The sequence below is a fragment of the Chenopodium quinoa genome, unplaced genomic scaffold (assembly GCF_001683475.1).
Source record: "Chenopodium quinoa cultivar QQ74 unplaced genomic scaffold, ASM168347v1, whole genome shotgun sequence".
Lineage (NCBI taxonomy): Eukaryota > Viridiplantae > Streptophyta > Magnoliopsida > Caryophyllales > Amaranthaceae > Chenopodium > Chenopodium quinoa.
Window position 1 is genome coordinate 3091504 of NW_018743850.1, and position 72089 is coordinate 3163592.

Genomic DNA, 72089 nt, shown 5'->3' on the forward strand with positions numbered 1-72089 from the left:
TAGCTCTTTTAAACATATATAAGAAAGGCTTATTTTATTCATGCTTCCTTGATACTTGAAAATAAAACATATTTTCATGATTCATATATATTCAACTTGTATCATGTCTCAAATAACATGTTCACATGCTTGCATAATAATTCATGATCAACTAACATCAAATCCAAGCATATAATCAACCAAACATGCTATACTAATTCATCACTTGAAACATACTTTACAATCCTAGCATGATACTACGCATGCATAAATATTCTTATGCGCATACGTACCTTGAATAGTGCCTAAACTCGGCCACACTCGCTAGAAATCACATAGCTCAAAGCTTCCTACAAATAAAAATACATAACTATAATTAATCCACTATTCTCACAAATTTATAGCAACTATAATATATACTTTAAACCTCACTAATTAACCCAATTTAATGGTTTAAGCCTTAAAACCTTTTCTTTAAGTGGGTACTTAAAATCCTTTCAAAAAGACTTAGTTTTCATGACTTAAATAAAATTCCAGCATACTTATTTAATATAAAACATCACTAATAGACTAGGAAATCATATTTAAATCATCAAGAACCTTTTTTCTTTTATGGGTAATCAAACCCTATAATAATTAAAAAGTAGTGTGTATAATTAAATTCCAGCATTAATTGAGGGCTTAAAACTCATTAAAAACATGTTTAAATCATTAATTTAACAACCACAACAACCTAGTATCAAACCCTAACCATAAACATTATATTCCCAAATTCTAGGGTTTGTAAATTGGGGTTTTTTTATTTAATTAAAATCTGAAAAATTTTAGGAATAAAATAATAACACCAACTACCCAAAATCAACATAAAAATATAATCAAAATCATGCTTTGAATTAATTAAAACAAGCTAGAATTAAATTAGGAGGAAAGAGAGTTTTTTTTTCCTTTTGTACCAAACCGAAAAGAAGAGAGAGAAGAGGGAGGACAGCCGGTGGCTGGCGGTTGCTGCTGATCGCCGGCGTGAGCTAGTGGCCAGTGGTGGCTGTCGGTTGGTCGCCGGTGGCGTGTGGGAGGAAGAGAGAGAGAGGCGTGGGGAAAGAGAGAGAGATAAGGTGAGAGAAAATAAGAGGAAATTTTTTGGAGTTTTGTGAAATCTAACAATATAATTTTTTACTGTGAAATTCTTGAGGTTTAGGGGTATTTATGTCCCCTTTTTAACAAAAACACTTATTTACAAAACTGTCATTACTAATCCTACTCCTCCTTGAATTCTCCTTTGAGGCCAACTTGTTAGGCTTTTAAGTGTTCTTTAATTCCCAACAAGTTGATCCAATAATTTAATTGATGTTAACCCAATTTAAAAATAATTTATTGTCCCAATTAATGACTCATATTATTTTATACACACTTATTTTATTTTAAAATAATTAATTCTTGTAAAATGAAATGAATCATTTTAATTTATAAATAAAATATTATAAAAATACGGAGTATTACAACTAGCCACCTGAATATACCCGGCTAGCTAGCCTACTCATGGACTAGCCTCAACGCCCTCCCTTACCCGATGCCACTCATAACAGCCCAAAATCATGTCGTGGCCCATCATCGTCGGTAGTTGTGCGATACCACATAGCCACTACCTCCGTTTTCATTTAAAATTCACATTACAACTTTTGTAATTGTGGTGAAATCATCAATTATTTTGGGGGGGATTTATTGAGTGCAATTATAAATAATTTAAGTCTTTGATTCATTTTTTATTTTTTATTTTTATTTTTGTATGTGCTGCTTCAATAGAGGAAGGGGGTGGGATTTTCGGGTGGATGGGGTGAATGGGGGTGGAATTTTCATGGAAATGGATCTATTGGGTGAGATGGTGTTGGTAAGGGTGGCAGTAAGGTGGTGTTGTAGGGTGGCAGTGAGGTGGCGGGAAGTAGTATTAGTGTGGGAAAATTAAGGGGAAAAATAAAGGCGGGTGGTTTAATTTTATGAGGTCACGTGACCCACACGTGCAAAGTCAACGCTGGAAAACAAGGCCAATGCCCTAAAATTGGCCTAAGGTATGATCTCGTAAAAAAAGTTTGGTTTAGGTGTTCTTACAGAAAAAAAAAATATAAAAAAATATAAGGTAGTTTATCACAAAAAAATTTATAAGGTGTTTACAAAGGTGGTTTCTGACAAATTCCACATAAAAATAAATATATTTTGTAATTAATTATACTTATGTTAGATTTTAAATTAGGCTTACTTTTCGTTTTTTTAACCAGGTCTGTAGCTTGTTTAAGCTATAATGCTATACTAGTTTTTGGCCCGAATGATGTTCCAGGTCATTGTTTGTAATTTTATCATAGTTAATTTTTTTAACTTCAATATTAAATGTTTAATTTGTCAATTTTATTAGATATTGAAGGGATTAGAGGAAACTAAAAAAATTATGGTGGGAATATTTGATGCCAATCTAATGGTTACAAAATTTCAATAGTGAATTGAAGTTGAAATTAAAAATTGAATTGAGGTTTGCTTATTAATTGAATAGTAAATAATAAAACAATAATGTATTGAGTAGCTAATACAAAGTTGCGAAATAAAGAGTGTTTCAGTCAATGGCGGATCCAGGATTTCTACCTATCTAGAGGTAACATAGAATATTAAGGGAAAAAAATCTATAATATATATATTATCGTTTGATAATTAGCCTTTAAATTTTAAACATTCATTTGGTAGATAAATTTTCACTTTACAAATATGGAATAATTTATATTCTAGTTATCAATATGATCAAATTAAAATGTATTTCATATGTTTAATAGTATAATTTTGTATGTACTCTGATCCATATTTACTATTCATAAGGTTAAGTAAATGTGTTATTTTTTTGTTAGGTTTGGTATCATATAAGATGTGTTTGGGCCAAGTCCATTGTCCTAGGCCCAGTGACCTAAAATGACGAAAGTACCCGTCCATGATCCATCCCATCATTAGTCATGGCAAAGTACAGATTTACCCTTAATCTCTCCACTCAAGTACAACTTTGCCACCTGAAAAGTATAACTATAAATAGCTCATCATTCATTAATGAGAGAGACTTTTTTTTCCTAATTCTCTCTCTACTTTCTCTCTCTAAGTACACACACTCTCTCTACTTTCTCTCTCTAGAAAGTACACTCGCTGACTTAAGCACCGGAAGGGCTTTTCCGGGTCATACCCCGGGGCAGCTAACCTTCTCTGTTTTGCAGGCCTAGCTCTCGGACATACCTGTGCAAGCGGAGCTCTCGGACATACCCGTGCTAGGCGTAGCCGAAGAACATTTGGACAATACTTGGACTTAGTTTCTAGGACATCTTGATACCCTACCCTAAAGCTTTGAGGAGTAGTCTGTTTCCAGAAACAGGTGGCGCCGTCTGTGAGGACAATAAACTAAAAGCTATGGTGAACGCTAGGCGTCCCCGAAAGTCTCAAGTTCTACTAGACAAGCTCCAATTCTCTCGGCTTGGCATGCTCATATATTTGAAGAGATTGTACCCCAAGCTCGGAGCAATCCCGTAGGAGAGGTGACTAGCCCCTATGTAGTCACTCGTCGGGATTTAGAGCAGCTTGTAGCCCAAATCAACCAAAACCTTAAAGAGAGCCTTAGGGCACTTGTCAACCAGGTTGGGGGGCAAGGTAGGTTGGGGGACGTTCCTCAACTTAACCCTCAGCCGCAGTTGTCCCTACTCCACCAAGGATCCTCTCGGCTTAGCATTAAGAGTCCCATCGTTCGCGACCATGTCCATCTCTTGTAGCCCGACGGAAGTCAGGACAGCCAAGCCGACCAAGAGATGCTAGAGAGATAATCAATGACCGAAGGCTGAGGGAAGGAACTTTGGATGCCCATGACATAATCAACTCAAGGCGGGAAAACTCTAAGGAGGAAGATGATCCGCCCCAGAGAGGTCGAACTAGAGTTCACTCTCATCATGTCTTAACCAGATACCGTGATAGCTTAGCTAACTCGGCCACTTCAAGGTAAAGAAGAGGGACCTCCGCTCGACCTGCTCACTCAGCAAGTGGAAGTCCTAAACGTTCCCCCTTCCCCCAGCCGGGGAGGCTTGGAACTGTTAAGAACATCACTCCCTTCAGTCAAGAGATCATGAATACCCCAATTCCTCCTAAGGTCAAGATACTTACTTTGGAGCCCTATGATGGTAAAACTGACCCGACAGACCATTTGAATGCTTACAAGGCACAAATGGGTGTCGAAACCGAGTGTGAGGCATCATGGTGTAGGTTCTTTCCTACCACCCTCAAGGTCATTGCTCAGACTTGGTTCAATAACCTCGCCCCAGGGAGCATCAAGACATTTGAGAAGTTATCCACCTTGTTCAAGAAGCATATCACCGCTGGCAGTAGGCTGACAAAGACTAGTGTTCACTTGATGACTGTGAAACAAGGGGAGAATGAAAGTCTAGAAGATTATATCAAAAGATTCAACATCGAGTCTCAGCTCATACCAGACCTCCGGGATAACGTTGCCTTCACAGCCCTTCTCTTTAGGCTCAGGTCTAACAAGCTGAAGTTCGAGCTTGTTCATGATAAAGTCACCTCCTTCTCCAAGGCTATGGAGGGAGCCGAGAGCATCATCGAGGCCACTGATGTGTGCAAGACTCCCTCCGCTAAGGATAAAGGGAAGAGGAAGCATGATGACAACTACCAAGAAAACAAAAACAGAAAGCCTAGGAGGGTCGAGAGTAATGATGAAGGGCTTAGATACAATGCTGATAGGCGTGATATCTATACGGACATAAAAACCAAGGCTATCCTCCCCAAGCTGAATCCAATGAACACGCCAATAGAACAAAGAAACAAAAAACTGTGGTGCGAGTACCATCGAGAAGGTGGTCATACCACCCGGAATTGTCGTGAACTCAAGAGAGCACTTGATAAGCTAGCAGATGAAGGCAAGCTTAACCGATACCTCAAGGATCCTCCAAGAGACAAACAAAAAAGCAAATCTTCCAGAGTCGCGCAAGAGGTTCATAGCTCAACCAACACCAACATAAGCATCAATGTTATAGCCGGAGGGTATGCTTCTGGGGGCTTGTCTAATAGAGCACGCAAAAGTCATTTGGGGTCGCTAGAGGAGCCCATCTATGATATTGGCACCCCTACATCCACCCCTAAAGACCACCTCATGGTATTCAGGGATGATGCTGCCAAGAAGATCCAAAGGCCCCATGATGACCCTCTAGTGATTCATATGAAGATGGTCAGTGCCAATGTTAAGAAGATCTTGGTGGATAGTGGGAGCTCAGCTGACATAATTACTTGGAAGTGCCTTGAACAGATGTGTTTTGGCAGAGGAGACCTCACACCCCTTGAGAAGCCATTAGTCAGATTCGAGGGGCAACATGTTTATCCCTTGGGAACAATCAAGCTACCAATCCACCTAGGGGAGAAGGGGAAATGAAGAAGCTTGGTATTCACATTCTTAGTTTTTGACACTCCTTTGACATACAACATGATCATCGGCCGGCCCTTACTCAACAAGGTCAAAGTCGCCATCTCAACCTATCATCTACTTCTCCAATTAGAAACTGATAATGGCTCTGTTGGGAAGTTATATGGAGATCAGTATGAAGGGAGAAGATGCTACGTGGACAGCTTGAGACAACCTGAAGCCTCGGTCAATCAAGAGGATAAGGGGTCTAAGCGAAAGGCAATGGAGGTAAATGAATCACCACCACCAGTGATGAGCATATACATGGCTGAGAACCCTAAGCAGTATGGCAGGCCTAAGCCTACTGAGGAAGATGAAATCATACCCTTAGGAGGTGATCCCGCTCGGATTGTAAGAGTGGGAAAGAACTTAGACCCCCCAACTTAGGGAGAAAATCATTAAAACACTTAGAGAATTTCAGGATGTCTTCGCTTTTACAGTAGACGAGATGTCGGGCATAGACCTCAAAATCATGACTCATGAGTTGAACATCAAGGAAGGCTACAAGCCAATCAAGCAAAATCTAAGGCATGCCGGGCCGGAGAGAAACCAAACAGCAGCAGCAGAGGTCAAAAAGCTTGTCGAAGCGGGTTTTATTCGATAATGCCAATACACTGAGTGGTTATCCAATGTTGTGCTTGTAAAAAAGCCAAACGGCTCTTGACGCATGTACGTGGACTTTACAGACTTGAACAAAGCTTGCCCAAAGAATGATCACCCTCTGCCAAAGATTGACAGGTTAGTGGATTCGACCGCCAGTCATGCCCTCCTGAGTTTTATGGATGCCAATGTCGGGTATCATCAAATTCCCATGTCCAAGAGAAATCAAGCCCACACATCTTTCATCACAAGTCAGGGGGTGTATTGCTATAATGTCATGCCCTTCGGCTTGAAAAACGCTAAGGCTACATACGACCGCTTGATGAACAAGATCTTTGAAGGACAGCTGGGCCGAAATATTGAAGCCTATGTTGATGACATGATAGTTAAAAGAAAATAAAGCTCAGATCACATAGCAGACCTAAGGGAGACATTCACCACCCTTAGAAAATATAAAATGAAGCTCAACCCCAGCAAATGTGTCTTCGGGGTACAAGGGGGGGAAGTGCCTCGGCTTTATGGTAGATCAGTGTAGCATTGATGCCAACCTGGACAAAATTCAAGCAATCCTTGACATGGAATCCCCCCTGAACGTTAAAGAAGTGTAGCGCCTCACGGGTTTCTTAGCTGCGCTTGGAAGGTTTCTATCCCATTCAGCCGACAAAAGCTTATTTTTTTCAAGGCCCTTAAGCGGCCTAAGTTCATGTGGGATGAGGAAGCTGAAAAAGCCTTCCAGCAATTGAAAGAGAACTTAATGAATACCCCGAAGCTTGTTAGCCCCCTGCCTGGGGAGACATTTTGGCCATATCTGACTATTCCTTGAGTGCGGTTTTTGTGGCCGAAAGGGAGGAAGGCCAATTACCCGTCTACTTTGTCAGCCATGCTCTCTGAGGGGCTGAGACAAGATACACTATCATCGAGAAAGTGGTGTACGCTTTAGTGATGGCTAGTAGGAAGTTGAAGCCATACTTTCAAGCACACCCAATCAAAGTGCTCACTAGCCAGCCTATTAAGAAAGTGATAGAAAGTAAGAATCATTCCTCTCGGATGACAGATTGGTTAGACAAACTAGTAGACTTCGGCATTGAATTTGATCCCCGCAAAGCTATAAAAGCCCAAGCCTTAGCCGACTCTATTGCAGAATGCTCCCACAAGCCTACCCCAATGGACACCTCAACCCCCTGGACTCTTTATGTTGATGGGTTGTCTATTAAGGCCAGGAGTGGGGCTGGGCTAGTCATCACCTCCCCGGACGGAGAGAAATTTGAATATGCCATCAAGTTCGCTTTTCATGCATCCAATAATGAAGCTGAATATGAAGCTCTTATCTTGGGGCTAAATTTGTGTCAATTCATGAAGATCAAGTCAGTTCAAGTAGAGGTGTCCACCGTGCGGGTTGTGCGAGCTGGGTTAAGGTTATGTGGGTCGCGGGTTGGGGTTTCATGATACACGATGGGTCGAGCTGGGTTCATGGGTTAGGTGGGTTGGAGGGTGGGTCGAGCTGGGTTTGTAAGTTGGTTGGGTTAGGGTCAGGTGGGGTTCGTGGGTTTGGGTTGATCTGGTTCGCGGGTTAGGATCGGGTGGGCCAAATGGCTAAGTGGGTTGTGTGGGTCAAATATCCAAGTATGTTTTTTATTTTGAACTTTTGTTTTGAAATAATATTTTGCACATATTTATTTTTAAGGTTGTTTAATTTTTACAAAATTAACAATTTGATGGCTTGCTCTTAATTAAGATGCCTACGTATCCTTATATCACAAAATAAGGAATCAAAGCCAACGTAATTCTTATAATTCTAAAAGATTTTCCAAACCTTCAGCTTTGACATCGAGGTCAAGAATAGCAGCGATTCCATAAATAATTGAGAATTCACTAAAATAAGTATGCCATTTACGTTTCATACTATCAAGAACGGGACAAAGTCCATCAATTTTCATATGCTCTTCGTTGGTGTGAACAACTTTAACACACGCCAATATGAGTAAATGAATGTTAGGCTCATAGGTATAAGAGAAAATATGAGTTGCATTATCAAAAGCATTTAAAACACCACGAACAAAAGAGGCATTAGTCCAATGACTTTCGGTTATTAACTCATTAGGATCAACACGAGTCTCATTGTAAAGTTGGGTCAAAACGTCACGATACTTTATAGCATCATTCAACAAATTGATAGTAGAATTATATTCCAACGGGTAGGGGTATCAATAGATCATTGTATTTTCTTAAGACCTCTTTTTTTTCATAGCCATGTACTTCCATATAACCGAGGAAGTAATCCTAATTCATTTTATAACAGTTCGATCTAATTGAGTTTAACAATGGTTGCAACTCACCGAGACCCTCTTGAATAGACAAATTTAAAATATGTGCACAACATCTAACGTGCAAGAGATTACCACCCAATAACAAATTCAACTTAGAGTCACTTTTCAAATAGTTAATACACATTGTGATTGCAGTTATATTATCAAGAGACAAAGAATAAAATTTACCATTCAAGTGAAATTCTCTTAAACAATCCATAATACAAACTTTAATTTGATCTTAAAACTAGTATGCCTTTCTTCCATAGCTTGAAAACAAAGTATATGTTTTTTAATAAACTAATCATAATCAACCCAATGAGCAGTAATGCAAAGAAAAGATTCGCCAAAACAAGAACTTCATGTATCACTTGTAAAACTAACACGACCATCAAAAGTACAAAATAATTTAATCAAACCACTCCGATACTTATAATAAGAAGTTTGTGTGGGCCGTGTGGGTTGGGTGGGTGGGCCATGCGAGTTAGGTGGGTCGTGCGTGCGGGGTGGGCTGAGTCGTGGGCCGTGCGGGTTGGCTGGGTCATGAGAGCTGGGTCGGGTTGGGTGGGTTCATGGGCTAGTTATGTCGAATTAAATGGATCAAAACTGGTTGTGCGAGTTGGGCCGAATCAAACGGGTTAAAACGAGCTGGGATGAAATGAGTTGTGTCGAAAATTTTGGACCCACGACACAACCCGGGCTAAACCTGGGTTGTGCTGGGTTGGTACCGGGTTAAAATCGGGTTGGACCCACATGACCCACCAGCCGTACGGGTCAGGGTGGGCTGGGTCCAACCCGGCCCACTAGCCACCTCTAAGTTCAAGTATGCTCAGACTCCCAGCTCATTGTGGGGCAGATGACAAAAGAATTTGAAGTAAAAGAAGAGAATATGAAGGCCTATTTTGAAAAGTCTGAGAAGCTTGCAAAGACGTTTGAAAGTTTTGAGATAAAGCATATTCCCCGCTCGAAAAATCAGCAAGCCAATGCTATTGCTCGTATGGCAAGCTCAACCGAGGGAACAACCCCTCGAACCATCATGTGGGAAGTCCTAGATAAGCCAAGTACCCATGAGCCTATTATTATGGAAAACGATAGAGGGGACACTTGGATGGACCAAATCATTCTTTGCTTGAAAGGGGAATTGCCAACTCATACCCCCGGCTATCAGACCATCAAAAAGCGTGCTGAGTGGTTTATACTACATGATGGGGTCCTTTACAAGAAATCCTTCACGCATCCATTGCTCAAATGTATCACCCCAGAGGAGGGAAATTATGTTCTCAGGGAAATTCATGAAGGGGCATGCGACAACCATCAAGGTGGAAGAACCATAGCTGAGAAAGCGCTGAGGGCCGGGTTTTATTAGCCAACCCTGAGGCACGATGCCATGAAACTTGTCAAGAAATGTGATAGATGCCAAATGTTCGCTGACATCCCCCATCTCCCAGCCAACACCCTCACGAGCATTCAATCAGTCTTACCCTTTGATCGTTGGGGCATGGATATCCTAGGGTCTTTCCCTGTGGCCTCGGGACAAAGGAAGTTTCTGATAGTAGCTATTGATTATTTTACTAAGTGGGTTGAGGCCGAGTTGATGGCAACAATCACTGATAAGAAAATTCAGAACTTTATATGGAGAAACATTATCACTCGCTTCGGGGTACCCCAGATCTTAATCTCAGACAATGGCCGTCAATTCAACAGCAAGCCAACAAGAGAATATTGTGGGCGATTTAGAATTCGAACAAGGTTTTCAGCTGTATGCCGACCCCAAACCAATGGGCAAGCCGAGGCATCTAATAAAACAACCTTGAAGGGGCTAAAGACAATGCTTAAAGGTACAAAGGGTTCTTGGGTTGATGACCTACCCGGAATCTTGTGGTCCATTCGTACCACTACCAAGGAAGCTACGGGGCAAACTCCTTTTACCTTAGTATATGGAAGCGATGCTATGCTTCCGGCGGAAGTTGGGGTCCTATCCCCTAGGGTCACCTTCAATGATCATGCCCAAAACGATGAATTAAAGCCCTTAGCCCTAGACCTACTCCTAGAGATAAGATGAGATGCCCTGCTTCGCTCCATAGCATAAAAGCAGAGGGTCACTCGTTACTACAACAATACGGTCAAGGCTAAACCCCTAGATAAGGGTGATTGGGTACTCAGAAAATGTGAAGCTGCTGGCAAACCCCCCGCATTGGGAAAGCTAAGCCTAATTTGGGAAGGACCTTACAAGATAAAGGAAGTCATTCGCCCAGGGACCTTTTGCTTACAGACTCTTAATGGCAAGGATCTCCCTCGGCCATGGAAGGCAGATAACCTACGAAGGTTCTGTGTTTGAGCATGTCTTTCCCTTACAAGACCCCCCGCATTGGTAAAGCTAAGCCTAAATTGGGAAGGACCTTACAAGATAAAGAAAGTCATTCGCCCGGGAACCTTTCGCTTACAGACTCTTAATGGCAAGGATCTCCCTCAGCCATGGAAGACAGATAACTTACGAAGGTTCTATGTTTGAGCATGTCTTTCCCTTACAATGATGCCCTAGGGGCAATAAGAACCAATACGAGGATATCAATTTTTTAATAGTGCATCATTGTAATGTTTTTTGTTTTATTATGTTAATATAAAAACCCCCTTAGTTGAGATGTTAGCCCCCTACTTTTTGCATCTTTGTTATTTTGTTACTTGTAATATATTCTTTATTACATATCGCTTATTAGCATAGCCAACATACATCCAAAGCACTAGATTCCCAACATGGGGCATTCCGATTCACCGAGTTATCAATAACAAATTTGTTCCAATGTTTGAGGCAAGATGCTAGCTTATACTCATATACTTGAGATAGCGTCCTGGCTAAGTCATTAATATAACTTGGGGCTCGTTTAGCCCTCAGCCTATCCTAAGAAAGGAATAGCGTAGCTCTCACACACTCAATAACTTAGGGCTCGTTTAGCCCTCAGACTATCCCAAGAATTGGGATAGCCCAACTCTCATACAACTTCTAACCTGGGGCTCATTTTAGCCCCTAGCCTATCCCTATTGTCAGATAGCCTAAGTATCATACATCTATAACTTAGGGCTCGTTTAGCCCCTTGACTTGTATAAAAATACAAGAAAAACAAGCTCTCTTTCGTCTTTGATAAAAGATAGCGCCTCTCTCGTGAATCAGTAATATGGGGTTTGTTTAGCCCTCATCCTACTCTAAATGCGATTATAGCCCATAAAGTTCAACATTTCATAAGCATTAGACAAGATGCAAGCACAACAAGGCAAAGCTGAGGACATGAGATTTCATTAAATATCAAAAGCTAAGCCAAAAGATAAAATGTTCATCAAACAGGAGATCAAGTGTAACATGGTCAAACACATCTCAAAAATATAAAAATACTAAAAGTCTAAGTAAAGTCCGAGAAGATAAGTAAAGCAAATCAAATACAAGGAGCCAAGCCGGAGTAACTACTCATCAGGCTGGCTAGGCTGGCCCTGCTCAGCTAAAGCCCTCCTCTGTGCCTCTGCCTTGGCTTCCGCAATGAGAGCTCTTACCTTATCCCGCACCGCATGATAAGACTCATGTAACCCCAAGGCCTTAAAGGCCATCTCCAGATGGCCCTGAACATCAGCAACACCGGCCTCAAAGGCCTCATACCCTAGGCTGGCCTTAAGTTCATTAAAATCCGGGGTCGCCTTCTATGCAGCAATCACCTCCTCCTGAGTCTGCTCCAGGGCCTGGGTGAGATTTCTTACCTTCTCCTGAGCCTCGGCCAACTCCTTCTTTACTTTTATCAGCTCAATCCTCTTCTTCTTAAGCTCTTTAGTTGCCTTGTCCTTCTCCTTGGTTCCGGCATCAACATTGGCCTCAAGGGTCTTGATTCGAGCACCTCTGGCCTCATTGGCATCAGCAAGAGCTTTCTTGGCCTTATCCAGCCCTTCCTTGGCCAATTTGAGGTCCTACTTCAATTGATGAATCTTATTTCTTGCCCTCGAAAGCTCGGTCCGAAGCTGTTCAACATCCTAATGAGCGCTTCTCCGATATTCCCCAGCCAGCACCACCATAGTCACGCCGGCCTACATTAAAAACAAACAGTTAACTCAAACTACCCGAAAGAAGGGAAAGTAATCACGACATATAAAAAATGAAAAGTACCTTTAGGTAGCCGTCAAATGCACTAACAAGGGCCTTGTCCGGGTTCCTCCTAACTTCCCGCCTCATCATTTGCGGTGGCAAAGCCAGACATGAACTCTTGCACCATGGGCCTGTGACCTGCCTGAAGATGAGTTAAGAAAGACCTCGCGAATAAATACGCAGGGCCCTCACCCTCACCCTCTTTTTCGCCCTCATCTTCGTCCCCGCCTTCATCAACTCGAGGACGCTTCCCCTGAGGCCTGCTTCTTCCGGTTTCATAACTCGGCGCGCTGGGAAACGACAGGGGAAACTTGGAGGGATCCCTGATCCCCTACCTCAACAGTCAGGGCTTGGGAAGATCCTTTGTCCCTCTCAACCGGTTTCTTCATGGTCTTCGGGTTCTAAAAAGGAAAAGCACAAGTTATTAAGACAAAGCGAGCAAGCAGTTAGGAATGAAAATAAACTCCTTAAAAAAAACAAGGTGCATACCAAGGGAGGAGTAGGAATGTTCATATCTTCTTTGTTCAAGGCAACCTTAGCTTGAACTTCGCAGCTCAATAGTTTGCAGCAGCCATCTTTCTTTGAAGCTTGTCTTTAAGTTGACTATAAGCAACACCTGCAAAACAACGTGTTAGTCATAACATGAAACCCGGGGAGGAAGATATGGAGAGTTAAAAATTCTTAAATAAGCAAAAGAAAGTCCTATCCCTATCATAAGCATGGCTTAAGCCCACAACACTCAAGAAGCGCTCCTTCTTGAAATGCCTATCCTTCAAAATCCACATGGTCGGACGCTTCTCTTTCGATCCTTTTTCCTTAAGAGATTGCAACCAAATAGCACCTATGGCTTAATCAACACTCATGGCAGGGACATTGTAGTTCAAACCAACCCTAGGCAAGCCGCTATGGTCTCAAGGTATTCTCCAACCCCCCGCATGGAAAATGAAGAGGAAGGCACGGCGGAAACCCTTTTGGTTTGAAAGCTTGGTATGTATGGTAAGGTAGAACTCCTTATCATGAAAAGCATAACACCCATGGCTATCAGCATTACCTGGGATCTCCTGAAGTCTATGAATGTTCCTAAAGGCAGTTATAGTACAAGGCATGCCGTGTATACTACAAGTGGCTATAAAGGCGTTTATTGTCAACCAAGAGTTGGCAACAAGTTGAGTAATGCACAAGTTGTATTCTATCAACAATTCCTCAACAAAGGGATGCAGAGGAAACCTCAACCCATTATCCAAACAATCCTTATATACAACTATACACCCGGGTGGAGGGTTATCTATAGTGTTATCACCCCCAGGGGGAGAAATGAGAAAGGGTTTCTTAATATTATATTGGGTTTGCAATTGCCTAGTTCCTTCCGACAATGATCTAAGCCAGGCGACGGAGGGAAAACACATAGAAGGGCTAATCCTCCTAACAGGCGACCTAAAGGGCACCGGCGCCCCAAGAGAAATAGTAGATGTATCATCCTCACTTGACATAGTCACCACTCCATCAACAAGCAATCTGTTCAAACAACCCTAACAGTCGGTTCATATGCAAGAGAAACTTCCCAAGGGGAAGGAGGCAAATAATAATCAAAGCCTAAATTATGCTCAGAGGGAGGGGATGGCATGTAAGAAGGTGGCACACCTGAAGTAATAGATACATCACCACTACTACCAATCACATTCGCTACAAGCCTCCCCCCCGACCAGATTTCCTTTGATAAGTCATATGAGATAAGGTCGGGGAGAAGATCCGAATAATCTTGAGTCGTTTGGTCGTTCATAACACATGCATAACACAACTCAAGATTACCTGAAAAATGCTCCAATGTAAAGCACAACAGGCATACCTCTAAAGCTTAACATCATCAATTGCGCAGCCGAGGAACATTCAAGCATACATAGAGAAATAGCAAACAATTACTAAACATGAAGATATGATACTTGGAGTTTTAAAAACTAAGTATAGAATGCTCACCAAGTGGTCAGAGAGGCCGGAATATTTTCTCTTGAAGCAAATCAAGCTCACCCCGGGGGAAAGTATGCCTACAACATCAACAAAATTTCAAATGTTAGATAATTCTCAAGGGTCAAGCTTAGCTGAGATAAAATTCATATATAAACTCTTGTACAAGCTAAGCCTTCATCATTTCACAACAAACTCAAATAAAGCTAAAACGTCACAAAAATTCTACCAAGCTAGGCAAAAGCTCTCAACAGATTTTAAGAGAGAAGCCAAGAGCTCAATCGCTATGCCAAGCCCTCGGACTTAGTAAGTCAGGTAGTCTTACCCCGCACCAAGGCAAGCCCAGCTTCAAGATTGAAAGCTTTCGACATTTATATAAAGAGCTAGGCCTTCGGCATTTAAAAATAAAAGTTCAAGCCCAGGCCCTCAGCACTTGGGCATTGCTGTCAAGCCCACGACTAAGGTTGCCCACACAATTCTCATTCTCTCTCCGCTCAGCGTCCTAGTTTCTCGCTATCCTAGCGCTCGACCAACAAGGTTGGGCCTTCGGCATTGCGCTAGCACCTTGGCATCAACAAGCCCTCGGCCATCACAGCACCCCCTCGGCCTAACATCACACCCCCTCGGCTCTCTCGCTCATCGCAAGGCCCGCATCTCTTAGCTAAGCCAACTACTCCCTCCGCCTATCTTGGCCATGGCCTTTGGCATGCCTACCACCTACCCTCTCAGCAATTCAGCATTAAAGGAAAAAATGTAGGGATCCGGCCCCGCTAACAAGGCTTGATAACCCTTCGGACAATGCAAGCCCAAGCCACCCAAGTGCCAAGTAACTCTTCGTAGACAACCCCTTCGGCCTATACCCCAGACCCTCGGCTAGTCAGCTCTCGGTTATACATATATATATACATACATATATATATGTATATACATATATATATATGTATATACATATATATATATATATGTACATATATATGTATATGTATATATACATGTATATTTATATATATGTATATATATATGTATATATATGTATATATATATGTATATATATATATATGTATATATATATATATATATACATATATATATATGTATACATACATATATATATACATATATATATATATATATACATATATATATATATATATACATATATATATATATATACATATATATATATATATATATATATATATATATATATACTAAGAAGAAGAAGAAGAAGAAGAAGTCTAAGTATAAGAAGCCGAGCGCCCAGCCTAAGCATCACTCCACTAATATGTTCTCCCCTCAGCACTCAGCACATGGGTGCATCGTAGCACTCACAAGTCACAACCCCTCGGCCATTTAGCTGCTACTCAAGGCCCTCGGCCTCAATACCTAGCCCTCGGTTCCTCTCAACTCACATCTCTATCTCTCAACCAAGCAAATATTATCCCTCTTATCTCTCGGCTAATCCGACCTAAGAGCTAACAGATCCTACCCTCAACGCTCAGCTCTCTTGGTTTTCTTTCTCTTACTCGATCTTGCTCTCTTTGCTTAGCCTAATACTCTCACAAACATCCCAGCACTTGACAATCACCTAAGCTAAGCCGAGCGCTTGGCCTAATTCCGCATCACCTAACCGATGAGCTCTCAACATTATGCGCCCTTACCACACATATCGACCACAAGGCATCCCTCACCTCCGCTCTGCCTATATTTTCTCTACCCCAAGATCCGAAGGCCGGCCCCTAAGCATATCTTCTAAGCCGAGCCCTCGGCTTCCCCTTTTTCTCAAGCGCCCGCCATTCTCTCTCTCTCTCTCTCTATACCCCTTACCTCACAGCAACCTAAGCCCTCGACCTAACCACTACCTACTCGACAATTTCACACAATTGAAATACAGGCTCCCCTTCGTCCCGCTCAGCCTAGCCGAAATTTAAAAAAAAAGGAAAAAAAATGGTAAACTCCCTCGGCTAGGCAAATCAGAAATTCAAAAAATCCCAGGTACAAAATTCAAAAACATAAAAATAGCTTTCAGACCTACAAAAAAAATCAAAAGATACAAATTTTTCACATACCTACAAAGATCTCAATGAACTTGGATGAATTCGAGCGATGTGACTTGAACACTTAAACTCTCAAGAAATTGGGAGAATAATTGGAGAGGATTTTGTGAATTTCTCTAAGGCAAGAATGAACAAATGAAATAAGTGAGGGTACTCATGTATTGAAAAGAGAAGAGAAGTGATCTCCTCAAAACCCTAGCTCAGGTGGGCTTAAGTGATACTTGAGCCCAAAATGTCACTAATGGAAGATTAAGCTTAATTACAAGCTAATTAGCGTTCAACTGTCATCAATTTATTCTTAATACAAAGCTTAGCCGAAAATCAGTCCAAGTCATGCCTTTAGCAATATACAAGGGGCTCAACCCTCAGAAGATTATTGAAAAAGAGAAAAGCTCTCAGCTGTCTGTAAACCATCATCCATTATTAGGCTTAGCTCTCAGACTATTTATCAAAACAGCCCAACTATTGCAACTAAAACACCTCTTATGCAGTGCTTGGGGCTGGTATTCACCCTTGCAAGTCGCCTGGGGCTTATTTTAGCCCTCGGGTACGCCTAAAAAGCTATTCCAGCACACATGACAGCTTCTCAACCTCAAATTCGCTCATTTCGCGTGACATCCGAACTTCATGCGGTCTCGTTCACATATCTCACGTGGGGCTAAATATTTGGGTCAAGTCCATTGTACTAGGCCCAGTGACCTAAAATGACGAAAATACCCCTCCAAGATCCAGCCCATCATTAGTCATGGTAAAGTACAGATTTACCCCTAATCTCTCCACTCAAGTACAACTTTGCCATCTGAAAAGTACAACTAGAAATAGCTCATCATTCATTAATGAGAGGGACTTTTTTCCTAATTCTCTCTCCTTCTCTCTCTACTTTCTCTTTCTAAGTACACTCTCTCTCTACTTTCTCTCTTTAGAAGTACACTCGCTGACTTAAGCATTGGAGGGGCTTTACCGGGTCACACCCCCGGGGCAGCTAACCTTCTCTGTTTTGCAGGTCTAGCTCTCGGACATACTTGTGCAAGGCGGAGCTCTCGGACATACCCGTGCTAGGCGGAGCCGAAGAACATTTGGACAATACTTGGACATAGTTTCTAGGACATCTTGATACCCTACCCTAACGCTCCAAGGAGTAGTTTGTTTCCATAAACAAGATGATTCAAAACTAATTAAAGTATAAGTAAATATATTTTATAATAAAAAATCATAGATTACTAATAATTTTTTAATAACTTGAATGAAAGTCTTTCAAAAAAAAAATATATATGCACAAATATAATGAAAAGTACTTTGTATTGATTTTGTTAAAAAAAAAAGTAAAAAAAGTTTGTTTTAAAAAAAGTAAAATCAGAACCACAGAGATCTGTTTATTTGATTAGTCTCTTTGATTGTAACATGCAAACCAGCGTGCATTTGTTTCATTGTGTTATACTAGCTGTTATGGCATCCTTTTAAGAGATCGGTTATCTGAAATAACCAGTCTCTTTGAACTTTTTTTTAGGGGTAGCATGTGCTACCCCTTGTGCCTTCGTGGATCCGCCACTAGCTACAGTCAAATTAGAAAGTTAAAACGCATAGTTAAATCATTCTGTTAAGAATAATAAGTATTAAGAGGCATTGAAAGTTTGATGGTAAATGTCGTTCTTAAATTTAATGGTTCAAATTATAACTCAATTATAAATTTGGATTGATTTTGGGCATTTAGTATAGATGAATAGGTCTTGACATGTCATTGCTCATGTCGCGCCAAATATGTTAAGGGAAGGATGGCACATGTCGATACCATGTTATCCCATTGAGTTTTAATAATATTATTAATAGATAGAAGATAGATTTGTTTCCAATAGTAGCTTTACAATCTCCCATGGCAGATAAGTACGTCTAATACTTTTGCAGGTTTGTAAAGAAGAGAGAGACAGAGATGAGTTAGTATAGTACTTGCATAAAAGCTATGAATGCCCCGGGGGCATTGGGTAAGATAATTAAAAGTAGAAATATTAAATTAAAATGAACATTAATTGCACTGATTGCCGCGTGATTTTGTCATGCATTCCCAAATTAATACCACTTTTAAGTAACATCTTAAATGCTTATCTACTATTGCGATTATTCTATAAATTTCCTTAAACTTTGTGCAATATCTACTATTGCGATTATTACGAAACGGAGGGAGTGTGCAATACCTACTACTATTGTGATTATTATGAAGCATAGGTGTACTGTAGGTGTCGCTCGAATTGCGCCTATTTAAGCATGTGGTGAATATGCTTGGCAATCACAGGAAGTTGGATTTGACAATATACGATAGGGACAAAAAAATTGGGAACCGCCAACAAGTTTGTAAGGAACTCGTAAACCGTTCATGGATCATTAAAGGCAACCACGAAAAGGGACAAACCAAAAGTCAACAACAATTTGATCCATGAAGGTTAAACCCCATTCATAATCCATGAGATTACTAACTCCATAGTGGCCCTGAACCATAACTAGATATTCAGGGATGATGGTACGGATTGAGTCATGAACCCAATTTCGCTCGTATTGGCCTCTACTCGATTCATATAGCGACATGTATTATTTGCAAATTAAAAGACATACAAACAAGATTCAATTCGCTCCAAACTAATTAATCTAAGTCAGTTAAATGTTTAATGCTCACATAAATCTAATTATTGTGATCACTTGAATTAAACAACAAGATTACTGGGAACCTAAACCGGTTGTCGAAAATATCTTATTAGGCGTGATTTTCAATTACACATTCCCAATTAAACATGCAATATAGGTGATTAAAAAAAATAAATACAAATCATATAAAATAAATAAGCATGCATAAAAATTATTGGAAGCAACTCAATAATAATTAGAGAAACGAATTAAACATCCTAAACGTGATACTAAACAATTATTAATAAAATCCTAGGCATGATACCAACAAGGTTAATATAACGCCTAAACATGATACTAACAATTAAAAATAAAACCCCTAAACATGATGGTAGCAAGAATAAATATCGTAGAATAAATTAAACAAAGGAATAAATAAATCTACTTACTTTGATTGCAAAACCTTGTAACTAAGTCATAAATAAACGGTTAGTAAACTTCAATAAAATATATAAATCGAAATAAACTAATTTAAATTAAAGAAAACAAATTAAATTGAGTTTAGACTGAAACCATCAGGTTTATGGTCAACCTTTCACGCCGTAGACCGCCAATAGAGTTTCGGGTGAAGTATTGATGTATAGGAGCACTCGGAGGAGGAATTTTGAAAGATTATGAGAGAGATTGGGAGATTTAGAGCATGAGGGAATATGCGAGCAAAAAACGGTGTCCGTAACCCACGACAGGCCATGGTATTTATAGAAAAATAAACGGAAAAAGATAAAAATTAAATCGTCTAAATCAAAAAGATCATCGCGCCAGCTCCGGATCATCATGTGGCAATGGTTACGTCGCGTGACGATGGACATCGACGCAACGAAACCCGCTGCGACGCGATGCAAACGTCGCCATACGCTAAATTTCAACTTTTTGAGTTTTAGTAAAACTAGTCTTTGTATGTCACGGTTTATAAAAATTCATCCTTTTTAATACATTTTTGAACGCGTTTAGACCTTCAGAAGTTTATTTCAAACTCAAATTACTTTATAATTTAGATTATTTTTAGAAAATTGAGTTAGAAAATAAGAATAAGAATAAAAATAGGAATCAAGATTAAAACAAATGGATTGGGCTTAAGATTAAAATAAATGTGGGCTAGAAAAGTTAGATTAAATGGATTTTAAAATAAAATTAAGTACTCCTTTATTATACTACTAAACCAGAACCAAATGGGAAAAAAAGGGCTTCCCTCGTCGTCGGATTTCGACTTGGGGACATATTTAGGTGTCTATAGTAGGTAATAGTGTAATAGGTAATGAAAATTATTACCCACCTTACTAAATTACCTAACTGCCCCTGGAATACATATCTCAGATAGTCAGATTCTCAGTTAAACATTAGGCTATTCCGAATTCCGAAACTCTTTTTCATACACCTCTCTCTCTCCTCTTTCTAGATCCGACCACCACCAAAATGCCGAAAGAATTCACAATCCCGCCGGTAAACTTCCCGTCGTCCGGCCCATCTCCGGCGACCGCCACCCCGAACCCTAACATGCTCCACCAACGCCAAGTCCCCACCGCACCATTCCAACCCCAACGCCCCCCTTCCTCCATCCCTTTCATGTCCTTCGACATCGGATCCGCCACCGCCTCCTCCTCCTCCTCCTCCGCCTTCCCACCACCGCACCTCCGCCACGACATCCCCTCCTCCTCCTCCTCCGGCGGCCTCTTTTCCGACGAACCCCCTCTCCTTGAAGAACTCGAGATCAACCCCTCCTTAATCTGGCGCAAAACTCGCTCTTTACTCAACCCTTTTCGTGTCAACTCATCTCTCCATTCAGACCCCGATCTTTCTGGACCCTTCTTGTACTACATCGCTTTTGGGTTGTTTCAATTACTCGCTGGGAAAGTTCAATTTGGTGTGATTTTGGGTTGGATTGCGATTTCTTCGATTTTTCTTTACATGATCTTGAATTTTCTTGCTGGGAGAAATGGGAATTTGGATCTTTATCGTTGTGTTAGTGTTGTTGGGTATTGTTTGATGCCTATTGTTATCTACTCTGCGGCTTCGTTGTTTCTTCCTCCTACTGGAACTACAGCTGGGTTTGTTGTTGCGGCGGTTTTCGTGATCTGGGCTACTAGGGTTTGCTCTCGGCTTTTGTCGGTCGATGAATTGGGCGCTTCGGAACATCGTGGGTTGATTGCTTATCCTTGTTTCTTGATTTATTGTCTCTTTTCTATGCTTGTTATGTTTTGATTAACTCTACTATTGAATATTATTAGTAGATATATTAATTAATTTGGTTGTTGATGTTATATCGAATTTTGGTATCGGAATACAACAATGTATGGCTTTTTAGTATCGCTTTTGTTATCTAGTAAATGGATATCATCACACTAGTGCTAAATTATTACCGATTCTTTTGTTGATTATGTTTCAGATTGGTTGAGAATTGAAGAAACTTTCGTTGTAGATTGATCGTTTTACTCTTTTGCTTGGGTTGCATTGCTGTTTATTTGCTGTGTAAATATTTGATTGTGTGAGTAAATCATATGAGTGAACATTGTGTATAAACAAGAATCAATCCCTCAGTTTATTTCTTCAATTTATGATTATTGGAAAGTGTTGTTTATCATCGATTTTCTGTGTTGCACTTTCTCATTGCATAAATTGCACTCATGAACTCTTGCCAAGTTGTTGGTGATGGGTTACAATTGTGTTATACAGCCATGCGGTATACCCTGCTTAGCCACCTTCATTCTCTCTATTTTTCTTCTATTACCTGTTTGTACAAAAGTCCGGATCCATGCATACTCTCAACTCTCAGGGTAGATGGATTATCTTTATCCTAGCAATACTTATGCGCAAATAAATTATCAGGAAATAGTTTAAAATGGGATGGTACTCAACTGTGATATTGCATAATATAGCTACGAGTACTAGAAACTGAAATAGTTAAAGATGCTGTTGTGAACCTCTCTCTGCTTTTATAGCAATACTAGTGGATCTGTTTCCCGCTCTCTGCTTTGTACTTGAGGGATTAACTCTACTTTTGAATATTATTATTATTATTAGATACTATATCAATTAATTTGGTTGTTGCTGTTATATCGAATTTTGGTATTGGAATACAACAATGTATGACTTTGTAGTATCTATTTTGTTATGTAGTAACTAGATATTATCATACTAGTGTTAAATTGTTATCGATTCTTTGGTGGATTATGTTTCTAATTGGTTGAGAATTGAAAAAACTTTTATTGTAGATTGATCGTTTTACTCATTTGCTTGGGTTGCATTGCTGTTTATTAGGTGTGTAGTTTCGTTGTAGATTGATCGTTTTAATAATTGGGCGGAGTAGACTACTCATGATCCACAGTATCATGGTTTTCACGTCCGAAGAGGTAGTATTAGTTATTTGTACATTATGCTTGAATTATTATACTTGAATGTAGTATTATACTTGAATTAAGTATTATACTTGAATTATTATCCCAAGTGGTAACCTGAAACATATACTTGAATTATTATTATATGACTAATATGAGGGGTAATGTTATGTATCTGCATACAAGACTTGTTTCTGATTCTGAACTTTCATTTGAAAAGAGAAATTGGCTGATGAAATGAAACTATGAAAGTGCAATTTATCCTTTATGTGCAGAAGGTTTATGACAAATCTGCTTTTTGAAGTGGAATTTTATGAGTTGAGTTTTTGATGGGGTATAATGTAATCTTCAGAGTTATAAATTGTGGTGCAATATGGGTTTTGATACCCATTGTTATCAAAGATTTATTGTTTGCTGTCCGTTGATTTCTTTCCTACGCCTTCTGTATCTCTGATTGGAACTACAGTTGGGTTTGTTGTTGCTGCATTTCTGTGTGATCTGGGCGACTAGGTTTGCTCTTAGGTTTTGGTGTTTGGGCATCTGAATGTCTTGGGTTGATTGATTACCCTTGTTTCTTACTGATTGTCTCTTTAATATATTTTAAATTCCTTGAATACTCTACTACTAGTTAAAATTTTGGGGGAGGGGATATTGGAGAATTATATAGATTCTTATTTTGGTTGATGTTTTGGAATTTTGATAGTGTAAAAAATGTCTGACTTAATAGTTAAGCGAATTGTGTCTCTTACATTAATGCTAGTTTCAATTTTGTTTGAATGGGAATCTTTCCCCATTGATTTTATGGTTCTATTTTGGATTTTTGGTATCAATTTGGCTGAGAAGTTCAGCATTGTCTAAGGGTTTTTTTTTTTTTTTTTTTTTTTTTTTTTTTTTTTATAAATTGATTAAGAAACTACGGGTAGCATTCAGTCTCATATGATGTTAAATGGTATGCAAAGTAGCATTCAGTCCCATATTCTTGTTTTTGTTGATAGTAAAATTTTCGGATTAATATGGTGCAAGCTCTGAATTCTGTGGGATTGAATGTATGCATTCGGTCCATAAGACCTATACCAATTCTTTTTCTTGTGGAACTATGAAAAGAATATTGTTACAGAGTACTACTTACTGTGGAGTAGGACTTCTAACTATGCTGTTTTATAAAACAGCTGAATGTTTACTCGATTGAATGATCTAGGGGTTGAAATTCTGTAGTCTGGATGTTGTTGAAAGGATCAAAAACTGTATATGCTTCTTATGCTCTTTGTAATTTGAGACATTCTAAAAATCTGCAAAAGTCTGGACTTTTTATTTTTGAGAAGCTGTCGGCTTTACAAAACTTCACTCTGCAGACGGCAGAGTGATAAGGATAGAGGTCTTCTCCCAAAGTAACCTTATTGTAGATTGTAATGGAATTATTATTGAATTTAATGGAGCATTTGGTATTAACGTTTCTTGACCTTCTCCATCTATCTACCTTTCATCCGTTTATTTCCAAATGCAACATCATGTGATGGAAAAATATCGATAGTAGGCTAATGATTTGATGAAAGACCCTAGCCAAACTTTGTTCTTTTGATTTGTTTCCCCCCGCTTGGTTGGGGTTATTCATCAAAGGGAATGAGAATCAATAACCCTCATTTCCTTTGTTGTTGTTTGTTAGACCTTTTTTTTTCATTCCCTTTACCCTCTTCATTCCCCCAAATCCTTCCAAGTTCATTCTCCACCCTCCTAGGTATTTCCATTTCATTCCTTAGCAACCACAACACTACCATACCACCTCCCTCATACCTACCCACACCATTGGAAACCCAACCACCGCACCGCTACCTCTCCCCCAACCCTCGCCGCCCCCAAAAAGCCCTCCTTGATCTCCCCCACCCGTCAAAAACCTAAAAAACCCTCCCTTCCCCGTAAAAAATCGGCTGACACTGGTGGGGGTGGGGGAGTGTCGACCGATTTTACAGGAGGGTTTTTTAGGTTTTTGCGAGGGTGGAGAAAGGGTTTAGATGGACGTGATTGCTGGCAAGGGGCGGGGGAGGTGAGGGGAGGGGAGGGGAGGTGCGGCGAGGGGTGGCTGGAAATGGTGGGAAAGTAGAAAATAGGTGGTGGTGGTGGGGTGGTCGAAGAAGGTTTTTTTGTTTCCCTTTGTTCTTTAAAACAAACAACATAGTAAATTTAGAGGTTTTTCATTATGTTCTCTTTTTTTCCCTTTGTTCATTCCATTCCGTTTATCCCGTGCAAACCAAACGATCCCTAATTATAAAAAATTATTAGCCCTTGTGTAAATTGTACCGTATATTTTTTTGATGCAGTGTAATTTTCAGGGGGCGTTTGGGGTTATTGTGGTTTTTTGTTTTTAATTTATTTAAACAAAAATTAAACAAAACCACGTTTGGCTACATCGCTTAAAAAAATAAAATCTGAATAGTTTTTACAAGACTGCAACGGAATAGAGGAAACCACCAAAAGATGTTTTATAGTATTGGTTTTTGAAAACCCTCATTCCCCGCATATTCCCAATGTCTAATAGGGATGTACCGTATATTTTTTAGCGGTTTGGTTTGGTTTACAATTTATAAAAATACGGTTTGGTTTCGAATTTTTTGTGAATACGTTTTTTGGTTTAGTTTTTCAAAAATTATAAACCAAACCAAACCGTAAACCAATAAACCGTATTTTAATATTTTTATAATTAATAAATAAAAAAATTAGTTATTATATATTATAAAAAAGAAATTTAAAAAAAAATTTAAAAAAAAACATGAAAAATCAAAATACAACTATACGGTCAGTACTCAATAGGTCATATTTTGGTCTCAGCCTCCCACCTTGAGGAATACTTTTGTTACTCGTAATGACATTTTGGAAAATAATGTGATGTTTTTCACTAATGGGAATCGCCTATCAGTTTTGGGTGGACCTCTTTACTCTTGACACATACCCCATGAGGTTCCTCACAGTGAGGAACATGGAATTACTCGTATCATTTGACAATTTTTAAGGAAAAAATATCATCTCATCATAAACCGCAAACCAAACCGCACCAAACCGTATTATTATGGTTTGGTTTGGTTAAACCAGACCATGTTCAGCCCTTATGTCTAATACGAGCAAGCAAAATATCTATTATTCTCATCTCTTTAACGTTATCAATCTTATCATCCTAGAGAACGTACTATCGACGACGGTGGGGCTGAGAAGTCGATCATTGGAAATATCTGTTATTCTCGTCGGAGCGGTAAAGATGACGGCAAGCAAAGCTCTGCAATTACTAGTGCGGTAATAACATGTTTTACATTCTTATGTTTTCCATCATAGGGCTGCTGAATTTTTTTTGATGTTAGCCTTCCATTGCCGTTGAATTTGCCGACTAATCAACCCTTTCTTTTTGTTTTCACAATCCTCCTCTTTTCTGTTAAATGTTAATTATTTATGTTAATTTGAGTTTATATGTCAATTTTAAGCCCAAAAGGAAGGGATAAATACGGTAGTAGTAGCAAATGTTGATCGGTGATGATTGTACTGTGGATGTGATAAGAAAACAATGATGGCGGCCATCCTTGTGTTTCGTATATATGTATTTATATTTTTTTAATAATTAGGAGGAATAGAGGATATTACAAAGTACTTGGTAATGTTGGTATTATTTTAGGAAATAGTCTAATTAGATTCCTTGTAGAGTTAGATTAGCATATTTGCTAACCGTATTACTTGCCTTGCTTACCAAGATGTTGTACCCTATATATTTAGCTTTAGAGACCATTATTCAACTCATCCCAATTCTGAAAAACCCTACCAATCCATTCAAACAACTCAAAAATAACACCAGAGTTATGGACAAGAATAGTCTTGCTGATAGTGTAGAACCATTGAAGGTTAGTAAGAAGAAAAAGAAGAGAGTCGCCAAGTCGGAGAATGCAATGGATAGCAATGAAGAGGAGCAAGTCATCAGAAGTTCCCAGGAGGATACTGGCAACGGAGATTATCAGTATGAAGAGCTTTTAGAAAGAATTTACTTGGGCGGGTTTAGTGACAGGCAGAAGACGGTTATGAAGCTGCCAGTCCCACTGGTGGCGCGTCAAGGCTCCAAAAAGACAGTTCATGTCAATTTCATGGATTTCTGCAAGATTATGCACAGGGATCCGAAATATCTTGCAAGTTTTATGGAGATGGAACTGGCTACAACTTTGTCTTTGGATGAGAAACAGCGGTTGGTGGTTAATGGAAGGTTTGCTCCGAAACACTTTGAAGCGTTACTGAGAAGATATGCCATGGATTATGTTATCTGTCATGGTTGTAAGAGTTCTGACACGAATTTTTCGAAAGAAAATCGTATCATGTTTCTCAGATGCGAGCAGTGTGGTTCTGCGCGATCAGTTCTTCCTGTCAAACAACCGGTATTTCATGCTTGTACAGGTCGTAAAAAGGTTGGGGCATGAGTTAAATTAGCCTCAATAATTTCAATTCAAATCTCTTATCTATAGGAAATTTTATACAGGAGTGTTATCTTTTGAAAATAATAATAAAATTTTCCTTGCATCTTTTATAAATATTTTGATGGTATTTATCTCAGATATGATGTAATTTCAAACGTTTTACATATGATTTTGTGAGGATAGGTGCAAGAATCAAAAGCTATACGCCTATATCTAACAAAGTAGAACATTGTTACAAATTGTAATTATAGTAATCTAGATCCAGGTGCGAAGAACCCCGGAGGTGACTGCAATGAGCAGAAATCTCACTCACTGGCCTAAGGGTGTGTTCTGTTTACCAGGTTTTACTTATTAAAACTTATTAGTCCTTATGAGAACTTATAGGGTCTAATATGTAAGCGCAATGCTAATAGAGTAATAGCCAATGTAATTGTGATTATAGCAGTCTAATTTCAACTGGCGCAAAAGAGAGAAATCAGTTAATTAGGATTGTCGTGCCATGGTTTCCTTCTCTATCACTCACAAATCAAACATATATCCAATGTAATTGGTCTGCTCCACAATGCCATATGTATGCATACTTACCTAGAGTTGTTTGATTTTGCTACAACTTTGATGAACCTTAAAATGAAGTTTATGTTGGCCTTTTGTCTTATCACCACCTCCAGCCACCTTCATTCTCTCTATTATTGTCTTATCCTTATAACAGATTCATGTTAGCCGACCCCAAATTATTTTGGGACTAAGGCTTTGTTGTTGTTGTTGTTGTTATTGACCTGTTTATACAAAAGTCCGAATCCAAGCATACTCTCAAGGTATATGGATGATCCTTTCTCCAGGCAAGAGCTATACTTATGCGCATCTCAAACAAATTATCAGGAGATAGTTTTAAATGGGATGGTACTCAACTGTGATATTGCATAATATAGTTACGAGTAAGTGAAATAGTTAAAGATGCTGTTGTGAACCTCTCTCTGCATTTAAAGCGAAACTAGTGGATCTGTTTCCCGCTCTCTGCTATGTACTTTAAGGATTGTAGAAAGGTTCCTGAGATGAAACGATTTCTTTTTGTTTATGCATAAGATGCAACCCATGCCCTCTGTGAGCGTACTAGCATAGTTGACAGAAGGCTTAATCAGAGTTGAATCTAGCAAAGCTGCATTTCACATAATCTTCCTTCTTGATACCTGTGAAATTTATCTCTGACGATGTTGTATGGAAGGGTCCAGTTTCACAAGTGACATTTATCAGTTTTTAAGCCTATATTAACCCTTTAAACCACATTAACTACAGATCCTTAAATTTTCATAGGAATTTTGTTTCACTGATACGGTGATACCTCTGTCTCTTTCTAAGTTTTCCATATATAAAGGACTTCTTTGGGATGTCCCATATTAAGTGTTACACAATAGTTTATTAAGCTTTTCCTCTCTATAATTTCTCTATAGCTGAGCCACACATCCACCTTTTTCTTTGTACTTTTCACTCAGCCATTTTTCAACACTTTTAAGGGGCGGAGGGAGTGAATGCTGTAATTCATGCCCCGAAAGACCTTCCAGGGACCCGAGTCACCTGACAAATCTCAACATCAATTTGTTAACCAAAATCTGGCCTTCTTGAGCTGTTGAATGATGTCTAGTAGCATAAACAACACACTTAATCCAACGAATTCTGTCCTAAACATATGGTATAAGTTAACCAGTCAAATCTAGGACAATGTTGGTGCGTCTGTAGAAAGTTGGAAGCAGACTTTCCAAAACCGTGAATGGATGTAATGTTATTCCTGATATGACATTGAACTCTGGTATTGACGGAATGCTCATGCACTGATGCACAAGAGATCCTATCGTTGCGTTGTGATCTCTTTGGTTGATCATGTTTCTTCTAAATTGTTACTTGTTTATTCCGTGTACATAAATCTGGTGATTTACTGCTATGTTTCTGGTTGCCTAAGCTCATTAATGTGACAGTGGGCACAAGCACACAACACTTCAGATTTGCATTGCAGCCTTGCAGGTGTCAGTATTTTCTAATCTGAGATACATCTATGGCTGCCATTGAACTTAGGGGGTGTTTGGTATGGAGTTAATATAGGAAATGGAATGGAAATAAATTAGGAGGGGAAAGGGTAACAAATAGTGTTACCCTTAGTAGTTGTTTGGTACATCAAAGGAAACGGAAACAATTATCACCATTCCGTTTCCTTTTGTTTGGTATAACAAACGGAAACGAAAAATAAGAATGAATAATACAATATTGTCTATGCTCATATTTTACGGGTAAAAAAATAAAAAAATAACCTAGATAAAAATATTGTCTATGCTACATATTTTACGGTTAAAAAAAAACAATATATATATACAAAGCAAAGTTGGCACTCATTAATTATCCAAACATTGACTAATAATATGTCCATCATTATATGAATAATCCCAACACATAACTTGTATTGCTCAAGTTGCAAATGTTCAACAAAAAAACAAAGACATGACAACAATCAAATGCTACTTCTTCTTAAGAAGATCAATTGCATATTGTTTTTTCATGTTAAATGGTGCTTGATAGAAGATACGAAGCTTATGTTCTTCCGCCATGAGAATAGTAGCAACCTCTAAAGCTTTGGATGGAGAAATGCCATCTAACTTCATCACCTCATCCAATACCTTGTTCACCTTTTCATCCATCCTTTGCTCCCTTTCTTCCGCTTTAGACCATGCACTAGCCATAGTCCCGAGATTAACATTGATATTTTCAAATATCTTCCCAAAATTGTTGGAAACATCATGGAGAGAGGCCACCAAATCATCATCATCATTCCTACACAAACTCTTCAAATTTACCTTGTTCTTTCCTTTCACCTTAACCTCCTTTGCCTTTATAGAGCGTTTTCCAAATTGAGTAGTAGAATCACTTGCGGAAGAATGAATTGTAGAAGCCTTCACTTTTGCCATTTTTGAAGGAGTTATATGATCATCCTCTATCTTCACGGGGCGTTTTCCGGATTGACTTGTAGAAGAATAAGTGTCCGAATTAGTAGAATTCACATCATCTTCTTCATCACTCTCGACAATCAATGGTTGCTTATCAATCTCTTGATCAATACCTTCTATGGCATCAACGAATGACTCACTTACATCTCCAGTAGCTTTATCTTTTGCATATATTTCTGCTAGAGTTTCATAATGAACGAATGGAACTCCATACAACCCCTTAGCTTTCTTATGAGTCTGCCATATAAGAGAATGTAAAATTAAGCACTAATTCTCATATAAAGTACAACCGAAACACTACTCCCTTCACTGCAAGAGATAGGACAAAATTCAGGAATAAATCTAAGAAAACCAGCCAAAACCAATTGACACCAATATTAGCTAAAAAGTCACCTACAAACATACACCAACCAGGAAACCAAAACAAATGCTCCTGAAATCACAGCCTGCAACAAAAGACAGAGTAGCCACACTGACATATACCAGCAGGCAGACTCACAGACAACACAACAGTAACAGCATAAGGACAACAGCCACCAACAAGCAACAAGACCGACCACAAAAAACAAAGCATAATCAACAAACAACAGTCTGAACCAACAACAATAACCTGATGGCACCAACAGCTTAGAGTTTGCAAAAGCAACTTGAAAACATGGATACTAATCATACTAATCATACTATACTTGCTGTCTAAATTTTCTTCTAAATTATAGCTAGTATAGCATGTCAGGTGAGTATATAGTTTTCGAAAAACTCAGAACACAGATTTAGATGAATGGTCAGAAAGCCAGTTCTGTTACACAGATTTAGATGAATGGTCATCTGCTGGTAATAATACTGATTTGTTTCTCACTATGTCAAGATTTCAAGATACATTCACAAAGTTAGTATGAAACTAAGAAGGTTAGTGTAATAAATAGCAGTTCATACCTTCACCCATTCATCGTACACGGCCTTGTCTACTTGCAACAATTTCTGTTCAGCATCCCATCCAAATCCTGAGGTGGATAGCATTTCTGCAAATGCACTATATTTCTCCGACCAATTCTTGATCCTCGACTCAATGTGGGGAACCGCTCTCAAGCCACAATTAGGAAGTACACCATTGATCATCTCTTCCAATTTATTCATGTAACCATTCTTAAACCCATTATCACACTTCCACTTCGGATCGCAACTCAACTCATGCAAATATCTTATTAGAACCGCATCTTCTTCATACGTCCAATACCTTTTATTTTTACCTCTTCCTCGATTGCTAGTCTCCATCCTAAACAAATTGTAGATTAGAAAATTAGGCCAAAGTTAGAAAATGATCCTATAAAATATAATTACTGCCTGTAAGCAAGTAATTTAAGCCAAATCCAGTCAACAACCTCAAAACTTCTCTTTGACTAAAAGAAAAAAGGTACATAACAAAGAGCAGCATAAAAGAAAAACACTCAAAATCAGTTTAAAAAAATAGAACATCCCCTTGACACAGAACAGATCAAGGCATAATTCATGAGCAAACAAATTAAGAGGCAGGACAATAAAACAGGTATAATTCCAATTTCAGAGTACAATATGCTAATGGTAAGCTTATTAAACAAAAATAATCTAAAAGAAAATGCCACAAGCAGATATATGAAGAAACATATATTAAAGAAAAAGCATACATTGTTTGCTATTGACCATGTCTACCTCTCGCCCTCCAATCATTAAACATATCTTGGGCTAATTTATTTCTAAAATTGGTCCAATGATCCGAAGTAGCAACACTTGTAATAAATTCCCTTTCATCATCGGAATCACTTTCGGAATCATCATCGGATTCATTCAATTCATCTTCGTTTATATCATCCGTAGGCATGAATTTTCTAATTAGATTATGCAATAAGCAACAAGCCATCACGATATGCCCATGAGTTCTAATAGGAAAAAATGAAGGACTTCTAAGAATACTCCATCTTCCTTTAAGCAGGCCAAAACATCTCTCAATCACATTTCGCGCCCTAGCATGTTTCATGTTATAGAACTCCTCGGCACTTTCGGGTTGTTGATCCGTCCATTCTTTTAAATGGTATCTTTGACCTCTATATGGAGCAAGAAAGCCCTCACAATTCGTATATCCCGCATCAACCAAATAATAATTACCTTCAAAGTTATTAAAGAAACGGATTACTACCTACCAAAACTAACAAAACTTATACACTCACAAAAGAATGATGAGCTTCACTTACCTCGAGGTACCCTAAAACCGTTTGGTCTAGAGAGAGCATTGCGAAGTACACGCATATCATGGGCCGAACCTTCCCAACTAGGAAGAACATAAATAAATTGCATATTGGGTGCACAAACACCCAATACATTCATAGCAATTGTTCCTTTTCTTGTTCTATACTTTGGTCGTTCTTGTGAAGGCACATTTACATTAATGTAAGTCCCATCTAATGCCCCTAAACAATTCTACAAAAATACGAAAAATATTACTTACAAACAAGCAAAAATAAGAAAATCCTAGCAAAGGGCTTAGAAAAAACCAATAACTTGAAAGATTTCCACCTTTCATCTTCACAATCATCCGATATTGGCGTGGGATTGTAAAGTAGTACTTCATGGAACTTGAGAAAAGCCCTTAAACAAAGGTGAAATTGTCGGCTCACGGTTTCTCCACTTCTAAAGAAATATTGTCCAATAGACCTATTCTTCTTATGGTGAGCCAACGTGTATAAAAACATGCTACGATCTCTTGAAGCGACATGTTTTTTGTTCCACTTAAACCCCCAATATCTCTAAGCATCTCACAAATAATATTGAAAGTTCTTCTATTAACGCGAAGCTCACTCTTGCATTTCACATCACTCTCTCTATAAAGCCCTCTCAAAACTAACATTCGTAGCAATTTTTTGTTTCTTTTCCTTTCTTTTAATTGAACACCCCTTATTGTAACACCACACATCATATGCCACATCCAATACATCATCAAAATAATAATAACCATTGAAATAACTAGTTGTATTTGTTTTAGCTTTTTCTTCCTTATGGAACGCATAAGTCGAGGCATTGTAGAAACCTTGAAAAACCAGTCCAAAAAATATACAATAGTATCAATATACACTTTCACAAACATCAGTGACTAGAAAATAATTTCTAAAAAAACAACCACATGATCCTAACACAAGCAATGGCAAAATAACACAAGACATAACAATAATAAAAGTGCTACTTTGCTACATGACTTTCTGGTCAGATTGTTAGCAATTCTAGCAAAACAAAGCACATAATGCTTAACACAAGCAATAATTGATATCAACCATATAAACAACACTTCGTATGACTGACAGTTTTAGACAAAGTCTTGGTGTACACAGCTTATGCATAAAATATGTTATGATAATCAAAAAAGACAGCTAACTAGGTTCCCAGAACCACACATTAGCTTTCGCCACATTCAATCTCCAGCACAATTAACGGGCATATAATTACTACCATACCAGTCAATTACGGCAAGCAAACTATATGACCTTTCAAAACGTCAAACAACTATTGCTAAATTTGCTATACTAACCCCACCAGCCACAAGAACATATAGATCACGTTATCACAAAATCTATATACCATTATACGCCAACAATCCATTACTCAAAAGCGTCGTAAAGTGCAAGTGCAAAGACCGAACCAAGTCCCTACGCAAGATCAACAATGAATCTTACAAGATTTCATAATCTGTTAAAAGAACAACCATTCAATTGTAGCAAAGAATTAAACACAAATTTGAACTGCAACCAATTAAACACGAGATAGAATGTAGATTAGGACTAGTTCACCTAAAATTGGTGAACAAAAGAGGTAAAAGAGCAATCATTCAATTTGAACTACTGTAAAATTGTTTTCGCCTTGATATGGTGAATAAATAGCAATATATACAATCTAATTTAGCAGAAAATCGAAATTGATATCAACCACCCTAGAAATTGATATCATATTAACCCTAAAAATTAAACGAGAGAAATGACAGATAATTATAAAATCGAAATTATGGAAATTAAATAGCAATCCATGTATTTTGAGATATAAAATCAAAATACAAACAATCAGAATGAAAATATATACAAATTCAACACATAATCAAAATCTAGGGTTTTTTTTCAACAAAAAAAATGAGAGAAACAAACCTGAGATTGAGGATTCTTGTTGATTTGAAGTAGATAATTGAAAAAAAGTGAGCGAAATTTGGAGAATCGCTATGATCTTAAGAGAATTATCAGGAAAATTGTAGAAAAAATTTGGGAATTTCTGATGAAAATGTCGAAATAGATGAGAGATGAGAGAGAAAACTTTGTTTTCTTGTGTTAAAGTCCGGAAACGTTATTTGTTTCCTCAAACTTTACTCTGGAAACAAAATAACGGAAACGGTTAGAGGCAAGAAACGGTTTTTGTTTCTTTTGCCATTAAACAAACACATTGTAAGGGAAACGGTAATTGATTCCGTTTCCAACTCTACCAAAAACCCATACCAAACACCCCCTTAGTGTGCAAACTGAGCATGATCTGTTAGCCGAGTTGTTAGTACATTTTGTTTACTTCTATATACAAATTCTTATATACACCTAGGGATCTAATGTACACTGTAACCTTACAACTCTTCCCATCAATTAACTTTTAAGTTTTACCTTCCCTAATTCAAATACCAATTTCACCTATTTCTAAACAATTCCGGATACCCCTTGTGAAACAACGACCTAGGTGTTACTTGGACTAGGCACGGGAGAATCCGATCGTATACGACGTATATTATTTTTGTATTACTTAACAATGTGCAATTGAAAAAATTTCTTATTCAAATGTCCAAGTACCTTAGAGTTTTATTTATATATCCAAATATTATGAATTCTAGTTCACAGAAGTATTAAAACAATAACATTAGAAAAATAATAAACCTCCTAATTTTTGTCTAGTGATTGAATGAGTATATATATAAAAGGGCTCCACTTCTAAGACCAAGCCGACTTACAATTTCTGTTTGGGGTCCAAAAATAGTCCTTCTTGGACCGGTCGTTAAATGGCCCAGTGCCAAAGGCCTAACGATCCATGTGCCAAAGACGTCATTGAAAACAAATCAAGCCTAAGCACATGTATGTGCCAGCCCAAGTGTGTCAAAGGGCACACTTGACATCCCAAACAAGGTATAAATACCCCAACATTCACCAAGCAAAGGTATCTACAAACACTTTCACATTAATTACATTTGCATAGTACTGAATTTTCTCCTTGAACTTCAATCCCACGTATTGACTTAGGCATCGGAGGGGTTTCTTCAGACACACTCCAGAGCCAGTTAACGGACTTTTCTGTGCAGGTGACTTCGACTCAACTACTCTCGGTCTGAATCAGTTTTCAACCCACATAAATAAAGGTTAAAGTTTTGACCACATTGTTTTATCCGAAACAATTTATATTCTCTAAGTAACACGCAAATCCATTGCACTAAAACAACTAACAACTCCTATTGCTTTAACTAGTAGGAGTGTAGGACCACAGGCAGACCTTCAGTGAGGCTCCCAAGGGCGCGGCCCCTGAAAGCTTTTTGAAAAAAAAAATATTGGACTGTACGACAAAGAAACCCAAAACAAGAAAATCAACCCAACTACCACATAAGCTTTAAATATACTTGTATAAAATAAGAAGTGTAGGTATTATTAAAAGATAGAGTTTCTTTTAACAATTTGACAACTAATAATGATAAAGTGAGCCACTTTACCATTTTATTATTACTGACTCTCCTCTCTATATCCCTATGAGCATGCAACACTACTGCAAGTGCTTAATTCATGTCTCCATACAATTAAAAAAAATGGTGAATGATTGTCAATTCATGTTATCAAAATTTACTCAATATATGGTATTGAAATTCTTTAGTTATGTTAAAAAAATGATTTTTTCCATCCTTTTAACACTTAAATAAAACTTTATACAAAAAACTATGTATACCATATATAAGGTCAAACACTACAAATCATAAATGATAATAAACGGATATATTAATTGTGCAATTGAGTCAATTTATCATTTTTTTTTCTTGTTTATAAGATAATTGCTTGATACGAAGTATTAAATTCAATTTATATAATATTTGTGAAATGCTATGAGGAATAATAGAACTTGTTAAAAATTTCGACCCCTAATAGAAAATGTTTCAAGATCCGCCACTGTGTAGGACACACGTAGTTAACGCACATATATATCTCTTCGTCCTTCTTCTTAGTCCTCCATTCTGTTTGTGTTTCTTTCAATGTGCTACATTTTGGTCCTTTTTTATTGCCCACCGCCATACTCGCTGAATTAACAATGCACAAGATTAGGTAGGAACTTAAGAAAGTGGCAAAGAAATTACATTCACGTCTTACGATAAATACAATTGATAAGTATGTACTATGTAATAATAATAATAATAATAATAATAATAATAATAATAATAATTATTCATGGGAAGTGGTCAACTATGTCATACAAAATGAGAAAATGGGGCTGCAAAGAGTTGAAAGTGATATCATTATTTATTTATATTAATATAAAAATATGTTAGCGTCATCTTTAGCATGTCTTATAGCACACCTATTGGTTGACTCAACCAACTACAAACTGTAATCTCCTTGAGGATGAAATTAGACAAAACGACGTGTTGACAATTTCTTATGTTTTGACTGCCTTTTTTTTTTCAAAACCTACTGAATAACTAACGTATAGATTAGTATGTAGAAATTTTCTAATTTAAGTTGTAATATGACCAAGCTCAAGATATGATGATTTATGGACTCGATCTAGTTTTATAAGTTAAGCATGTTAGTGATGAAATAGACTATCAGTAGAAAATTTTATACGCAGCCAATTTTTTAGTTGAAAAGACAAAATGTAATTGATAATGAAAAATTTAGTATTTTAATTCACACACTACTTTGAAATATTTTAACTGTCATAACCCAAATTACTAAACAATTTATCTCTTCTTTCCAAAGCTATATGAGTTTAAGATATACTTCATGTATAATCATTTTGCATGAATAAAATTTTAATTTAGGAACAACCTATGCAATATATTTTCCGATTGTGAAGTTGTTCATCTGATTTTAAATTATATGTTTCTATTAATTAATCACTCATATAATCATATTAAGTGGGTGCTTCACTACAAAAACCATGTGTTTTAATTAGTGACATCAATCATTTTTTTTGCTTGTAAACAAATTGCCCTATTATTTGATTAAAAGTTAATTAACAATGTGAAACTTGCATGCACATACATAGTCGTGTTAATTCCCCTTCACTCTGTTCCTCTTCTTCTACCTTTTTTTGTTTTTTTTTTTGGGAGTGGAGGACCATGTAATGATGCAAGCTAAATAATTCGCGTATAAACTAAATAAGGCATCTCAATTCTAATTGAGTATGTTATCACAATTAAGATACTACTTTTAGTAAACATTAGAAGAATATAGTGGTCATTTAAAAATATTACATTTTTTTTTGTAATGTAATGTGCTACATTAAGAAATAAAAAGTATAAATATCATTCACACTTCTTGAATTCTTATATTTTAAAACTAAAAAGGAACTAATTTAATTTACGTTATTGATGACCTTTACATTAATTAAACCTCAAAGGACCTACAAATTTTTGAGTACATATTTCCTAGAAGTTTCTTATAAATTTAACTTTGCTTTATGATTATAATTAAGCTAAGCAAACATGTTTCCTTCCACCGAACTTTGAATATTTCTTATTGTTGTTTTTGTATAGATAACTACTAAACCACTAATTTGACCAAGTTTTATGCATACTTAACTGTATGTTACCAACCCAATAATTAGTAGGCCTTTGTGCATTAAATTAACGTACCAAAATCATAGTTTAAATCATCCCTTATATATATACAGTTACTATACTCTTTTCTATATATTCTTTTAATTTAGACATTGATCATATCAACTCTTCTATATTCACATAAACATACATACAATGGTTCGTCCATTTCCTTACCCTATAACAGACCATTTCCAATCCATCCCCTTGAGCATAGGTATTTTCGTGTCCGTATTTGCTCTCGTTGCTCTATGTGCAAGACGCGGCACCACTAGATCTCCAAGGTCATCGAGTAGGTACGGCAACAACAACAATCTATACGAGGAAAAGGCCGCAAAGAAAACATCCAATGCTTCTACGACGATAAGTTTCAAGACACCACCAAGGTCTCCCTTGGCCACCCCTAAGAAACTCTTGTCAAACATAAGCAACATCAAGACGTACAATAAAAACAACGATGATCGTAAGGAAATTGACCTTAAGGTAGGTGATCAAAAGGAAGGTTTCGGCGAAGGAGGGTTGTGGCAAAAGGAAATTCTAATGGGAGAAAAATGTCAACCTCTTGAATTTTCAGGGGTGATATATTATGATAACTATGGTAACAAAATCTCGCAACCTCCGAGGTCGCCTAGAGCTAGCGTTGCTAGTAGTTGGCAAGGGAGCATGTCATCATTTGCGGCTTCAAGTCGATCTAGCTCGGACACTAATAATTAACTAGACTAAGTCGGAAAAGATTAGAGGTATTTTTGTTGTATGTACAAATTAAATTCTCTATGTGAATTTTCTCAAAGATTGATATAGATGATCAAAGTGAAAAATATGTCAAATTTTTTCTAAGACATGTTGATTGAATGACTATTATAATTGGTGTATGAGGTAGGATTATAATCATCTTTTAATGAACTTGGTTTCGATCAATTTTTTTTTTTTTCTCCTTTGGCTTACAATTCAATTTTCTAGTATTTAATAACAATGGACTTTTTGGTACGGAGTATGTAACACATCTTGATTAAGTTTTTTTTTTTTTTTTTTTTTTTTTTGGTTCATATGAGCCACTAGGGCGGGGATGAGAATCGATCCCAGGATTACCTGGAACCGGGAGGAAAGCTCTTACCAACTGAGCTACCCCTCACTCTCACATCTTGATTAAGTTAATAATAATGAAAATATTTGCGGGTCTTAACATTCTTGTGTTTGGGTGCGACTACTTTTTGATATTGGTGTGATTGGTTGGCTTTTAAGTGAGAACTTCAATTTGGAACGCCTCTATGTTGGTTCTTCACTTCTTCTAGGTGTGCTTGTAAAGTTGTAATATGGTATTGATGTTATTAGACTTGTGAATTGGCTTGATCGAGTGAGGCTTAAATGAGATTATTTTCGAGTTTATTTGGTATCATGGGTCGATATGTATCACGGGTCAAATAGTATAACCCTAATATATATATATAGCCGGTCATCCTTTAGTCAGCCTAATGAATTCAAGTAAATTTCTTTTACATTTGAAGTTCTTAAATAAGTAGTTTTCAAGCTAAGTTTTTCTTTGTAATTTTTATCCTATAAAACTTTACTTGACAAAATCCACCCCATTGATTAGACAAACACAATGCAAATTGTAATTTGTGAAGAAAGGTAGTTCCATACTTCCGTGCCAAGAGAAACGGTCCAACCGTAGAATTATAAAAATTGGCCTATTTTGGCCTTACACATTGTAGTAAATCGTAGTTAAGCCATTAACGACGACGACCAAAAAAAAAAAAGAAAAAAACTAGCAATCTTATATTTTATTGTTACGGTTTTTTCACCATATAGCTTTGAGTTTTTTGTTTATTCACCATATACCCCTGAAATTTTTCAAATCCATCATATACTTCTGAATTGTTAAAAAAAATTCACCATATACCCCTAATGACAACAAGCTGAGTGGAATTTGGTTAATATTAAACCATCTTAGATCTCTCCCCCCCCCATCCCTGAAACCATTCATCTCCTTTCTCCAACCCCTGAAACTACTCCAAATCTTCATAACCATATCTGTGTGATTGCTTTTGAGGATGGAAAACGAAAATTAGGCTGGTTTTGGGAGTTGGAAAAAGGAATGTGGATGGTTTCGGAGGTAGGGGACAATCTAACTATGAACATGATATTTCATTTCAATCTAAAGACATAGTACCATGAAAAACAATTAAACCTCACATTCTACAAAATTAAAGATAGAATAGCAAGTCAACAATATCATAAGTAAGAATGAGTATTATGGTTTTAAAATTCGTAATTTGTAGCTTATAAACCAATCAAATAATCAATACATAACTATAGTAGAAAATGCAATGACAGTATGGAATTTAAAAGCATAAATGTTACCTAGATGTCAAACTAATCTCCATCATTTTTTTAATTATTTTTTATTTTGTTTTTTAAAAAACTTCTTTTAGTTCTTTAGATTGATATTGCTACTGTGAAAAAAATGAGTGGGATACAAAGAATTGCTTCCCATCTAAAAGAAAGATTATAGTAGGGCCAGTATGACTATAACAGAGGAAGATTATATAAAGAATCATCTAAGGAAAGATTATAGTAGGACTGTATAGTAGGAGGCATGAGAAAATTAAAGAAACATAGAAAGAAAAGGATACACATTGGTTATTGTACAAAAGATTGACATATTTCATATATTCATGTGTGACTATAACAAAGGGACTTGAGAATGTCTTTCAAAAAAAAAAAAAAAAAAACCAAAGGGACTTGAGAAAGTGATTAGCAACAGAAATCTATAATCATATACACTCATAAAACAAAAATAAAAAACCAAACATATAAAACCGATGAAGTTGAGTAATTAACCAAACAAAAATATAGAACTGCCAATGATATGACTACATAATCAATATATAAAACCGATTATGAGTAATTAACCAAACATAAAATATGAAATTGAGTAATTAACCAAACATATAAAACCGGTGATATGACTATATGATCAATATAGAATTGCCAGGAGGAAAGCCATAAGCATTATTGGAGGTTGGACTGGAATTAACACAGATTATGAGTGGTTTTCATTTTTTAGGGACGGGAAGCAGTTGTAGGAGGAAAGGATCGTGCGTGGGAAAATTTGAATAATGTCCATTAAGAGCAAGATTAGCCCTAGGTCTTAAGACTATAGGTGACATCATCAATTTCTAATTTTGTGATCTTAAGATAAGACTTTATTTTTTTTCATGCATTTATGAAGGTTGGTCTTAACATAATCTGAAGTGGAGTCTTGAAAATTCAAGACTCAACTTAACACTCAATTAATTTTATTTTTTTTTAAAAAAAAACTTTAATAATTTGATTTATATATTAAAAAAAAAATATGAGTTTGAGGGATAAAGAGATAAACTGATCAAGTCTTAAGGAGTTTTAACATAATTATAAATTAAAAAACTAATTAATTTTAAACTAATAACTGACGTGGCAATGGATTTAAACATTAAGACAAGACTGCACTAATCTTGCTCTAATATTTTTTTTTTTTAATTTGAAGGTTTTTATTTTGTATATGAGGAAGGATGAAGCTAGAAATATGGGCAGTTTTTAAAAATTTGGTAGTTATGGAGTATCAATTTTTTTAAGCAGTTATTGTATTTAATTTTATTTTTTAAAAAAAAAAAATTCTGGGTAGTTATTATAATTTTTTTAACAAATATTTTTCTTGAAAATAAGTATTTTTTTAAAGGGCATTTTTGGAAAGGGAAAATTCCCAACCAAAAATTATAGAGGCATAGAAAAAAGATTATTTTCAAGAAAAAATAACATAGTAATTTATAATACCTTCATTGTAATCTTCTCGTACTACAAAATAGTTGTCGGAATAAATTCAACTATAGAGGCATTGAAAAAAGGAAAATTTGTCAAAAATAAGTCGACCTTTACGCGGTTATCTCAAAATAAGACAACTTTTTGTTAACTAAAAATAAGTCAACCTTTATAGAATATTTTCTCAAAATGAGTCATGACCCGTTGATTTTGGGGTTAACAGATTGTTTAGGTTATGTATGCCACATGTTATAAGATGATTGGTTAATTAATTAAAATTTTAACTAATATTTAACTTTGAAAAAAAAAAAAAAAAAAAAACTCCTTCCCCCAATCCGCCAACCGTTGAAAAACCCCCCACCTTCCCACGCCGACTAATCACTCCAGCCATGCCACCGCCAATCATCCCTCCAGCCACCGTCGATCCCTTTCTCTTTCTCCCTGCCCACCGTCGCACGGCCTGTGCTCCTCCCCTTTCTCTATTTTTACGAAATTCTAGGTGGGGGGGTTTTTTTTTTCTGGTTCAGGTGGATGTGGTGGGTTTCGGTGGTTAGGGTTGGGTTTCGGGGTAGATATGGTGATGTTTTGGTGGTTAGGGTGGAATTTGAGGTAGGTGTGGTGGTTTTAGGTGGGTTTCGGTGTGGGGTCTGGGTTTCGGCCGACGAATGTCGGCGATTAGGGAGGGGGAAAAGTAAGAGGTCGATGGGGAGAAAGGGGTCTGGCTTGTGCTCAAGGAGGGCAAGAGAAAGTGGTCCCGTGCGCTGGCCGGGAGGGCTGGGATTGAAAAAGGATCGAGGTGAGGGAGGTCGTGTGCGGTGGCCGGTCGGGGGGGTGGGGTGGGGGACTGGTCGGTATAGGGTTTTTTTTTTTAAATTTTAATTATTAATTAATTAAAATAAATAATTTTTAATCATAAAATATTAAAGAAAGTGACTTGTTTAATAGGTTGTAGGTCATTTGACTTATTTAAAGAAAATACCCCTTAAAAATTAACTTATTCTTAGTTAATTAAAAAGGATGACTTATTTTGAGTTTATCACGCAAAGATTGACTTATTCTTGACAAATTTTCTAGAAAAAAAAAATAGCTCATACATTATTGTAATTTATATACCATTGATAAAAATTAAACAAAAGTGGGGTTGAATTGTGGAGTATTATTTATTGTACTTTAACTACCTCCATTTTATATTACTTGTAATTTTTGTCAAAAATGGATGCTACATTTTGTTTGCAACAAATGTTTTATTTTCTTTTTAGATTGTCATTTCTCTCTATCTATCTCCTCATCACACGCATTCAAATTTCTCTCTCTCTATTTTACACTCACAAATAAATTTTGTTTAGGAGTCTTTGCGTCCTCTAAAGTTGCAAATATTATGAAATGAAAGTAGTATTTATTTTGGCAAAGGACAGATTATCTTTATTTAAACAAAGTTATGCACTATGACTCAATTTGATGCATTGCATATAAGTTATATCCCAGAAACAGGTGGGCCATTATTGGGCTATGCCAAATATTGGACTATATGGCCACTTAAAGAGAACCAAGTCCTTTTTTAGTTATTGGACTAAAATAGCATTACATGGCATTGGCTGGGCTGCCATGAGGTCCAATCAGGCATGTCACGGATATGTCCCAACCTAGCACGAGCCCTCCATAAGCCTATCACAAGTCACGACACAAGAGGCATGCTGGTGAGCCATAAGTCGTGTATAGACATCTTTTATTTTGACACAAGCCCAACACAAGCACAACATGTAGGCCCAGTTATTTTGAACCAATTTACAAATAATATACTTCCTCTGTTTCATAATACTTGGCACAATTTTCATTTTCGTCCGTCTCAGAATACTTGACACGTTACTAAATATGAAATGGAATCCCTAATAAAAAAATATTTTACTATACTCTCTTTAGGACCACAACCGCAAAACTCAATTAAACCCCACATTTTTCTCTCTCCTTACTACCCCCAATTGTTGTTTTCTTACAATATAGAAATACAAAAGAAAATCTTTATACAATAAACAAATGTTTTTAATGGATCCACTTATAGTGTTCTTAAACTACGTGTCCACCCTAACATTTCAAGTATTGTGGGACGGAGAAAGTAAGATATTTAGAGGGTCTATATGCACCGTTCAACCACTTCAACACAATAGCACATGTGGGTCTAGCCATGCATGGGCTTTGTTTATAAAATATTGTCAAGAGTCCAATATGACACAATTTTCTCTTGGCCATTTAGGTACAACCCACTTGAGCACAAAACATGCTAGCTTAGCATATGGGTTTACAAAGCTTGGCTTATATCTAATCTAGCTTTAATTAGTGTGAAGAGTTAAGATTTTTCATAACGGTGGATGAAACAGAATCTCAATTTTTCACTAAAATAAGGTGTTTTTAATTTTTATTAAAGTTTGACATTGTATAATTTGAATTTTGTTTAAGTCTTATTAGGACAATAAATATTTTTGGGCAAATTTATGGAAGAGAAACTTGTTTGAGAAAGTGTAAGGCAAATTTCACTTAGTAAATCATAAACTACAATCATTGACATAAACACGTTTTAAAATTATATTAACATAACTTTGTCATTAAAGACACTCAATAACATTAAAGACACACAATTGCCATGAACTATGTTGTTATGAGTTGCCATGACCAATGACGTTGTTCGCCGTATTTGTTAAGGTCATGTGAATAAGTGACTTGCCGAATTCGTTAAGGTCATGAAAATAAGTGACTTTAATTTAGTGTTCAGGTTCATGTCACTTTAATTATATGTAGACAAGTTTGTGTATGTTAGTGATTTCGTCAAATGCCGTTTTATTTTGAAATAATCAAAAGGTCGTTTCTTTTTGAAAGATTGACCAAAGGTTGTATTATTATTGACAAAGCTTATATTACGAAGACAAAGAATAGTTGATGTAAGGAATGAGGTAAGATTATCAAGATCATCTTGATTGTCCATGTATCCGTCCAATCTCTTAAATTAGTTGGCACAAATCACTACTCCGTAATAATGTATTATGGTACATTGGAGCATATATATTTAACTGTTTAAGATGACATTAAATTAAAATTAAGTTTATATCATTCTAGTGTGTATCAATTATTCCACAACCACTTTAATGATTCTCTTATATTCTTATTTGCATGAAAATATATATATATATTTTGTGTTAAGTGTTAACTAAAGAACAATAACAGGAGCAAAAATGTCAAACACGGGATTTGGTTTGTAATTTGTAAGGAGTGAGCTATCCTGGCATGAACATGTGATAGATCATAAATGTATCCTTCTCCACATCGTACTCGAATTTGGATTCTTTTCATACCCCAAAAATAAAAGGCTAATGCACAATTAAATCATGGGAGTCGTTAAACATCTCCCACAAATCTCTACATAACGCCCATAATTGTTTTTATTTTGACGCTTTTGTCCTTTTTTTAATTTTTACCCAAAACGTAATTTTCTCTCACGAAAAATGTTGAGCTAGACTAGATCGTCGAGGGACACCGGAGAGCCGTCGTCGTCGCCGGAAAGAGAGGTACTTTTCGGTCAAAAATTACGAAATGCTGGCCGGCGTATGGCCTGACCGCCGCCACCGTGGCGATGTTGTCTGGCCCGGTCACCGTAACCGTGGTGGTGGCGTCTGGCGGGATGCCGCCACCGTGGCAGTGGCGTATGGCCGGGAAGCCACATCCACGGTGGCGGCGTCCGGGCTAGGCCCCACCGCCACAATGACGACGTCCCAGCCAGACGCCATCGCCACGATGGCGGCGGCCCGGCCAGAAGCCACCAGCATTTCCTCATTTTTTTTTTAAGATTTTTGTTTTTTTTTTTGGTTTTTGAACTTTGATACTAATTTGAAATTAAATATGTGTTAATAATTTCAAAAATAAAATAAAATTATGTGTTAATTTTGTGTTAAATTTAGAAATTAATTATGTGTTAATTTTGAAATTAATTATGCGTTAAATATAGAAATTAAATTTACAAATAAAAAATTTAGAAATTAATTATGTGTTAATTTTGTGTTAAATGTGTTAATTTAATCTTTATATAATTCTATGTATTTAAATATAATATGTCATTGTTGCAGGATTATGGTGGAGACGGAAATGATTATAGTGGGATTTTTGTACATGATGGTCCCTTCGAAGATGCTCAACAAGCCATTGATTGGACAAAACAGGTTGCAATTAGATCTGGTTTTTGTTTAGTAGTAGCAACTCATAAATATCAATGGGATGGTAGAATGGATCGCATTTTGAGATGCGACCGTTATCGCAAAAGGAAGGAACGAGATTTCAGTACAGTGATTCGGTTTGATACAAAGCGGAAAGGTTGTGGGTGTGAGTTCAGAGTAAAGGTTCGACAACACCGAAGCCGTGATGGTTGGGAAGTGAAGGGTTACTTTAGATGGGGGTATCACAACCATGAGATGATCGTATATCCATTGGGTCATCGACAGTTAAGCGACCTAAGTCTTGCTGCAAAACTAGTTGTCAAAGAAATGAGTGATGCTCAATTGAAGCCTGCTAAAATATTGGCATAAGTGTTAGAGAAATTTCCTGAAGACCAGCCAAACCGAAGACACATCTACAATGTCAGACAGAAACTGAGGTTTGAATGGTCAGAGGGGAGGAAACCTATACAACAGCTTCTACACCAGGAACAAGCACGTGGTTACCTGTTCTGGTTTTTTTCTAATGAAGAGACATTCGAGGTGACTCATTTATTCCTTGTGCATCCTGATTGTGCTGATATGATCAAGTCTTGGCCATCTGTGATTTTGATCGATTCAACATACAAGACAAACAAGCACAAGTTCCCACTGGTTGAGATGATTGGGATGGCTCCAACGAACCAGAACTTTCTGATTGGTTATGCAGTCATCAAGGATAAGATGGCTGCGAGTTATTATTGGGTGTTGGAGAAGTTGAGAAACTACATCGGCCCTAATGTTTAGCCATCAGCCATCGTCAGTGATTGTGAAGGAGGTCTCTTTGCCCCTATAGCGGAGCTGTTTCCAGAATCGAAGCATCTACTGTGCACATGGCACATCAACAACTGTGTGAAAGTCAAAGCCTACCACATTTTCAACAAGAATTTACATTCAGCAGAGAGATTGCTAAATGGTAAGTGGCGGAAGATCCTGCAAGCTACCATAGAGGCAGAGTACAATCGAGCCTTGGATAACTTCAAGGATGTTTACCAATGGTGTCTGGCAGTGGTAAACCATGTGATGCAACAGTGGATACCTCACAGGGAAACGTTTGTCAAATATTGGACAAACCAAGTTCTTCATTTTGGAAACACTACAACCGGTAGAGTTGAGAGCGCTCATAGAGCTTTGAAGGACTGGATTGATTCTTCCACCTCTGCTCTGGATACACTGTTCGAGATAATAAACAAGGCTATTGATACTCAGAAGAACAACATCAAGAACTCTCTCGAGGACTCTAGACGGAGACATGGTATGATGTATTGCCATTTCATATTTAAGATTCTCCATGGTAGTGTGTCACACTACTGCTTGGGGTTGATTCTGAGCGAGCACAACAGGATGAAGGAGTTGGGTGATGAAGTGGCTATTCGTTGCGGATGTGCTATATCAGTGACTATGGACTACCTTATACATGCACCATTCACCGCGTAATTACCCAAGATAGGGCATCGTTACATGTTGATTAGCTTCATCCATTCTGGCGGACGCTCGTTATTGGAGAGAATGCTGTTCCACTGACGATCGACCATGGATAGGAGGAATTAGAGCAGATTCGTTCGATGTTTGACCGAGTGTCCTCTAGTCACCCTTTAATCATTCGTGATGCTACCCACGTACTTCATGACATGTTCAACCCGTCATGCTTGGATCATGAGGAATCTGAAGGGGTCGAGCGACCTAGAGGTCGACAATCACGGCGGAACAGGAGTGCGTTTGAGTACATTCGTGGTCGTGGTCGTTCAGCGTCATCCGGTCGTTCGCCTGGTCGTGGCCAATCTTCTTTGTCGGTGAACATGCCCGGAACCGGTATAGTACTTTACTTTACTTTACTTTTTAGAATGTTTGTTTAGTTTATTGCTGACTTGTTAACTGTGTTTATTGATATGTGCAACAAGAAGAGTGGATATTGATCAGTTTCCATATAAGGACAGGATCCCTAACATCATCATAGAATACTTAGACGGGTGGAATGATGTGGTTGCAGATGGTAACTGCGGATTTCGGGTCGTGGCTGACGTGTTTCAAATGGGTGAAGACAACTATGCTTTAGTGCGTCAGTTGATGTACAATGAAATTGCCGCAAACCAAGATGTTTATCGTCATGTGTACGACGAGGAGTTGGAAAGTTCTCTTAAGCGTATCCAGTGGGGAGGAGGATCTTGCGGTCAATATCATTGGTTCAACGCGCCACTTGATTTCTTTGCCGTTGCAAACATCTACAAGTGTGCAGTCATGCATTTCGGGCTTGGTTTGCACAGTCGAGCTTATTTTCCATGTTGCACGGTTCTCCCTTGGTATTCGCATGAGACCGTCACCAGACCGGTAAGAGAGTTTGCTATTGCATTTCTGGGGTCGTCATATAGACATTTCATCCGATTAGACCTGTCATCCGATTTTCCGGTGCCACCGATCTTACCTACTTAGTACACTATTCACAGATCAAGCGTAGAGGGTTGGGATGTGTTGTACCATGATCGGATGCGTCATTTGAACAACCTAGTTGCCTTTTAGTTTTTCATGCGTATACTTTTTTTATGTAACCTTGTATTTGTATTGCTATTTTTATTCCATTTATTTCTTTTTTGTATTCTAATTTTGACTAAATTTATATCTTGCATGCATACTAATTAGTATTTGTGCGTTACAAACTAAAAAGATAATGTCAAATTTTAAAACAAAAATGATAATGTCAAATTTTACAAACTAAAACGATAATGTCAGATTTTACAAACTACTATGATAATGTACAATATGTTCTATAAATAAACTACCAACAGATCAGTAATCCCTCTTTGACGCCCGCTGCCACTGCGCAAGGGCCCGTTCCATATCATCAATAACAGCTCTGCCTGATGTAGTCGTCATGTTGTCCCTCTCCTGAAAGAGTCTATGTCCCAGCTGCATCATCTTTCCCACCCACTACACACAAGAAAAAAACATGAAATTCAATAACGAAATATATAATAATAAAAAAAACATATTGGAAATAAATGTTTTATGAGACATACTGCATCCACGGCAGTGGGCGGTGGCACATCATCATCATCGGCATCGTCGTCATGGTGGAGGTCTCTGATCAACCTCGGGTGCGAATACCGGCTGTACCATTCCATGTAATGATGGTCACCCTAGTTGGCGGCCTCTGCAGCTCCGCAGTCCATAGGCGGGCGACCATCGGAAACTGCTCCCACGTGGCAATCATGCTGAAAAAAAAAATTAAAAAAAAACTGAAAAAAAAGAATAAAAATAAACAAAAAAAATAATAAAAAAAAAAAAACCTTGCCGGGGTCCCAACCAGACGCCATCCCCACGGCGACGACGGCTGGGCAGGACGCTAAGGCCACGGAGGCGGCGCCCACGCAAGACGCCACCACCGTGGCTCCGGCGTCGTGCACAGCCGCCGCCGCCGTGTGATCACCTTTCCTCCGCCTCCGCTGCCGCCAATTCCTTGCCTTGCCGCGTCGACATTGTAGTTTGAAGATTTTTTTTTAGAGAGAGGTGATGAGAGTTTAAGGGCACGGTAACATTTTTTTTTTTTTTTTTTTAAGAGTTTGCTAACTTTGTTAAGGATTATCGAAGTGTGTTAGAAAACTTTGTACTACGAGTTTAGGATATAGTTGTCCAAATTGTGTTTGTTGTTGGGCCAACCAAGCTTTTAATGACATTGTTTGAATACACTTTCATGTTCTATATCTTCCTTTGAAGAAATATAGAAGAGTATCATACAAAACCATTGTGTACTATTGAAAACAAGTTTTGTATCTAGAGCATATTGATCTTGGTACGGTGCACATGCGTCCACCATGCATGACTCCACCCTTGACAATTGAATCCCCTTTACTATGAATAGCCCCATAAGAAAATAAAATAGAACAAAATACTCGTAATAAGATTGACATCTAGTCCAATAAACAGACACGAGTCAATTCAGGCTTTGAATCGGTTATTACGGAATTTGATGAAGAATTGAAGCTTAAACTACTGATGTAATATAGCCCCATCAATTTTTTTATTATGTTTTTTGATAATTATAGTCCTATCATTTAGTACTTAGTTAAATTTAATTTTTGTTACACATTAACTAGATATTACAAATAAAATACTATATGCAAATGAAGAGGACAAATTAAACCAGATATCTTACGTATGGCCGTATGTATCATATTGTAATGCAGTTACTGGTTACGCAAAAAACAAAATGTTATCTGAAAGTCTACAAATTTTCCTTGAATTCATACAAAGTTACAAGATCTGTTCATTTGGTTTATTGATTTATAATTAAATATAAACACCGAAATTGTACAATATTAATATACCATCAAATGGTTATTTTAAACAATATTATGGCATTGTATACACCTGTTAATTAAATTTATAATATAATCAACAATATCGATGCGTTATTTACGGCCATATGTATGATTGGGGTTTTTAGACATTCTTCTGTTAGACTATGATTTTGTCAGTATAATTATATTTTGGAAATTATAAAATGCTGAACACCTAAATTGGAATATATGGCAATTTGCAGTTCAGATTTTGAGAAAAATCGTGCATGTGTTAGCTTGATTCTAACAACTAAGTGAAGGAGATGTGGTGCTCTGAATGGAATATTGTCAACTAGTAATTTTTAAACTTTATCTCTCTTTGTCTCATGCATATATAAAGATAACTATGGAGAGGGTTCAAACAAATCACCAACTTTTCTTCAAAATACTACTAGCCAAGCTCAAACCACCTAAACCTAGGTATATACGTCTCTCACTTAGAGATGGACTCGTATCAAATGTTGATGATGTTGATCTTCCAAGTCCTTCTGCATCTGTTTCCGATAGCATTTAAGCCTTTGGTGCCAAAAACTTCAATCCTGAAGAAATGGTTGTTCTCTTAGGTATACATTGTAACACTATTATATCTCCCAATGCATAGAGTTTTCCTCCAATTTTAGTTTGAAAATATTATAATAACTACTCCAACCAAACACCATAGAGGCTTTTGGTCTTGAGCTCTATTTATGTACTTTGATTTGTAGTAGTAACACCGAACACCTTATCGTGTCAACATTGAAATTAGGAAACAGCTAGACTTCTAATACCCAAGGTTTTTTGGTTTTTACGTGCTGATAAAACCCGTCAATGGTGGGACTTGGATTTCCCAATCTGAAACGTTTTCGTTTTCAAAATCTTTTATTTAATACAACATGCACCTTTTGACAAGCCTTTTTTTAATTTTGTATTGGTGAAACAGGTTGTCATACAGTAGGAATATCACATTGTGAATTCTTTGAAGACCGTTTGTACCAAGGTGCTGACCAATTTGATCCAAATATGGACTCAACCTTAAGAACACAATTGAAGCCGGTATGCCCTCAAGGCATGGGATCAAACAACGTTACCTTTCTTGATCAAAATCCATCGAGCTCAAACATAGTTGACAACTCTTTCTTTGATCAAATTGTCAAGCAAAGAAGAATTTTGCCAATTGATCAAGCACTAGCTCGTGATAGTGAAACAAAGGTTTTTGCTCAACAACTCGCCCAAAATCCTAACACATTCGCTACTAAATTGGCTAGTGCCATGGTGAAGTTGCAAGCACTTGATGTGCTCACTGGCAATCAAGGGCAGATTAGAAAAGTGTGTAGTAAGTTCAATTAGAGTGTTTCATTTCATTTATTCATGGATGAGAAGAAAGTTGGAGCTTTATTTAATTTGATGCACAAGATTTTGAATGTTTCGACGAGGCATTCCAAATGATAACGAAGAGTCAAAGACTACTTGATCGGCTATTATTTCTAACATGTATTTGTTACTATATGTAACCGTTGTAATATATATTGTTGTGATTTGTGTCAATAATACATTTTCAATTTTGCTTACTAAAAAGAAAGCAATGTTCTCTATCTAATGAAAGGGGGGTCCGCTTTGAAATCGTCCGCCCTGCACCCACCCCCCCGAGTATATGCTTCAACAGGAATCGCACAAGGTGAGATTGATACAATAGAAACCTCTGGTAAAATGCCTGCCCGTAACGTAACTCCGCAACCCAAGTTTACATGATTTGATTGGAATTTGATTTGAACCCATTCAACAGAAAACAAGAAAAGAATAATGTGACTTATAACTAGATCTATTCATCATATTTCATTACCATTAATTAGCTACTTCAATTCGTATTTAATAAGAACTTCAAACCAATAATGGAATGACCCATGGGCCAATATGGAATCAATTTGAATAAATTAAATTTGATCTACACAACAATGTTTACCGTCTTTAGTTATCACTGTAACCGATAATCACTTAGCTAGTCAAACTAAATTCCAATTTAATTTTTTTTTTTAAAGGTAAGGAAAATAGGAGACGGTCATCATGAGAAGAACTCCTAATGCATTAGATACAAGTGTATGATCGAGGTACAAAGTTCATACTATCACTAACTAAATGACTCACATTAGTTATACTGCTCAATTTGCCTAATAATAAATGTGTTGAATAGTTCAATTATCCAATTTGTTGATAAGAAGATGACGTAGAGAGATTAGCTGCTCGGTTTGATGAAAAAGTTCAACGTTGAAAGACTTGATTTCAGTTTTTTAGTGGTCATGATTTCTACTAGTCGGGCTCCCGGAGTCATATTGCTAAATAAAATATATTTTTGGAAATGGAAACGGGCCAACAAGTCCATGTCACAACTATGTCGTGAGCTCGTGCGCAACAGGCTTTTTAAGCCATCTGAGTTCGTTTAAGGCCCAAAAATAGCATTTAAATATTTTTTAAATTTGAATTCTGCTTAATTTTCGTATTAGGGCTTTGTTTAGACTATTTAAATGTTTTAGTCGTCATTAGTATTCAGTTTTTAACATTTTAATAATATTCTTGAGAGTTTTAGGCCCTGTTCTTTTGAGATGTTCTGCTCTGCTTAGCTCTGCTCTGCTCTACTATGTTGAAATCTGCTCTGCTTAAAAATAATAATTAATAATAATAATAATTAATATTTAATAATTATAACTAATAACTAATATTTAAAGATAATAATAATAATAATTAATTTTTAATAATAATAATAATTAAAATTTCATAATAATAATAATAATTAATATATAATATTAATTGATAATAACTAATTTTTAATGATAATAATTAATATTTTATATTTAAAAAGAAGAAAAAACCTCAAAAAAATCAAAGAATTTGTCATCCCTATACCCAAAAGCTAATTTTGTGGTCAAATGTTGGCAAAGACCTATTCACATTAATATCCCCAATGGTATGCATTCGACGGGGCTCTTCCATCTTCCTTGGAGCGTATTGTTACTGCTTCGGGGCCTGGGTTTGGCGATTGGCAGTGGCGGCTTGCCACCTTACCATTTGCTTTTGGAGGGCTTGGTGTTTATGCCGCAGGTGATGTTCGTCATTATGCTTTTCTTGCTTCTTGGTTACAGTCTGCTAGGTTGCAGACACGGCTTCTACGGCATGCTGGCATTGTTGGTCTTGGACGAGCCTTTGAGGATGCGCTGCGTTTGTTTAATGGAACGATGGAGTCTAACATCTTGAGTAATCATCGTGAGGTCGCTGCCCCTAAACTCATGAAGAAATTGGCAGATATATATTTCACAAAGGTTACCGCTTCTACAAAATCCGCCTATTCTTTAACTCCTTGACAATCAGCATTGCGGAAATCACAGCAGGGAGACCACACCTTTGCTTGGCTTCGGGCGGTCCCTGTTTTGGGGTTGGATCAGACGATGAATGCTAAGACTTACCGATGTGTGTTGTGCTACCGGTTGGGTGTTCCATTGTTCTCTATCATGACGCCATGCTTGTTCAAGGTTTTTTACTAGGGATATTTTCGGTGATCATGCGGTATCTTGTGCTGGTATTGTGGGCATTAAACATCGGCATAATGTTGTTCGGGATACCCTTGTTGATGTTTGCTATCGGTCAGGGATTTCAGCTAGAAAAGAGGTGGACATTGGGTTGTCTGGAGGGAACGACGGGGCCCTCAGACCTGCAGATGTGTTACTTTATTCATAGGATCGTGGTCGCGATGTTTGTGTTGACTTGACATGGTCTTCTCCCTTGACACAGTCTGGGCTATCTGACTTTGTTCTTGGACGAGTTGTGCTTGATGCGGCCCATCGGAAGCGAGTCAAGTACGAATCCAATTGTCGAGCAATTGGATATGGCTTCCTTCCTTTCTCTTTCTCTTCACTTGGGGAATTAGAAAAGGAGGTTGTTGCATTGCTGAAGCGGATTCAGAAGTTCTCCAAGACTCAGGACATTGGGGCACGTGCTGCTGCTCATATCTTCACTAGGATAGGTTTTGCTATAGCTAGAGGAGTTGGGGCCCAGATTGTATCTCGGCTTCCCACTAATTTTTTTGTAGGTTGTATGACTTTGTCTATTTTTGAGACATAATAACAATAAGGGCGATTGGGTAAGGGTTGTGGGTCAGGCTATATTTTCCTGGCGTCGGCCTGCTCTCCGGTGTCTCAGGTGGCTATTCCCCGGCGGCGATCATTGTTTAACGGCGGTTCAGGTTCAACGTTCAAGTTTCAGGGTCAGCGTTCAAGTTTCTAATTCAACGTTCCTTTTTCAACGTTCCCTTTTCAAATTGAAGGTGCAGCGACGATTTCTATTTTGGGATCCGGTGATCAATATTTCTAGGCGCGGATTTCAGCTGTGGTCGTGGTGGTTTCAGGTATCGTTTGCAGGGGATTTAGTTCGTGGTTGTGGTGGTTTTTGATCAGTTTCTATGGGATTCGGCACCGGTTTTTCAGGGAGCAGTTGAGGTTTCTGGTCGCATCAGTTTTCAGGCATCCGTCTGGTTTTTAAGGCAAGGTTTTGTGTCAGTTTCAGCCGCAATTGGGGAACAGTTTTCAGGCCAATTTTTCAGCCATTTTTCAAAGATTTTTTGTGCAATTTTGTTGCAATTTCGGGTGCTTTTATGTTCATTTTTGGTTGTTGTTTTGGTGTAGTCTCGGGAGCTGTTTTGGTGCAGTTATAGAGGTTGTTTTTAGGGTCCAGCAGGGGTTTTCTTGTGTGTTAGCCTTTGGTAAGTTTGCAGGTTGCTGGTTTGGGTTGTTTTTGTTCCGTTTTGGTTTAGTTAATGTTTCATGCAGCTATTTTTTGGTGTAGTTTGTTGTGTGTAGCTATGTCAGCTTCGTGAAGTTTCATTGTCCCTTTGTGGGTCTTAGTGGTTGTCAAGATGGGGGTGGAAATGGCCTCACTAGAAATTTTCTAATCAAGCATCTTAGTGATCGTCATTGTTGTATTGGTGCGCGAGATATCACCCGATATTTTCTTACTTCTAATTTGGCTATTTATACTGAGGCAGAAGTTATTTTTACGCGTATGGGGATTTGGTTATGTGGGGTTTGATACAAAATACATATGCTTCGTTCTAAGTGTCGTCATGGTAGGGGTGAGGATGTGTCACCCCTTGATGAAGGAGATGGTATTGTTCGTTTGTGCTTCATAATTTCACCAAGCCGCAAGCTCCCTCCTCTCCTGCTCAAATTGGACATATGGTGGGTTTGGTGCGAGATCATTACGGTGGTTTTGATGTTGCTCTCCTTGATTGTTTGTTCTTTAAGGGGTTTCGCCCTGTGAAGTCTATCCCTCCCAAGTGTCGTTGGAGGTTTTCTCAGATTCTGAAAGGTGCTCTTGATAAGGTGATCTCTAAGCCTGATGACATTTCTAATTGGGTCTCTTTGTTCGTGTTACCTCTTTGCACCCTTAAAACCTTTCGCCCGCGGAGTAGTCGTGAGTCTAGGTCTTTGGTAAAACGTCGGCATCAAGAAGAGAGTATTTCCCGTGCTATTTGTTCTTGGAGTGCACCAGCCACCAGTTGGTAGTTTGCAGCTTGTGAGGGAAACTTTGGTAGAGGATTCTCCTACTTTATCGGTGGTTGATAATGAGGACCTTGATTTGGAAGAGCGTAATATCAAGCAGTATCGTAGGAAGATTTCTAATGGCCATTACACCGTTGCAGTCCGGGTTCTTTCTTCTTCAGGCGTTTCTCCTTATAATGAGGCCACTTTTGCAGATTTACAGTCAAAGAACCCTTTTTCTCCAGCTCCATCCTTTCCCAATATACCTGTTGATCACCTTCATCTCGTTGCGACTTCTGTTGTTGTTCTGGATCGGATTAAGAGTTTTCCTTGTGGCACATCATGTGGTAGGGACTATTTATGTGCTCAACACCTTATGGATTGCTTGAGTGGTGCTATTGTGGCGGTCTCAGATGAGTTGTTTGACTCTATTACTGGGGTGGTTAATCGATCTCTTTCTAGCTGGAAGATGTCCTATGGAATTAGGAGAGTATATTGCTAGTGCTCCTCTCACACCACTTGTCAAGCCCGGTGGTGGTATTCGTCCTATAGCTGTGGGTACCGTTTGGCGACGTCTGGTTTCGAAGGTCGGTGCTGTTATGGTTGGCCAGTCTTTAGGAAGTTACTTTGATGGTCTCCAATTTGGTGTTAGGGTTTCTTCGGGAGGTGAGGCAATTCTTCATGCTGTGAATCGGTTGATTGAGGATCGTGGTTCTGATGTTGGTCTCTCAATGTTGTTGGTGGATTTTCAAAATGTCTTCAATCTAGTTGATCGTGCGGTCATGTTACGTGAAGTTCGTCGTCGTTGTCCGGGCATTTCACGATGGCTTGAATTTTGCTACTCTAATCCAACCAGATTGTATTATAGGGACTACACCTTATGTCGTCTCAGGGGGTGCAGCAGGGTGATCCCCTTGGTCCTCTGCTTTTTGCTTTGGTTTTACAACCCCTGGTATGTAAAATCAGAGATGCTTTTGAGGTATGTCTTCAGGCGTGGTATTTGGATGACGAAACTATTATTGGGGACACTTGGGTGGTGGGGAAGGTTTCGCAGTTGATTACGGAGGAAGGGCCTCGTTTTGGGTTACATCTCAACGTGGAAAAAACTAAAGTTTTCTAGCCTACAGAAGACCCTCGAAGCAAGTTTTTGGGTGTCTTTCCCCCTAATATTGCTCGACCTTTACATGGTGTTAAGTTGCTTATGGGTCCCGCTAGTTCCGATTCCGGTTTTGTGGTGAGCTTGTGATGCAGAGGGTGACCAAGACCATTGCGCTTATGGATAACGTTGCTAAGCTTGACGATCCTCAGTGTGAGTTGTTGCTTAGCGCATGTACCGGAGTTTCTAAACTCTACTTTGCCTTGCGTACTAGTCCTCATAGTACATTTGAGGCGGCTCAGCGCACATTCGATGGGGCCCTTCGATCTTTCTTGGAGCGTATTTTTACTGCTTTGGGGCTTGGGTTTGGCGATTGGCAGTGGCGACTTGCCACCTTACCATTTACGTTTGGAAGCCTTGGTGTTTATTCCGCAGGTGATGTTCGTCATTATGCTTTTCTTGCTTCACGATTATAGTCTCCTGGGTTGCAGACTAAGCTTTTACGACATGCTGGCATTGTTGGTCATGGTCGAGCCTTTGAAGATGCATTGACTCTTTTTAATAGAACAGTGGAATCTGAAATTTTGAGTAATCCTAGTGAGGTCGCTACCCTTAAACTCATGAAAAAATTGGCAAATATATATTTTACAAAGGTTACCGCTTCTGCAGAATTCACCTTTTCTTTATCTCCTCGACAATCAGCTTTGTGGAAATCGCAGCAGGGAGATCACACCTCTGCTTGGCTTTGGGCGATCCCTATTTCGGGGTTGGGTCAGACGATGAACGCAAAGACTTACCAACGTATGTTGTGCTACCGGTTGGGTGTTTTATTGTTCTCTGTCTCAACGTCGTGCTTTACTTGTTCAAGGGTTTTTTATTGCGAATATTTTTGGTGATCACGCAGTGTCGTGTGCTGGTATTGTGGGTATTAAACATCAGCATAATTTTATTCGGGATACTCTTGTTGATGTGTGATATTGTTATGAGATTTCAGCAAGGAAAGAGGTTGACATTGGGTTATCTGGAGGGAACGACGAGACCCTCAGATTTGCAGATGTGTTACTTTATTCTTAGGATCATGGTCGCGATGTCTGTGTTGATTTGACAGGGTCTTCTTCTTTGACACATTCTGGGCTATTTGACTTTGTTCCTAGACGCGTTGTGGTTGATGCGGCTCATCGGAAGCGGGCTAAGTATGAAGCTAGTTGTCAGGCGATTGGATATGGTTTCATTCCCTTTTCCTTTTCTTCACTTTGGGAATTAGAGAAGGAGGTTGTTGCATTGCTGAAGCGGGTTCAAAAGTTCTCGACGACGCAAGACATTGGGGCACGTGCTGCTACTCATATCTTCACTAGGATAGGATTTGCTATAGCTAGAGGAGTGGGGGCCTAGATTGTTTCTCGACTTCCCACTAATTTTTTGTAGGTTGTATGACTTTGTCTATTTTTGAGATAATAATAATAATAATAATAATAATAATAATAATAATAATAATAATAATAATAATAATAATAATTGTAACACCCTAGAAATTCCTTCCCTTTAGAATACTTGTTTTGCCCTTTTTAAAATACGAAATAGGAAATTCTAAGACATTACTGCCACCGTGATAACGGTTAAGGCAAATATCAAAGACAAACAACGGAAGACTCATTTCAAAACCATTCAAAACAAACCAACTTTAAAAGTCAAAACAAATGAAAGCAAAATCAAACCAAAATCAAACGAAATTAACCTACAATTTGGAACCATTGTAGGACCTTTTCAAAACCAGTGATATTTAAAAACAACGTGTTAGTATCATCAATCAATAATAATAAACCAGCAAACAATAACAATCACATATTCGAAACAAAACTAGAACAAGATTCGCTCTTCACTCATGTCCATCACGAATATGCTTCATTACCTGAAAAGCTTCTCTTTACTTTATCCCCACTACTCACCATAAGAAATGGGCCGTCGTAGGGCCAAGATAAAGACAAAGCCAACATGAACACAAAACACAACAATCAGCAATGCTGAGTACATAGGCGTAAAAGGAAACACACTAACATGATAGCATCCTAGCGATAACAACAAAACTTACCTTTCCTCAGAGTTCAACATACAACAATAGACACAACATAGACTCATTACTTTATTTACTTTAATTACGCATCGAACAAGTTTCTAATCAAATCCCTGCCCCAAAGAATTGGAGTAAACTACGCCGGGAACTAATCGGGTAGGCATAAATGTCATATGAAAGTGACGGACGTCCTGCGCATAATAATAATAATAAAAAAAAATACAAAATACAGCGTCCTGTACTCCCAGTAAAAGTTATGGTCAAATATAAAGTCGCATAACTCCCCCCATATTTTCATACTCAAGGTATATATGTTCCAAGAGTTTTGGTGTGTAATCTCTTTCACTTTACGTTAATTACATATTTTAGACTTGGTGATGACTCTCAATAAACAACACAATCAACCAACATGAATCATTCAAGTAATCAAACATTCCAATTTAATTCTTGAATAATTAGTGACCACATTTAATTTAATCTTAAACCCTTTTTAAACTACCTTGGTGTAATAACACCTTAAGCGCATAAAGCACCGCAAATCCTATCTCTCAGTGTATAAACACCTTAAGTGCACGTAGGCACCGCAATATAATTTATCCCTGTGTACTAAGACACTTAATAGCTCAATTCCCATGCTTCAAAGCATCAATAAAAATTATATGAACCATAATAAAATTCTCTTTCAATATTCCAAACTCAATTAAACATTTAGTTTAATTAATCATGCTCTTAATCATGCCAATAATAAAAGTATGTTCAATAACGATATTCCATAATCACCAATTTCAATAAATAAATCATTCCAACCAATCATGCTTCATAAATAATTCATCAAATTCATTTCAATTCAACAATCCAATTCAATTCACCAATTTCAACCAATTCCTAGCATAATACTAACTTGGAATCAATTAAAATAATTCCTAGCATGATTCTATACGCTAAATAAATTCTGAGTACGCGTACATACCTCGAATAAACTCTTAAAGTAGCCATATACATTAGCAAGAAAAATGTCGTTGTGGATTAGCCAATAAACTTTTAAACTAAAAAATACTCGAACTCAATCAAACACGATGTACCATATATGTACGTAATAAGAGAAGTTCACAGCCTATTAATAAGAGAGATTCTCAATCTTTAATAACTTTAGTCAATAATCCAAGTACTCTTAGTTATGCTCGTTAGTATTATGTTGTGTTTAAATAGTACCATCTTAATACCAACAAAGAACTAAATTGATACCAATAAAACTAAAACTCTAATTTTTGTGTTTCTTTGTACAAATGCAAACTTATTAATATACCATTTAAGCACAATTTAGTATCAATGACATCGTTGTAGTCATTAATGATTAAAACTATTATAGGTTGAGAAATGCCTGTGTAGATAACGCACGGCGATGTTCAAACCAATCCAAGCAACCCCCAAGCTCAAGCTCGGCACATCAGCTTCATCGCACCCTCTACAGTCCACACCAACATGTTTAAAAATATAAAAAAGGAAACTCATTTAAATTAGGAAAAATTGATTCTAATAATCCCACATTTGGCCAATTCGCTGTTAATAATCTCACCTTTATAGGCGATTTCCCTGAAAATAAAAAATAAAAAATTAAAAAAAAAGGAAAAAATTAAAAAATATATCTCAGCCACCCCAACCCCATGCCACTCCATCCCAACTTTCGACAGCAGTCCCTTCCCACCCTCCTGCATCCCCCTTCCCCAACCCCACCACCACCGGAATATTCCCCTTTTCACGACCCACTGAACGACAACGCCCCCCCCCCCACAACACTTTCCCTCTTTTGTTCCCCTTTCTCCAACTTCTCACTGCTCCTTCAATCTCTTTCCTTACTGAAGCATTATCAATGGCGCCCAAAATCCTTAAACCTCCGCAAAAACCCCTTCAATGACCCAATAAACCTCAACCAATTCAAAATTCTACGAAGCAGCAGCAACCGCAAAACCTTAGCATCAAGCAAAATTGGTCAATAGCTGATTTAGAAATTGGAAATCTACCTTGCTCACGAAATAAAGGGTTTTCCCCAATTTTTGCAGTAGTAATTGTTTACTTATTCAATTGTATTGAATATGTTTTCAATTTTCAATTTTGATGGAGCAAAGTATATAGTGGCGTTGAAAGTGATATTTAAAGATCAAATTGAGAAGTATAGACCGCATCATCAATTAAGGAGAAATATGGAGATTCAAATGAGTTTACGCCACCCAAATTTTCCGAGGTTTTATGGGTGGTTTCATGATGAAGAAATGATTGTTTTGATCCTTGAAATGGAGAAATTCATATAGAGGGGGGCATTGTCGTTGGGTGGGTCGTGAAGAGTGGAAGATCCCGGTGGTGGTGGGGGTGGGGAAGGGGGATACCGGAGGATGGAGGGGGTGGGAAGGGACGGTTGTCGGAAGTTCGGGTGGGGTGGCGTGGAGTTGGGGTGGCTGGACATTTTTTTAGACCAATAACGTAATAACACGTGTCATTTAAATTAAAATTAAAAAAATTTACTCATTGTACAGGCAATTAGTATTAGGTACTCTTGGAGTACTTAGTATTGTACTCCAGGGCCCAGGCCCAATCTAATAAATGGGATTAAAAACCCAACTAACGAAATTAAAACATGCAAGACTAAATTTGACAAAATAACAACTTAGCAAAATCAAATAACATGAAACTAACTCCATAAATAAAAGAAAGGTGGATGAAAAAAATCAAATCATTTCATTTCTACTCCATTACTTTCACTTTCTCTATCTCCATTTGAATTAGTCCTGCAAAATTCTTCAATGGTGTCCATTAAAGGCCAAATTCGATTTCAAGATCATCTCTAAAACCAACATAAATTACTGTAATGTGCATCAAGAGAAATAAGTAGTTTTATAAATTATTTTGCAATTGTACATTTATAATATGAAATTTGCAGGTAAAACATGCAAATATGGTAAACTAATTAAATGATAATGAAGAACTAGATGAAAGAATTGCATATTTAAAAACAACAATTATAGATAAGTTTTTCTAAATTAAACCTATGTTATTTTGCGAAAATATTTTTTTTCGAACTAGATATAAGTGGAATTGACAAATTTATTTTGTTTTACTATACAATGTATTTTAAGAATGGATGAATTTAGCTGAATTTTGGTTCCAAACTTGTTATTTTGATCAATTTTGTGTCTAGGCTTGTGTTATTCAGCATTGAATATTATGTTATTTTATTGTGAAGTCAGATCTATATTTCTAAAATGTGTTTTGTTGTAATTTTTCTTTAAATCATGTTATTTTGGGTTGATCATGTGTTGTTTTAGTTTTTGGAAGTAGATTTGTTTTAGCAGAATTATTTCATATTTTTCTAAAACACCATTTATTATTTTGTTTCATAAATGATGATATTTTGTTTTAAACTTAATGTTATTTTATTTTTATCATGTGTTATTTTAACGAAATCCTAACTTTGTGTTGTTTTGATATTTTAATGTATCCTTTTGTTATTATACTCAACCTTTGAGTTAAGTTATTGTTATTTTGTTTAATATCGTCTTATGTTATTTTCATTAGAAGTTTAAGTTATTCAGTTATCAAGTTATGCGTTATTTTAGGTTAAACTTCGTGTTATTTCGTACACAAATTGATGTTATTCTATTTAAAGTCTATTGTTATTTTGTTTTAAACATGTGATATTCAAATAAACCATATCTTATGTTATTCTATCTTAAACTAGTGTCGTTTTTAAGTTATAGAAATTGCAATTGGAAGAAAAAATTGATTGGATTCACAAAATTTGAAAGAAAATAGAGAAAACTAAGTATAGCAGGAAGAAAAAAAGGAAAAACAGGGAAAAGGAAGGGATAATAGAGGGACAAGGCTGACTATGTATCAATGTCCAAACAATTAAATAACGTTATTTAACCCTGGAGTATCATGCTCACGGTACTCCAGGAGTAGGGTAGAAATTGCGTTGTATAGGTAATTGGTCACAAAGGGACAATTAGAAGAAAATCTCATATAAAGGTGAGATTATTAAGTAATAATCAAAAGGTGGGATTATTAACCGTGAACCCGTCAAATATGAGATTATTAGAATTAATTTTTCTTTTAAATTATTATTTTTGAAACCCAGAACTGTACTACTGAAAGGACTACCAAGAAAAAATGTCTAATTCTCTCTCTTTCTCTCTTCAATCACTACCATTTCTTCCATTTTCAACTTCCTCAAACCCTAATTTCATCGAATTTACTCGTCCACAATTTACTGGAATAAGAAGAAGAGGAAGAAAAACTTTACAATTAGTTATGCAAGCTAATTCCAGCAACCAAAATTCCGATGAAAGTTCGACAAAATTGATTACTTTTCTGGGTAAAGGAGGTTCTGGAAAGACCACTGCTGCTGTCTTTGCTGCTAAAGTTCGTACACATTTCTTTCAATTTGATTATAATGATTATTTTTCCCATTTTTATTATAATTTTGATGATATTATTGTTTATTTGCCTATTTCAATTATTTTATACAGTATATTTTGTCAATTATAAATACAACTATTGAATATTGAAATAATTCAACTACATTGAGATTGGTGGTTAAATTTAAAAAAAAAAAAAAAAAAAAATTCTGATGTTCATGGAGTTTGATTAAGATTATTTAGGATTTCTGGAAAGTTGCTTGAAAAGAAGGCTATAAACTAATAATAGATGTAGATAAATTTAGTAAGATTGTAAACTATGATTGTATTTGTGTGTATCAAGTAGGATACATTGTGGTTGTTCTGAGAGGAAAGCTTTGATGTTCCTTTGTTGGTTTGTTCTATGAGACTATAACAGATAAAACGTTAGCTATCCTCGGGGTATAGATTATGATTGTTTCGGGTGTCGAATATTGGAGTATAGTTAGCTTGTAAAAGATGGATATAGATTGATAATAGATGTAGTTGGATTGATTAAGATTGTAGATTATGATTGGTGTTCTTTGGTAGGATATGTTATGATACTTAGGTGCTTCATATTATGAATAGTAATTGTAAATTTCCATTTATACTACTATACTGGTTGTCCAACGAGGCCAACCTTTGGTTCCGAGAATGTTGGTGGCTGGAGAAGGAATTTGCATTTAATTTTTCTTACCCAAAACTGATAAAGATTTTTAACCAAAATTGGGATTGAAATTGAGTTAGCCAAATTTATGCTTGGGCACTTAATCCCCTCTTCTCACTACTCTTGGAAGGATTTTTATTTTTTTAATAATTCATAGTCATAATAAACTATAGCTTATACTCCGTAATTTACAAGGTAACGCATATGGGGTGATAGATGCACAATATTCTTTGACAATTAGTGGTTCTATTTTCATTATACCATGAATTTTCTTCACTTGAATCTGTGTTTTTATTAGTCATGTTGTAATCGAGCTTAATCTTTGTCATTATCTCTAACAATAGTTCTTTTTTTGAACCAGCACTATGCAAAAGCAGGACTTAGCACATGCTTGGTGACACATTCAATGAACCTCACTGCTGAATACCTGCTGAATTGCAGTATCGGAACAACACCGGCCATATGTAGCGATAACCTTTCAGCTGTTAGGTTGGAAACAACTAAAGTGTGTATTTTCTTGCCTTGTCTCTGCCTTTGCTCTAACTGGAGGACTTTTGAACATGTCTGCTCTCAAGCTAATAACTTTATGATACATGTAGATGCTCCTTGATCCTCTTAAGCGGCTAAAGAAAGCGGATGCTAGTGTTAACATGACACAAGGGGCCCTTGAAGGGGTGGGTATGTAACAACTACTAGTGTTATTGAACTATAATATGAAAGTCTCTTGTGAGATTCGTGTATTAAGTTACTCATTTTTATATGTTGTGAATATAGATTGTTGGGGAAGAGCTGGGAGTGCTTCCTGGAATGGATTCTATTTTTTCTAATTTAGCCCTTGAAAAGTTTGTTGGAACTTTGGGAATCAAAGCTTTGAGAACTGATATCAAGGACAAATTTGATGTTGTCATATATGATGGTGTAAGTACTGAGGAGACTTTACGATTGATAAGTGCTGCAAGCAGTGCAAGGTGATGAATTTTCCTATGCTCTAAGCCCTCTGATTTTTTCTAGAGCAATTATGGAATGAAAAACATTTGTTGACTGCTTAGTTTGTCTACTTATTTCTATTTTTTTTTTTTTTTTTTTAAATGAACTTATGCTTCTGTTTTGCAGGCTGTATGTTAAGTATCTACGTAGCATAGCTGAAAAACTGATTTTGGAAGATTGGCTAGTCCATCAATGTTAAGATTGGTAGATGAGGCCATGCATTCAAGTAGAGGTAGCTCCACTTTCAATGGGAAATTGAGTTCAGAAATTTGGGATTCTCTTGAGAGGATTCTTGAGGTATTGGAGATTCTTATCCACACAACAACAGTTCTCTGTGAAACATGGTAATTGATTGCATTGGTTTTCTATCTCCAGAGAGGAGCTTTAACCTTTGCAGATCCACAGAAGTTTGGCTGCTACATTGTAACAGATCCATGCAATCCCATATCTATAAATACTGCATTGCGTTACTGGGGATGTACAATACAAGCTGGTGCAAATATTTCTGGAGTACTAGGCAAAGCTTCTCAACAGTCTTCTGTGGAATCTGTGGAAAGTGTCAAAGATACTTTCTTGCCTTTTCCATTTGCTTGCATACCAGATCTCGGAAAACATTCTTCCTTGGATTGGGATATGATAATTTCGCCTGCTGAGGGTAAAAATGCAAGAAAACTTCTGCATCTTCCAAATGAGAAACCTAAAAACATAATGTCCCCAGTCAAGTTTGATCCATTAAAAAGATGTATCACTCTTTTCATGCCTGGTTTTGCCAAGTCAGAGATCAAGCTCTATCAGGTATCCTTGGCTACTTCCTCTTGGTGCTGTCATAGGCCTTCTATGCTCTGTAGTTGCATTTCCTGATACTGTTCCAAGGTCAACTACAAAACATGATATTTGTTTGACTAGTCCATTCTTTTCTAGCAAAATAATGAAAACAACTTATGGGTTTATAGACGTTTATGAGTACAAAACTTCCTTTCTTTTTTTTGGGGGGGAGAGGGAGGGGGGTGAGGGGTGACAAGATAGTATTGTGTAGTGAGTGGAATTGACAGTGCTGCCACTAGCCATCACCACTAATACAATGGCCACTGAGCCAGTCACTGGCTTCATTCTTTCCTGGTAACCTTTGAAGTGTATGTCTTTGCTATGAGAACCTAGACTACTTTTTAAAGTACATCCTAAGTGTTTCTGTGATGTAAAAAGACAAAATGCTGGGAATGTAGCTCTAATAAAACATAATTATAGTGAATATTGAAATGGGAATTACCAGTGCCGCCGCTAGTCCTCACCACTTACCCTAGAGACACTGATCCAGCGTCCATTGAGCCAGTCCCGCGGTTCATTTTTTCCTGGTAACCTTTTGGTTGTATGTGTATGTCCTTGCTTAAGAGAAACTTTCGAAAACAAAAAACGCTTGCAGCGCCTAGAGACTATTCCACCGCACCAAGGAGCCACTCGCAGTGTCACCAGGTTATTCAAATAAGTCGTGTTTTCTGTAGTTTTCACAAAAGAGATGAGTGATGCAAAGTTGTGTGCTTTGAGTGAGGAAGTGATACAGGGCTTAATAAAAAAAATTCTCGTCTATTGCCCTAGTTAAAGCACATCATGAGTGTTACTGTGATTTTAAGATAACATGCTGAAAAGTAGCTGTAACAAGACAGTTATGATTTATCTCTATATTGTTTTCATCTGCTTACAATTATTTCACTGATCTCCCCTACCCCTTTATGTTTCAATGAATTTATCCATTTTACTGATTCTTAGAATGCTTTTATAAACATGCAGTATCGAGGTGGATCAGAGTTGCTGGTGGAAGCCGGGGACCAAAGAAAGTCATCATGCTACCACGTGGTATTCAAGGAAAGGTAGGAGGTGCTAAATTTACAGACAGAAGTCTTGTAATTACAATGAAATAGTGATTCTCTCGAAGTGATTGATATATCAGAAGCATGGGCTGATGATCAAAGTTATAAGGTTGTAACATATCTTTTGGCCCTTCAGAGGTGCTAACAAATTGGTAATTTAACCATTTATAGAGCTGCATTTTAAAGCCTGGGATAACTTGATACGGTATTTTTATGAAGTTATTGCAATCCACTTTTGAGCTCCTGAAGAATCGAAGTTATTGTTCATTCATTCAGTTACTAGTCTTCTGTAACCTCATCAATAATCCCTGTTGTATGGTTCTAATATGGAACCTATAAATTCAGTTTCTCAATACTTTCGCATTTAATTATCATAAATCTAATCAGTTCAGAGTCTTAGAAATTTCCTCTATAGTGTGGTCGTTGGCATTATTCATGTGGTTACAAGATTGACCCAGCTTAAATTATCCACAACAGCTGATAATTTCTGTCATTCCACTTTTGTAGCCTGTATTTTCACTTTCTCTTTAGGCTAACATGGCTTGTCAAAAACTGGGTATTTTCTCACCACATAAAATCCGCTAGCAGCAAATATCTTATACTTTATTGGACTTGAACTCATGTGCAATGGCAGCTTTGCCATCAACATATATACAGAGTTTACAGTGCCAAAATCATGTCAGGTAGATTGGGTATGAAGAAGATTGCCGTGAAAATCAGATGAACACAGGCCCTAATCTAATTACAAATTTACAAGGTCCCCGAGGCAGGTTATTACACAGAAGTGATCAGACAACCAAAAAAAATCCTTATGTTTTCCCAGAGCAATAAATCAATCTTCCTATTCCTAAAGCATATCTTATTATTTTTTACTATCCCATTTCCACCTTCGGCCCACCTCCTCAAGAACCTTTGATCGAGCTTTGCTTTTCTTTGCTTCATCTTCTATCCAAGATCTGCATCAAGAGAGAGAATGATTAATGAGAAATAGGCACTTTAACCTGTAGCAATTACTCTCCCAGTTTCAAAATAATGGTCATATATATTTGAGGATGGCTAATAAAGCTTCACCTAATAAGATTTGTGGCTTTACTAAGTCCAACTTGAAAGGAATTTTACTAAACTAGTGTCATTTATACTAAACATTTAAATGGATGCAGAAACATTAACATTCTGCCCTCATAATAATAATTTTTTTTAAAAAATAAAACAATAATATTCTTGTCGGTCACTTGGTAATTATATATGAACACCATGAATACTGGGAAGGCATAAGCTAAAATGAAATCTTAAATAAATAGATTCTAAAGACTTAACTCACATTATTTAAACTGCTACTATTCTGTTACTATGCGAACCAGAAGATGCTAGTTTATTCAGAATCATTTTAGTGAGATCAATATTTTAAAAAAAATTTAAAGGCCATCATAAACCAGCAGCTTTACATTATTCTTTGTTACTAAATATAAAAATTGGAATGTTCAGACTCAAAATCAGGAAATTCTACCTCAAGATTCGAAGAGCTTCAATCTCAGCCTCTAGCACAGACTTGGCATCAAGTATTCCTTCCTTCTTTATTTGTAAATCAGAACGAAGAGTTTGCACTATTTCCTCGTCAGAAGATTGTTCAGTTCTCTCTGATGCAAGCCTCTCAGAAATTTCATTGATTTCCTCCTTCAGAGCCTCTAAAAGTTGCTTCTGACAGTCCATTGCAGCTTTCTCCTTCAAAAACCCATTTACAGCTCCCTCTTGAACAATCTTCTCTTGTTCCAAAAGGTTGACAGCATCTACATATAACTGCTGCACTTTTAGGCCCCGTTTCTTCTCCTCTTCCATCTTTTCAGCCCACCACCTCTCTATTTCCCCTCGATCTAATAACTCCTGTCTGATCGCTTCTTTTGCAGCTACTCTAGAAGATTCCTCTTCCTGCAATCTTAAGAACTCACTCTGAATGGCTTCTATCATGCGGCCACTTGTCAGTGCAACAGCTGCTTGTGCTATTGTTGAAGGTTTGTCTGGCTGAAGGCGCCTGATTTGTCCTGCAATGAGATTGAAATTAGACACCAGCTTACGGAGCTTTAACAGCAGAGGACAAGGATGCCTCAGAGAGTCAGATGACTTAGAGTGTCATCAACATAAAAATGTGTGCAAAATGTGTTAATAACCAAGAAGACCTCTTAGGATACCGGGTCCCCCCAGTCTTATCTGACAACTTTTCTGTAGGGTATAACCAGATAACACATGTATTGAGGCCCAAAATTCTTTCTATGTAGTACATAAGAGGTTGTAAGAATAAAAAGGCTAGCAACCTACCAAACACTCTTCTAAGTAGGCTTCTGTCCCCAGCAAGCATATCCATATAAAGTCCTGGCCATTCATCTGAGTTTGTCCTCCTCGCGTCCATTAGGTCCAATTTTGTTTTCAGAAACTGGACTGTTAAAGAGTCAGTCTCTAGAAGTTGAAAAATCATCTTAATAAGCTAAGAATAGCCAAGCATTAACAGCAATATTCTGAAAAACTTCTACCTCAGGATTTCGTGAGGTGGATAAATCATATTCCAGCTGGGATCTCCATTCTATTAGATCCCGTCGAGATAAAATTCTACAAAATTAAAATGAAGAGTCAAAAATCACTTGAATATTCTGTTTGAATCATACCAACATATTCAGGCATATAACAGGACTTGGTTACGCAGTACCTTTCAGGAGAAAAATTCAAACCTCCATCAATATGCTTCAATGATAGTTTACTTGGCACAACACCAGCTTCTGCTAGGGCTGAAATGCATTGGCAACTCACTTTTTTTAGTTAACGTACACAAATTCCATAGAAGAGATTGAATAATAAATCATTACCCTGTATGGATTCAAAATCTGGGTCTACATTAGTCACATCCTCATAAGCAAAAGTTACTGACCCAGAGAGAGCAACTTCTGGTATAATCTTGTACTTTGGGTTCCTACAAGGCAAGCATAACATACAATAAAGAGATGCAAAAAGTTATATTACGAATTTCTGGCAAGTTAAGACTAGAAAATTGCAACAATCAGAAAAAGATACTTGACCATTACTAAAAAGTAACATACTAAAACTTTGGTACCTTTCCAATAATGAACTAGCTCGAACTAACCACCTTGCGTATTCTCTCCGGGTGCAGAGCTCATTATCCTTGACATCTTCATCTAAAATCTGCGTATCTTAACCACATTTCAGAATACTATGCTCAGAACTCAACTAGTTTAAAACTTTTTGTTATAAAAGATAAGTTAGTTTATAACAACCCAGTAAACATCTGCACTTCTGCAGCAACACTTTAGGATATATGGACAACCACATGATCTTTCAAAGTTTCAAGAACTTATTACTTAGACCAAAAAAGGTTACTACCAATGTTTCTTTTTATTTGCACCAAAGGGGTATTTTATGTGAGACAGAAAATTCATTTGTTGCAAAAAAAGAAACGGAGGTAGAAGATCAGACCATACTGTGCCATATCTTCTTATTTTTATTTGCTTGTTGCTATATATCTTTAATAGGATTCCACTTAATACCTATTTTCTGATATATAGATGTATTAATACGATCAAAGTTCAGGGAACAAACCAAACCTTAGATCATAAGAGAATAAGGATATAATATAAACAAAAACAAGCACAATACTAATCATAGTTTATTACATACAATCAAACAGCAAGTCATCTATCAAAGTAGTAAAAGAGTGAACATAATCATCTCAGTTAGCAAGAAAAATGAGCACGCGCCAAAAGTGTGCAACATACTATACACTAATCTTGTGACTTGAGAATCATATTCAAAGCAATTAAATAATGGCCTTCTACATTAGTGAATCCGTATAATTTATAGCAGACTCCTAAAATGACATACTCCTATAATCATCCCAAAAGAGGTTATAGGTCAGGCAACTAAAGAGTAAGCTTGCCTGAGCTGACAAGGCTACTCATTAGCTTTTTCTTTCAATCGTCAAATAGGCCAATATGTTAAACAGACAGTTACCATATAATGTTTATGTTTGCACCCTTTAAATGTAACAGACTAACAGCAATGGTAATTAAGAAGCCTTTATCAAGCCTTTTATATCACAGCACCATATAATTCATTTATAAAGGAAACTACTGCAGCAACGATCATACATTATCAGATTACAGAAGCTACTCCAATAAAAGTGACAAGTAAAAAGAACATCAAACAGTATTTCAAGGAACAAACCTTCAGTTTTCTCAAAGCATGCATAGCTTCTTGCTGATTGGAATCCACAGCAACATCAACAACACGAGTTTGGTGCTTTTCTACAAATCAAACTCCAGCTATTGTTAGCAGGATGTAATAAATCTATCTACCTCGTGAGTACTAGAAAAGAATCTATCTTGGTTTACACTCAATTTCAAAGCCAAGCATAATCCTCCATTGAAAAGCAAAAATATAGACAAATATAGGAAATGAGGAAAAAGGCTCAATAGGGGAAGATAAAGCAAGAGGTGCAGCTAAAATCTAAAGTAACAAAGTGAGAAAATACCAAATGAACCACGTTAAAGAAACTTAGAGAGCACATAAACTGTCCAAGCAAAAAAGTAGTATACAAAACTTCAAATGTATAGACAAGTAGACCACAAATAGGGAAGTGGAAATAATGGGAGCAGTAGAAAGATAAATAAATGACAAAGTGATATTGTAACCGTATCATATTACTTATTTCATTTGGTTCTTTATCAGGCTGTCTTTACATGGTGCTCAGTAAGGTACATCCTCCTCCCCAAAAGGTTTGTCACTTTTGAGTTTTTGGGACAGCTACACAGGGGTGTTTCTCTATACATTCAAATCACTTAAATTAGTTCTTCAACTAGAAATTTTTATACATTACTTGAACTTTTCATTCTTTGTTTTTATATTTCTTTCATCCTTATGGAATATTACTGTAATTGTCTCAAGAAGCTGCCGAAGACATTGACTGCCTCAAAAAAGAACTTAGTCGGATTCTAGAAGTTACATACTAGCCAAGTAGCCAGCTTTCATACAAACAACAAAGTCTAATAAGAAACAATGTCAGGTACATTGATGTTTCATCATCATAAGATAGAATAATTTGCTTTTTCACTAAAGTCACAAAAATTCTAGTTGCAAAATTATTTATAACAAAAAAGCTTGAATTATAATCAGAAACATACCTGATTTCACAGACTTTGACACCACATCAGAAGAATCTGCCTGAGACGTCTCAGAAACTTCAATTCCCACATCAAGTTCAAGCTCAGGTTCAGGTTCATGAAAATCAATAGGTTTAGTTTCAACAACTTCAAC

General features: G+C 37.3%; 6 protein-coding genes and 1 pseudogene across 9 annotated transcripts in view; 5 read left to right on the forward strand and 2 right to left on the reverse strand.

Moving 5' to 3' along the window:
- The first annotated feature begins 4111 nt into the window (after positions 1-4111).
- On the forward strand, positions 4112-5428 carry LOC110686295. Its single transcript, XM_021862904.1, has one exon. The coding sequence runs from the start codon at positions 4112-4114 to the stop codon at positions 5426-5428; it is 1317 nt and encodes a 438-aa protein (XP_021718596.1).
- Positions 5429-20490: 15062 nt separating this feature from the next.
- Positions 20491-21594, forward strand: LOC110685961 (protein YIPF5 homolog). Its single transcript, XM_021862512.1, has one exon. The coding sequence runs from the start codon at positions 20593-20595 to the stop codon at positions 21376-21378; it is 786 nt and encodes a 261-aa protein (XP_021718204.1). The 5' UTR covers positions 20491-20592; the 3' UTR covers positions 21379-21594.
- Positions 21595-25664: 4070 nt separating this feature from the next.
- On the forward strand, positions 25665-27106 carry LOC110685617 (eukaryotic translation initiation factor 2 subunit beta-like). Its single transcript, XM_021862162.1, has 2 exons — positions 25665-25793; positions 26390-27106. Exon 2 carries the CDS (start codon positions 26435-26437, stop codon positions 26951-26953), a length of 519 nt encoding a protein of 172 aa, XP_021717854.1. The 5' UTR covers positions 25665-25793; positions 26390-26434; the 3' UTR covers positions 26954-27106.
- A 2086-nt stretch (positions 27107-29192) lies between these two features.
- LOC110685962 (protein ALP1-like) lies at positions 29193-34316 on the reverse strand. Of its 4 annotated transcripts, none has more exons than XM_021862514.1 (4): positions 32166-32391; positions 31602-32079; positions 30874-31213; positions 29193-30177 (listed from the first exon to the last, which is right to left on the reverse strand). In XM_021862514.1, coding segments are annotated over exons 2-4 (1065 nt in total). In that variant the 5' UTR covers positions 31604-32079; positions 32166-32391; the 3' UTR covers positions 29193-29454. The 4 variants fall into 4 exon arrangements, with proteins under 4 accessions (XP_021718206.1, XP_021718208.1, XP_021718207.1 ...); XM_021862516.1 differs by having other exon boundaries at positions 29193-29835; positions 29893-30177; positions 31602-32391; XM_021862515.1 differs by lacking the exons at positions 31602-32079; positions 32166-32391 and adding an exon at positions 34101-34316.
- Positions 34317-50538: 16222 nt separating this feature from the next.
- LOC110685618 (peroxidase 57-like) lies at positions 50539-51826 on the forward strand. The gene is made up of 2 exons (XM_021862163.1): positions 50539-50713; positions 51070-51826. Exons 1-2 carry the CDS (start codon positions 50698-50700, stop codon positions 51474-51476), a joined length of 423 nt encoding a protein of 140 aa, XP_021717855.1. The 5' UTR covers positions 50539-50697; the 3' UTR covers positions 51477-51826.
- Positions 51827-62880: 11054 nt separating this feature from the next.
- On the forward strand, positions 62881-67161 carry LOC110685964 (annotated as a pseudogene).
- A 194-nt stretch (positions 67162-67355) lies between these two features.
- LOC110685963 overlaps positions 67356-72089 on the reverse strand; it is a 5786-nt gene continuing 1052 nt past the window's right edge. Inside the window, exons 3-11 of the mRNA XM_021862518.1 lie at positions 71957-72089; positions 71001-71080; positions 69874-69962; positions 69629-69732; positions 69472-69550; positions 69299-69374; positions 69087-69201; positions 68281-68812; positions 67356-67729 (exon numbers count right to left, since the gene is read on the reverse strand). The exon at positions 71957-72089 is cut by the window's right edge and continues 53 nt beyond it. Coding sequence (XP_021718210.1) covers positions 67636-67729; positions 68281-68812; positions 69087-69201; positions 69299-69374; positions 69472-69550; positions 69629-69732; positions 69874-69962; positions 71001-71080; positions 71957-72089 — 1302 coding nt within the window. The 3' untranslated portion in view covers positions 67356-67635. The remainder of the gene's footprint in view (positions 67730-68280; positions 68813-69086; positions 69202-69298; positions 69375-69471; positions 69551-69628; positions 69733-69873; positions 69963-71000; positions 71081-71956) is intronic.

Coding starts and splice junctions, on each gene's coding strand:
- LOC110686295 (XM_021862904.1), top strand. CDS start 4,112: ATGAATACCCCAATTCCTCCTAAGGTCAAGATACTTACTTTGGAGCCC.
- LOC110685617 (XM_021862162.1), top strand. CDS start 26,435: ATGGATAGCAATGAAGAGGAGCAAGTCATCAGAAGTTCCCAGGAGGAT.
- LOC110685962 (XM_021862514.1), bottom strand. Junction 30,178..30,873: donor TGTACGATGAATGGGTGAAG/GTATGAACTGCT, acceptor CTTATATGGCAG/ACTCATAAGAAAGCTAAGGG.
- LOC110685961 (XM_021862512.1), top strand. CDS start 20,593: ATGCCGAAAGAATTCACAATCCCGCCGGTAAACTTCCCGTCGTCCGGC.